The 72,089-nt window shown below is 35.2% G+C and overlaps 2 protein-coding genes and 1 pseudogene across 2 annotated transcripts; 2 read left to right on the top strand and 1 right to left on the bottom strand.

Moving 5' to 3' along the window:
- Positions 1–2,351: 2,351 nt before the first annotated feature.
- On the bottom strand, positions 2,352–3,287 carry LOC125124189 (olfactory receptor 2L13-like). Its single transcript, XM_047774339.1, has one exon. It carries the CDS (start codon positions 3,285–3,287, stop codon positions 2,352–2,354), a length of 936 nt encoding a protein of 311 aa, XP_047630295.1.
- Positions 3,288–27,146: 23,859 nt separating this feature from the next.
- LOC125124565 (olfactory receptor 2T12-like) lies at positions 27,147–28,151 on the top strand. The gene has a single exon (XM_047774634.1). The coding sequence runs from the start codon at positions 27,147–27,149 to the stop codon at positions 28,149–28,151; it is 1,005 nt and encodes a 334-aa protein (XP_047630590.1).
- Positions 28,152–33,816: 5,665 nt separating this feature from the next.
- Positions 33,817–64,525, top strand: LOC125124564 (tubulin polyglutamylase TTLL5-like; annotated as a pseudogene).
- Positions 64,526–72,089: the final 7,564 nt, after the last annotated feature.

The following is a 72,089-nucleotide window of genomic DNA, read 5'->3' as shown; positions in this document are numbered from 1 at the left end:
CTAAGAGATGTTATGCTTATAAAGGATCTGTGGTGGGAATCTGTGGCAGTAATTTATGGTGGGAACTTGTAGCAGGAACAATAAAGGAGGAGGGGAAGGTCAGGGGAAGGGGTGGCGGTCAAGTCTTGTGACAGAGAGCAGTTAATCTTTGTAGGTGGTTAATCTATGCAGACATTAGTTTTCCACAGGCCATTGTATCTTGCTGCCCAACTTGAGCATCCACATTCCAGGAGAGAGTATAAATCTTGAGCAGGTTCATACCCATGTTGGCAGCTGGTCTCCAAGGTGAATAGCCACATTTGGGATGGGGTGGAGAGTCTGGCACCATACTCCTGGGAACCTATCACTAAATTCCACATGCAAAGGGGAATAGAGGGCTTCAGGGACAGGCCATCAGTGTAAAGTAAGTTTGTGGTTGGGATATGGGAAATAAAAATGATGTCTACTGTATCAAGTAAACAAAGGAATCTGTAGCCATCAAGCTACTACAGCCACCCTACACAGTAAGTCCTGAGAGAACTCAGGATAGAGACAAATGGACTGACTGCTGCCAAACACTCAGGCACTGCAGTCACCCTCACCCCACTAATGATGCACCCTGAGAAAACTCAGGGTTCAAAAGTACAGAACACTGGCCCCAGATAGTGAGATGCATATTAAAGGAACGATTCCAGTGATCCCAGACATTTGCATCTTCCTATTCATAGAAAAGCTCTAAATTACTTAATATAAGATACCTAGTTTAATTTAGAGTGATATTTTGATGTTTTGTTGTTCCTGATCTTTGTTGCAAAAGTTCCTATATATCCTGGCTCCCTATCTTTGCCTCTTCAGAGCAATCTCCATTTTCTGAGATGGTCTGTCCTGGACTTAAGTCCTCAGTTATATTCACAGAATAAAACATAACTCTTAAATTTTGGGTTTTGCATTTTTTTTCCTTTTTAGTCTACAGCTTTAGACACAGGTAAAGGTAGACTTCATGAATATTTAGAAGCACTTGAGTATGAATTAATATTAGAAAGTTTTGTGAATCTAATAGTAAATCAAAGATTGTGGAATGACAATATCATATTTATGTTTTAGGAAAGTAACTTGGATAGCAATGTGTAGGATACATTTTATGACTGAAATAGACCTGAGTCATGAAAACACTTAAGGAAGAATTAAAAGAGACCAATGAAAAATATTGAGAACTTAAACTTAGGTAACAAATGGATTTGTGGGGGATGGACTCCTCTAAGTCTTTTTTTTCCCTGTGATAATTAAAACTCCTACCTAACCTCATTTATGAATAAGTTGAAGTAACTTAAAGTGTGTTAGTATAATAGCAGTAGTAAAACTTGTGTTAAATGCAATAATGTGACACAATAGCTTAGACTTTGACCTTGTGTAAGGTCATGTTTATATTTTAAATGTTGTAACAAAAATCTGAAGGCCCTACTTTCATTTTATATGTTGTATCAGTCATTTGTTTCCTGGCCTTTAAGTAAACATCTTTATTAAGTACAAATAACTTCTTTAAGGTGATTTAAATACATAATTTTCCTAATTTGAATGTAGAAAAAAACAATTCTCATAATTCTACACAGCTCACTTATGTCAATATTTTATTGAAATCAGAAAAAATTATAAGTCAAATAAGATTCCTTAAAATTGTTTTATAAAGGTTATTAAAATAGGATGGAGTTAGGTCATTGGTTACAATCAAGATGGAGTGAAACAGTAAGAAAACTTATAAAAATATTAGCATACTTGTTTTGCTTGTTACTTCATATCCCGCTATCCATATTTTATGCATCACAAATATATTTTATATGCTACATTTAAAACATTTAAAAGCATTTTATTGAATGCTCTAGGGCTGTGTTGTCCAGCACAGTAAACATTGGCCCCATGTGGATAATGAGCACTTAAAATATTTGTAGTCAGATTTGCAGTAGACTCTAAATATAAATACAAGGACCGTTGAAGACTTAAAATGAAAAAAAAGTAAAAAGATTGCTTTAATAATTTTGTATCAATGAAATGATGAAATGTAGAAATGATAATGCCTCCAGGAGTATTTTACTATGGTAGCAGCAATATATATGCAAATATATGTGTAATCTAATACACTGCATAATATGCATTACAATAATACATCATTGATAACAATATTGTTAACATCAATATCTATGATAACATTAGAATTAAATAAATGTATTAGATTAACTTCACTTTTTAAAGATGCCTAGTAGAAAAATTTAAATTATATATGTGGCTCACATTATATTTTTATAAGTTGGTACAGTTCTAGAGCATTCTAATCAACATGGAAAGAGGAAACAGAGGAGTAAGGATAGCCATTATTATTATTTTATAGAAGAGTATATCCCAAACACTCTCATCATGGCCCCTAGCACTTCCTTATTCCTCAGACTGTAGATAATGGGATTGAGCATGGGGGTGAGGATGGTATAGAAGACTGCTAGAATTTTATCTTCTGCTGGTGAGCGGAGATTACTGGGCCGAAGATAGGTGTAGACAAAAGGTGCATAGTAAAAAGTCACCACTGTTAAATGTGTTGAACAGGTAGTGAAGGCCTTTTTTCTTCCATCTTTTGAGCGCATATGGTAGACAGCAAAAAGAACCCAGCCATAGGATGCTGTGATGCCAAGGAAAGGAAGGAGGAGAAAGAGGCTTGTGCTCACAAAACCCATGTATTCATAGACCCAGGTGTCCATGCAGGCCAGAGGCAACATGGCTGGGATATCACAGAAGAAATGATTGATGGCCCTGGATTGGCAGTAAGGAATATGGAGAGCATAGACAGTGTGTGCCAAGGAGTTTATAGACCCTAAGATCCAAGATCCCATAATCATCTTCACACACATCCTTTTACTCATACGGATGCTGTAGTGAAGGGGGTGGCAGATGGCTACATAACGATCATAAGCCATGGAGGCTAGAAGTAAGCCTTCAGAACATGCCATGGTCAGGAAGAAGAAAGATTGCACACCACATCCCAGGTAGGAAATGCCTTTCTGGCCAGAAAGAAAATTGAACACCATCTTGGGGACTGTAGTGGAGAGGTACATCAGGTCCATGAGGGAGAGCTGACTGAGGAGGAAGTACATAGGTGTGTGAAGCCGGGGATCTGATCTTATGAGGTAAATCATGGCTGAGTTACCCACCGAAGCGAGAAAGAATATGAAGATGATAAAAAACAAGAGAAGGAGGCCAGTTTGATTTTGGGGAAACAGCCCCAACAAAATGAAATCATTTGAAGTTTGATTCCATTTCTCCATGAACACCAACTGCTTTGAATTTCTTGAGAGAAAAATGAAGATAAAAACAAAGCACAGAACATGAAATGAAACCAAACAGGAGCATAAAAAGTAACTCTGACTTGATTAATATTTGCTTAAGAATGAGCTGACTTTCCTTCAATACTGCAGCTTTTCTTGAATCAATTTCAGTATCTGAATTGAATGGTCCACTTCCAATTTCTTCTGGTAAGCATCTCATCAAGGGATCTTTAAGGTCTAGTATCATAGCCAGCAAAGATAAACAAGACAACTAAAGTATTCATCTCTGTATAACTCCTGGCCATGATCATTTACAAACAAGTCACAGAATCATTGTGTTTCTCAGTGTCTGTTAATTTAACACAACATATTCACAAAAGGGATTGGCATATGTTACTCAGAGAATTTCTGTATTCTTCAATTCTAAGTCCCTCTATTACTTAAACCTGTTTTACAGTATTTAATTTTTGAGCCTGTGTATCTGCTTCAGATTTCTCATTATTTCAATATTCCCAAGATTCCTAATTGGTAAATGTCTTGCTCTGTGCATGATGCCTTGTTCAGTACAGGATAATTACTACTCTTCTGCAAAAGATCCAGCTTAATTCCATATTTTGTACTTCCTCAAAGCATACTGAGATTAGAGACAATATTATTTTCTATAGTTTAGTTTCTACACAATAGATGGCAGCAGAGTCTGAGCAATTGAAAAATTTCCACTAGAAAGCAGGTATGAACAAGATGTTTTGTAGCTTACATGATTGTACTTACTCTCTTCAGATTTAATTAAGTAAAGCAGTAGAATTAATATCATATATTAATTACTTAGAAAAAAAATCAAGAAGAGGTAAAAATGACATTTTTCTTTCTGGATAATTTTTATAGTGTTTTATGTCTACACTTTTTTTAAATGTGTAACAATCTTTTTAAAATTTTAACTTTATTGGACTATGGTTCATTTACAATGTATCAGTTTCAGATGTGCTGCAAAGTGAATCATTCATACATATAACTATATCCATTCTTTTTTCCCATATAGGTTATTAAAAACTATTGGGTAGATTTACCTGTGCTACTACAATAGGTTCTCATTAATCATCTATGTTATACAGTAGTGTGTATATGTTATTCCTACCCTCCCAATTCTTCCCTCCTGCCAGTGGTCTCACCTAAAGTAACCATAAGATTGGTTTTGAAATCTTTGAGTTTGTTTCTGTTTATAAAATACATTCTAGAGATCATCATACTGAGTGAAGTAAGTCAAACAAAGACAAATATCATGATAGAACTTATAAGTGAAATCTAAGAAAAATGATACAAAATAACTCAACCTTTTACAGCTTCTCTTTTTCTCTTTGTGTCACATCAATTCTGGAAATTTGCTCTTTCCTTTGTTCACTATTCCCAAACATGTATAAACCGTGATTGTGGGACCTCTTATAATTTCAAAATATATTTTATTTCTTTAATTAATCAGCTTCAGTGTCAAATGCAAATGCTTACTTTAGTGTTCTTCTGTCTGAGGGAGACTCTTAATGCCATATTATGTCAAAGATTTAGGCAATATTGACCTGGACTACTAATATTTAAACATTTACAAATAATTACAAATAATTAATGGTTTGTTGCAATTATTCTCCCTTTTGTAAAGTAAAATCAAATGACTTCATATAACTTTGGTAAGGTGAATAATATTGTGGAAAAAAATTACCATAGAGAAATAGGAACACATTTTTAAGACTGTTTAGCTGACAAATGCTAACAAAAAAAAGTACAGAGGCAGAGGGGATATAAGATATTTTTGGATCTAAATGCTAGATAGTCTCCTAGACATCCTCTTTTTTTTTTAATCTTTTTCTTTTTTAATCTTTTTAGGGCTGTATCCAGCAGCATGTGGAAGTTCCCAGGCTAGAGGGTTGAATAGGATCTATAGCTGATGGCCTACACCACAGCCACAGAAATGCAGGATCCAAGCTGCATCTGTGACCTACATCATAGCTCACAGCAATGCTGGATCCTTAACCCACTGAGTGTGGTCACAGGGATCAAACCCACATCCTCTGGATACTAGTCTGATTCATTACCACTGAGCCACAATGGGAACATCACATCTGCTGTTTTTTATAACTTTCCAGAAATAAAAACTGATAACCTAACATAAAAAGATAAAACATATTCATCATTCTTAAAGTACATTCATTTCTTCAAGTAATATTCACTATGTATCTATTTTATGACAGTGCTGAGATTATTTGGTGATTAAAACACACAAGATTCTATAATCATATAAAGTTTAGTAAGTGTTACAGACAATAAACCAACAAACTCAGAGTTGCTATCTGATCTTATTTAATGGTTGGTACTTTGAAGAAAAATAAAGTAAAGGAATAAAGAGAAAGAAGAGTACTAAAAAAAAAAAAAACTATGGGGAGAAAAAAATTCAAGCAAATCTGGTTAAAGAATTCTCAACTCAGAGGCAGCAGTAAGTAAAACATAAAACACTGGCAATGAGATCAAGGTTTTTGAAGCATTGAACAAACATTAAGAAATGTGTGTAGGAAATACCACACCATAATAAGAATGTGCATTTTTTTCTGAGTGAGTGTGGCATGATTTTAGGTACATTTCTAGAAGTTACACAAGATTTTCTAGGCTGGTAAATAGTGTCAAGGATGATTGCATATAGAAGACTAGTTAGGAAGGAGATAAAGCAGTCCCAGAAAGTGACCACTGCAGTAGTTGTATCTAGTCACATTAGTTATTCACAGAGCTGAAATTTGGTACATATTTAATGGAAAAACCTGTTCTTAAATTCAGTAATACATGAACATCCCTTTCATATAGAGCATGGCTGTGATTGCAAGATTCATAGGAATTATTATTTTAACCTTCCGTGACCTTTACAGGGGCTGATATAGGAACATCACTGTTTTAAGTATTTTATCATTAGCTTATCTCTAGGTTCCCCTGCCTAATATTTGAGCTTGTTCTTTTATGCTGGGGATTCTTCTGATTTTAAATCAGGAAGTCCTAAGGCCTGGGAAAATCAAGACAGTTGGTCATCTATTTAGCATAGACCAAATGAACCATTTTTTTTTTACAGCCTTGTACAGTGATTATTGCATAGTATCTTTCAACCCTTTATCTGCCTGATGAAATGAATCAAAACTTTGCCTTAAAACTGAATTAATACAAAATCATAATTCAAAAAGATGCATGTACCCCAGTGTTCATGGCAGCACTATTTACAATAGCCAAGACATGGAACCAATCTATATATCCATCAACAGAGGATTTGATAAAGAAGATTTGGTACATATATATTATTACTATTACTCAGCCATAAAAAAGAATGACATAATATCATTTGCAGCAAGACAGATGGACCTAGAAATTATCATACTAAATGAAGTAAATAAGAGAATGACAATTATCATATATCATTTATATGGGCAATCTAATAAAAAAATACAAGATAACATTTATAAAACAGAAACAAACACATACATTTCAAAAGCAATCATGATTATCATAGGTGAAACTATTAGGGAGAGGAAGGAATTGGGAGGTTGGGAATAACATACATACTATTGTATAAAATAGATGATTAACAAGGATCTATTATATAGTGCAGGAAAATCTACTCAATAGTTTGTAACAATATAAGGGGAAAAAGAATACATATATTTATAAGTAAAAATTACTTAATTTGCTGTACATGTGAAACTAATACAATGTAAGTCAACTATACTTTAATCAAATTATAAAAAATAAATTAATATGATAGTTCATAGTGATAAAAAGTAACCCACTGTTAAAAAATCATTCATTATTTTATGTGGTGTGTAAATTAGAACAGTGCCTGCAGCGCTAATTTACATATTTTTCTGTTTAATCTGGGTTTAAATTCAGGGAAAAAAAGTATCAGTTGGTCCTCCTAAGAGGTATATTTCCAATAGCAAGTGCTAAACAGAGCCATCTCTGCTAAGGTATGACATGGGCTAGTCATTTTGCAGAAAGACACATTGGGATTTAGATTCTCTGCTGCATAAATTAGAGTTCAGAGTAACTTAATTTTTTTTTTAATGATAGTTACAACATTTTTGCTTTCTAAATTGAAAACAAATATCTTGTCAAGCAATGGAAACCAAAAGTTACTTTCAGGATCCTGTAAATCTGGACTTGAAGATTTTAGGACACAGAACATAGGAGCTAGAACTTGGAGTGCATTTTTTTTTTGTCTTTAATTTTTTAGGTCTACTGAACCTATGCAATATGGAGGTTCCCAGGCTAGGGGGTCAAAACAGAGCTGTAGCTGCTGGTGTATACCACAGCCACAGCAATGCAAGATCCGAGCCACATCTGCCTCCTACACCACAGCTCATGGCAATGCTTGATCCTTAACCCACTGAGCAAGGACAGGGATAGAACCCACATCCTCATGGATAACTAGTAAGGTTTGTTAATCACGGAGCCATGATGGGAACTCCTTAGAGTGTATTTTTATTGATAGCCAGCATATTTCTTCATTGGATATGGAATCTTATCTAATGCAACAGAATTACATGCAACAATACCCTCTGATTACAACACAATTTGGAGAATATTGTTCTTGTGACTACAATTGGGTCTACAATGATTGCCTCTTTGATCATCTTAGGAAGCATGCTGCTAATATTTATAGAGTTAAAAGGAAAAAAAATTCAACTTACAGGACCTACTTTATTCTACATAAATGTGTTGATATGGTCCTAAATTTATTTTGGAAAAGTTACAGGTCAAGTGCAATTTGAACAGTTTTATAGACAATCAGATCAAGATAAATAAACTAATTGAGCTGCAGCTAACTCAAAGCCAACAACTTCATAGGACAGCTCTGAAGATGGACTTAAATGAACTCTTTTTTCAGCACATGGTAAGTCCTGAATATATGTTAGTCTTTCTTGTGCATTCCATACCTTAACCATTGTAAAGTCCCAGGTAGAGAGAAATAAATTGTCTTTTTTTTTTTTTTTGCTTTTTAGGGCTACACTTGTAGCATATAGGAGTTCTCAGGCTAAGGGTTGAATCAAAGCTACAGATGCTGGCCTATGCCCCAGTCACAGCAACACCAGATCTGAGCTGCCTCTGTGACCAACACCAGAGTTCACAGCAATGCCAGATCCTTAGCCCACTGAGCAAGGCCAGGGATCCATCCCACTTCCTTATGGATACTAGTTGGGTTCATAACCCACTGAGACACAACAGGAACTCCATAAAGTGTCTTAATTAAAGTCACACACACCACTCTAGAGTCAGACATCATAGAATTCTATGAGGTCCATATTACTTCTTTTTACATTTTAGGTTTACTCTTCATTTTCCAACTTGTTATGGAACTGTCTATTTTCAGTATAGCGGAAATTATTTCCCTAAAGTAAGAAAACCACATCTCCAAAATTACTCCCTAGGTTAAAGCCATCCCAAATCAACTCATTTAAATAAAATTACCATGACTCACTTTGTCTGAAGTTACTGTGTATTTAGGGAGATAAAGTAGCTTTATAATGACACAATTTCCTATTAATAGTACATTTAATTATTTAAAATTTTTAAGCACCAAACTTTGCTGACATTGTGTTTCTTAAGCTAGGCTACAAGACCATGTATCTCTTCATCATATCAAAACTCTCTTTCTGACATGAGAATTTCTTCTTCATCTGCTAAAATTCATAAGAAGGGAATTTCCAAGGACACATTCTAACATTCATTCTTCACTGCTCCCAACTCTCATCATTTCCTTTAGCATAGAACCTATGGCCAGATTTTAGTTCCTTTTGTGCAAGTCTTATTGGAATTAGAAAACAACTTAACTTTGTCTAGTGCAATATTTTTCCATTCACATATGTATTGATTAATTAAAACATCCTTCATTCCTATTACCTTATTCCAGTGAAAGCAGACATTTCACACCTCATTCCTTTACATTCTACAGTTAGAAGACAGAATGATGGGTTGCTATATTTTATAGGAAGATTGTTACATCACCCAGTCTTAATATTCTTCTTTCTCCTGTAATTGATCCCTAGTGTTTAAGTCCACTGTGGCCAAAATATTGGGACATTATTTGACTTTGATTATTTGGAGATCATCAATTCAGTTCTGCACTTAGATATAATAAAGCATTCAATTCAAACAATGCTGTTGTATTCTGCTGATGCCCAAAGTTAGACCAAAGAGGGATGAGCTTGATTATTTCAGAATATAATTTAATAGCTATAAGATGTCATATTATGCTTTTTGAAATTTTGTAATTTAGAGAACTAAGGATTAAAAAGGTTCAGAAAGGGAGTTACCTTTATGTTTCAATGTTAACAAACCCGAGTAGTATCCCATGAGGACCTTGCTCATTGGGTTAAGGATCTGGCATTGCCATGAGCTGTGGTGTAGGTCATAGAGGTGGCCTCAGATCCCACATTGCTGTGACTGTGGTGAAGGCCAACAGCTATAGCTCATATTGGACCCCTAGCCTGGGAACCCCCATATGCCATGGGTGTGGCCCTAAAAAGACAAATGACAAAAAAACAAAATAGGTGCAGAAAGGACTTACAAGTGTTTGGCTAAATGGTACAACTACGAGTAGTATTAGGGAAGGTTTTCAGCCTATTATCTAATGAGTTTTCAGAAGAATTTATTGGTGATTTTGACTAAATTAAAGTTTGCTATGTCAAAATACTTTCTTCCATTTATAGAAGGTTAAGGCAATTAATCCATAAAAATATCAAATACAGCCAGCTGTCCTACTGAAGTGGCAAGCTGACTCTTAGAGATAGTGCAATAAAATAAGCATTTAAACTCAGGAAGACTCTAGCCTAGGGGCCTAACCATTGATTAGGAAGTTCACTGGAAAAAAAATTTACTTAAGATTCTAGCTTGTTGCCAAGTCTTTAAAGATGTTCTAAGGAATGTTCCAAGACTTATATGGAATAATACATGCCAAATAATTACACAGTACTTGTCACAGAGGAAAGACTCAATATATTTTTAGGATTTATTATCTCATTCAATCCACAGAATTGTAATCCAGAGAAGTGCTATGATAGGGTCACTTATCGCATGTATCCCAGTAAAAATGATTAGAATATTATTTAACAAAATGTTATTCAATAAACAAGTGTCATATATATGTGTGTGTGTGTATATATATACATATATATGTATATAGTAAATGTGATAAAATACAAAACCAGACAAATTAGTTTCACTGTTTTACACTTGGCATAGGGATAAGTTATTAATATATACAGTTATTTCACTTGTGGTTATTAGTCATTTATTGATGATGTCATGCCTCCCCCTCCTATGCTGTGCAGCCCTTATGAATTTACCTGGGAAAACTCCAATCTAGTTAAATCCTAATTTCAACCTTCCATTCAAGACCACAGGGTAAATTCAGAGAAATAAAACATGAGAAAACCTTAGATCTATGCTGACAGATCTCACTTCAAACCTATGAACTCAGATCTCAAGCTGGCCATCGTTTCTACAGACTTTCTCCAAACTAGTAATCCATAACTCCTCCTCTCCGTCATTCTCCAACACACTTCCATACTCCTTAGCTCATATGGGAAAGAAAGTAATGTATTAAAACATGATCAATCAGGAGTTCCTGTTGTGGTGCAGCAGAAACAAATCCAACTAGGGACCATGAGGTTGCATGTTCAATCCCTGGCCTTGCTCAATGGGTTAAGGATCTGGTGTTGCTGTGGCTGTGGCGCAGGCTGGCAGCTACAGCTTTGAGTAGACCCCTAGCCTGGGAAGGGAATCTCCATAGTGCCATGGGTGGGACACTAAAAAAGCAAAAAAAAAAAGATAAATTATAACTTAAATTCTTCTGCCACTAAATTTATCAGTTTCTTGCACTATGGTCTCACATAGTCCCTATCTTTTCCTGTGACAATGCACAAAATGATACTCCTCCTGTCCAAATCCACTCATCTTACTTCAACATGGGCTCATCCTCTCTCATCAACTTCTCTTTCTATTGCAGCCTTTGCTAGATAAACCTCATTGGCACATAAACATATATCCTTTAGAGAAGAGAAAAAAATACAATTGTAAAGCATTTGATCCTGCTCTTCAAAGTAATGTAAGTGGAGGCTGGACTTCAGCACTGTGGCTCAGTGGGTTAAGAACCCAACATAGTCTCTTGATGATATGGATTCAATCAGCTCTGATTCAACCCCATTAGCTTGGGAACTCCCATATACCTCAGGTGTGGCCATTAAAAGAAAACAAAACAAAACAAAAAAGAACTGGAGGCTCTTACCAGAGATTGAGCATATCTTTCTGTCTGTTGGGATGAAACTTGTTCATTCATTAAGGTGGAGTAGTGGTATTACGGATTAGGACTTGCAGATCTGTGGTCAGTAAGAGAATCCGGGATTTGAAATGAATTACTCTGTGCTAGTGTTTCCATGGAGCCAGGGTGTTTATGATAAGCTGAGAGATTTTTTGGTTTCTTAAGAGACAATCAAGTTTTAGTTTAACTGGGTTTAAGAGACCATTCTGAGATTTTGTGAGTACTGGCAATCTTGGTATTGCCAGGTATGATTTAAGAGTTTTTATTTATGGTTGTGGAAGTCTGTGAGGGCAGAGAGAAAAGACTAAATGAGGCAGGGCTCTATTTAGTGTAAAATCACTATTATGAAAAATGGCTAGATGTCTAATCAGAAGAAAGCAATTTTAAAAGTGGTGTATTTTGGGGATAGGCACAAATATAGTATTCACATGCTCTAAGCGATCACCTCAGGATAACATCACTTTATAAAAGAGAAGACCAAATACTCTTTCCAGTGTATGTAGCACCACCCTTCACAGAAGCTATAATATAAAGATGTTCTGTGCTCTAGTAAATCAGAGAGAGGCTTAATAAGAGGACAATAATGGGAGCCCATTTACCTTATACACCACTACTTGAACTGCGTTTTCATTAGGGACACTTCCTGGCCAGCTTGGAGGTGTATCGTACTTTGTCAATGCTTGATGTTCTGCATTAATTCTTGATTTAAAAAAAAATGGTGTTTCATTAATGCATGTTAACAGATGCTTCAGCAGTATGATTCGTTCATTATTGTTTTTTAGAGTTTTTTTGTTTTTTTTTTTTTTTTTTTTTTTGTCTTTTTGCCATTTCTTTGGGCCAATCCCATGCATATGGAGGTTCCCAGGCTAGGGGTCTAATTGGAGCTGTAGCTGCCAGCCTACACCAGAGCCACAGCAACGCAGGATCCAAGCCGCGTCTGCAACCTACACCACAGCTCACGGCAACGCCGGATCCTTAACCCACTGAGCAAGGACAGGATCAAACCTGCAACCTCATGGTTCCTAGTCAGATTCGTTAACCACTGCGCCACAAGGAACTCGTGTTTTTTAGGTTTTAGACGTCAACTTAGTTTTAATCTAAAAGTTTCAATGAAAAATTATGGCAAAACACTGTGTCAAAAACTTGTTTATAATGCCATAATAATGTAGTAGAGATAAGAATTCTCCCAAGAGTTTACTAAAGCTGACCAGTGAGACATACAAAGATGTAAATAAGACTTGTTCCTGAGCTTTACAATGGTTAATCGGGTTATTTTGTTTGTTTGTTTTGTTTCTCCCTTTTTGGCTGCCCCACAGTGTATGGAGTTCCTAGGCCAGGGATCAGATCCAAGCTGCAGTTGCCACATCCTTAACCCACTGTGCCAGGCTGGGGATTAAACCTGTGTCCCAGTGCTCCTGAGACACTGCAGATCCCATTGCACCACAGCAGAAATTCCAATGGTTAATTTAATATGTCAATTGGACTCTGCCAGTATTTGGTCCCTGATATTTGGTCAAACATTATTCTGGATGTGTCTCTGAGGGTGTTTTTGAATTATATTAACATTACAATTTGTAGACTAAGTATAGCCTATTGTCTTTCCTAACATGGGTGGGCCTTGTCCAGCTGGCTGAAGGTTGGAATAGAACTAATAAGCTGAATAAGAAAGAATTTCTTCTGCCTGACTACTTTTAAATTGAGACATCAGATTTTCATATCTTCAACTTAAGCTGAAAGAATGGCTCTATCTGGTTCTTGAAACTGCCAGCTTTCAAACTGGAAGTAAATAAATAACTCTCCTGAGACTCCAGCTTGCCACCTGCCGACCTGGTCTCTTTTCAGCCGTTATTGTTATGTGAGCCAGTTTTTTATAATAAATAAATATGCACATCCTATTCTACTGATGGAACATTCTGACTAATACAGGCTTACACATTATTCTTTGATTACCATGGACCTTTTGTGCCCTGATATTTTAATTGTGTACTAAAATCTTGAAGCAAAAGTAATGTGCACTTAGTGTCTATTGTTCAAATGTTTGAGTCTAAATTTTCATATAGGTTTATATTATTTCAAAATATATTTATATTATTAAGGAGATATTAATTTATACATAAACAAATTTATGCTCATTTAGAAAGTATATATAAATGTTTATTACCTTCAGGGTTACTATGAAATACTGACAATGACACTATATTTATTTCTAGCCTTGCAGCAGAATTCTCATATCTACCATAATAGCCAGTAATTTACTCCTGGTTTATTATAATTATAGTTTCATTTTTTGACATCAGCAAAGAAAGATAATATCACTGTGCAATTCTTACACCAGAGATAAAAACATTTCATGTGGTAGCTAATGTAATTTATTTTTATTTTATTTTTTATTTCAGGCAGATGGTACAAATAATACTTCTATTAAAGTTGCCCTTCCGATAAAGTGTCTATCAAAACTGTAGCCTGTTCCCATTCTGTCTTTTTGAGATGAAGTATTTTAACAGTTTTCAAAATGAGTCATTAAATTTTCCACCTTCCTTTGGATGATGCAAAATATAGATATAATACCCAAAGCCGCTGGAGGTGATATTCTCTCAACCATCATTTATAGTAAAGATTTGTTAAGAATCATTATTTGTGTTCTCACTCCTTAAAACCTATATTTGGACAAAAACTCCCACTGAATGCCAGCATGACAAAATGGTCACAGCATCAGAGAGGGTAAGTATGGATCCATGTTCTACCAGTTAACAAAGACAATAAGTACTTCAGAATAAATATTAAATTTGCTTATGCCTCTCTTTCTATAGCTGTAGAGTAAGAATCATAATCATAATAGGATTTATATGATTGTTATAATATATTAAATGTCTTAAAGCTTTTAAAGCACTTAAAAGTCACACAGGAAAATGTGGAATGTTAGCATAATTCCAAGGGGTTCTCTTTATTTGTAGAATTTTATTCTGTTATTTAATTTACTTTCAGCTCTGTTTAAATACAGCTTGGGGATATGCTCAGAGATATGTTTATCTATTCTTTTCATTTATTTTATTTTATTATTATTATTTTTTTTGTCTTTTTGCTATTTCTTGGGCCGCCCCTGCGGCATATGGAGGTTCCCAGGCTAGGGGTCTAATCGGAGCTGTAGCCACCAGCCTAAGCCAGAGCCACAGCAATGCGGGATCCGAGCCGCGTCTGCAACCTACACCACAGCTCACGGCAACGCCGGATCATTAACCCACTGAGCAAGGGCAGGGACCGAACCTGCAACCTCATGGTTCCTAGTCGGATTCGTTAACCACTGTGCCACACTGGGAACTCCCTCATTTATTTTTGGAAGCATTTTGTTATGTATTAAAACTTCCTTTTTAACTTCAGTGAGTAAAACATTTCAGGAAACATTTTTAAACAAATGATATTCATGAAATAAAACTTATGACCAAAATACTACATGAATCTATAGTACTTATGGACAAAATATTATCATCTATTTTTGTGGCTTTGGTTGACCCACCTAACCCTCAAATCATCAGTTCAATTTTTTTTATCTCAATGAAAAACTCTTTGTTCACTGCATATGTTTGTAGTATAATGCCCCAGATTATACATATTCAAATGTATTATCTGTAATTTCAAAACCACACACTGAAAAAAATTCCTCTCTTCACCCAGTTTCATTCAGATGCCTACAAAAACAAGCATGATTTCAATTTAATTCAAATTATAATTCTCATCTGTAGATTGACATAACTGATGTTAATACAGTTAATAATAACAGTTAATAACAATAGAGTTAATAATAAAAGTAATAACATTAGAAACTAGAGTGGCTTAAATCTATATTACAGAGCATATGTATGTCCACATATTTCACAAAAAAAAAAGATTTCACCTCTTCTCTAAAATATAAGGGAAATATTCAAAGAGTAATAAAAGCTGAGTTCTCAGATTTATGTATTCAAATATATCCCAAGAAGGTAGAGTAAAAATAAATGAGACCAAGATACGTTATAGTGAAGCTATGTTACATGAATACAAAGAGAAAACTCTTCAAACAGAACCTAAATACAGATGTGACCTACATTAAAAAGAGGAAAGAACCTACATCCACAATATGAAAGAAACATTTTTTTAGATACAATGAGTCTTTAAAGATTGAAAGTTTCAATAAACTCTCTTTAATAAGAGAAACAAAAAATAATACTTAACCTGATAACACTAATGGCCTGAACCTGCCCAGAACCCAGCTTGAACCCACATGCTGGGACTCGAACCCAGCCTAAAGCCAATTTGGGACTTGAACCCACATTTTTAAATTAGAATCACTCACCTGGTGTCTGGACTTACTGATCTTCAGGTTCTTTATGCCTCTACATACAAGGAATTCAGGGAGAGACAAAGTGATAGGCAAGAAATAGATTTATTAAGATAGGATACTGTGAGAGCTTCAAGAGGGCAGGCAAGGAGGCTCTGTCCCAAAGATAAGCTAGGCTACAGTTTTATCATCCAATGAGAGTGGGGGTGAGAAAAGACCACCTCTTCCTCTTTCTTGGAGTAGTAACTCTTCCTTGGTATCTGGTCATGGTGCTTATTCAAATCAGCAGAAGTGTGGTCCTCAGACTCCTTCCCTTGGTCCAAACCTGAATACAGGCCTCACCCCATCCCCGACCCAATGACATGAGGCATGTTTCACACCTCTACTAGTCAATCAAGCATGCCTTGTTCTGATGGCCCTCTTGAGCAGTTATTAACTTAGAGTGATCTCCCAAAGTCCCCTAGGTTTCCCTCTCTATCTAATATCCCTTACTGGGACTTCTACAACTACCTGTTCCTACTCCATCCACATCAATACTATCATCATTTTATTCATATTTATTTCAATTTTAACCTAACTCCAAAGCAAAAAAAAAAAATTGTATAAAAGTCTAAAAGTCAACATATATCATTATTGAAGCACATAAATTTTCTAAAAAGAAAGTATGTAAAATTTAAAGTAAATTTATGAAAAATGATTAGAAAAACAACTCAAAATTTTAAATGACTAATTGAAGAAAATCTTTAGAAAATTTATTTAAAAAATGATACAAATTAAATACGAACAAAGCAATATACACAAATTTGATTTCAGATGGATTAAAATTTTCAATAGCAAGATAATTTATAGCAAAATTTTGGCATATCTAATGGTCACCAAGTATATAATGAATTTTTAGAACCAAAAGCTCAAATTATAAGAGAAACAATAAATGCAAATATATTGTTTTCATGGATATCTCCTTGTCAAAAAGTAATGCGAAGAGGTAAAATGAAACCCATACTTACATAGTCTCACTAACAAATTCAAAGCTTGTTCTCTTTTCTCCACATTCTTCTTATCTTTTAATTTATTTTTTTATTTTTTTAATGATAGCCCTTTAAACAGTTGTGAAGTAATATTTCACTGTGTTTTTGTTTGCATTCTCCTGATGTTTAGTGAATGCTAAGCACCTTTCTATGATAAGCTCATTAGCCATTTGTATGTCTTCTTTGTAAAAATATCTATCTAGGTCCTTTACAATGTGTTTTGTTTTGTTTGTTTTGTCTTTTAGGGCTGCACCTGCACCTGCACCTGCACCATATGGATGTTCCCAGGCTAGGAGTCCAATTGGATCTTTAGCCGCCGGCCTATGCCAGAGCCACAGCCACACAGGATCTGAGCCACTTCTGGGACCTACATCACAGCTCATGGCAATCCAGAACCTTAACCCACTGTGCAGGGCCAGGGATGGAACTCGAATCCTCATGGATGCTAGTCAGGTTGGCTAACCGCTTAGCCACAACGGGAACTTTACAATGTTTTTTACAATGTTCTTTACAATGTTTTAATAGTTGTTTGTTTTTATGTTTTTTTAATTTTTAAAATATACTTGATTTACAATGTTGTGATAATTTCTGCTCTACATCAAAGTGATTCAGTTACATATGTGCACAACCTCATTCTCTTTAGATTCCTTTCCCATATAGATTATCACAGAATATCGGTTAGAGTCCTCTGTGCTATTGACCAGCTTCCCATTGGCCAATCTTTCAACATACCTCAGTGTGCATTGCAAATCTCAAACCCCAAGTCCATCCCTCCCCACCACCTGTCCCTTTGGTAGCCATGAGTTTTTCAAAGTCTGTGAGTTTGTTCCTGTTCTGTAAATAAGTTCATATATATATATATATATACATACACACACACACACACATCTATATATTTCAGATTCTACATATATGTGTTATCATACGATGTTTGTCTTTCACTGTCTGAATAACTTCACTTAGTATAGTTTCCAGGTCCATCCCTGTTTCTATAAGTGGCATATCTCATTCTTTCTATGGCTGAGTGATATTCCATTGTATATATGTACCATATCTTCTTTTAAATTTGCTGAGTTCCTTATATATTTCAAATATATTAATCCCTTACCGGATTGGTGGTTGGCAAACATTTTCTTTCAATCTGTAGACTGCCTATTTATTTTGTTGATTGTTTGTGTTTCTGTGCACAAACTTTTTAGTTTGATAAATTTCCACTTGCTCATTTTTCCTTTCATCACGGGAATTTTTGGCACCATATTCAAAAAACCATTGGAAGACCAATGTCAAGGACATTTCCCCTAATATTCTTTTAGAAGCTTACTGTTTCAGTCTTTACTCCATTTTTAGATTTTTTAGATATGATATAAAATAAAGTTTCAATTTTATTATTTTTCATATGGGTATCCAGTTTTCACAATACATGTACTGAAGAAATGATCTTTCCCCCTTGCGTGTTCTTGCTGTCCCTGTGGAAAATTAGTTGAGTGTTTATACTGGGTTTATTCCTGGACTCCATTTTTTCCATTAGTCTATGTGTCTGTTTTGAGGCAAATACCATCCTTCTTTTTCTTCTCTTTTTCTTTCTTTCTATCTTTTTTATTCTGTAGTTTTATAATGCAATTTGATAGCATCAAGTCTATTCTTCAGTCGTTTTGGTTATTCAAGATATTTTGTGGTTTCACATGAATTTTAGAATTGGTAAAACCATTATGGAAAATGGTACAGAACTTCCAAAATGACCTAAAAATATAAATAAAACATGACTCATCAATCCCTTTCTCTGGATATATATGCAAAGGAAATAAATCAGAGCCTCAAAGATATACCTGCCCCCCATGTTTATTACAGCATTATGCCAAATAGCCAAGATATCAAAACAATCTAAGTGTTCTTCAATGCATAAGTGGATAAAGAAGTTGTGATATATATACACAATGGGCTTTGGTAATCTCAAAAACTGATACTTGTTTCCATTTTGGATTCCTTTGGTGTGCAAAAGCTTGTCAGTTTTGGAGTTCCTGTCGTGTTCAGTGGCTAACGAATCTAAGAACCATGAGGTTGCAGGTTCAATCCCTGGCCTTACTCAGTGGGTTAAGGATCCGGCGTTGCTGTGAGCTGTGATGTAGGTTGCAGACATGGCTTGGATCCCATGTTGCTGTGGCTCTGGTGCAGGCCGGCAGCTACAGCTCTGATTCGACTCCTAGCCTGGGAACCTTCATATGCCATGGGAGTGGCCCTAGAAATGGCAAAATGACAGAAAAAAAAAAAAAAAAAGCTTGTCAGTTTGATTAGGTCCCATTGTTATATTTTTGCTTTTATTTCTGTTGCTTTGGAAGACTGACCTGAGAAAACATTTGTAAGGCTGATGTCAGAGAATGTTTTGCCTATGTTCACTTCCAGGTGTTTGATGGTGTCTTGTCTTCCATTTAAATCTTTAAGTAATTTTAAGTTTACTTTGGTGCATAGTGTGAGGGTGTGTTCTAGTTTCATTGATTTGTATGCAGCTTTTCAGGTTTCCCAGAAATACTTGTTGAAAAGACTGTCTTTTCCCCATTTTATGTTCTTGCCTCCTTTGTCAACAAAAAGAAAACTTACAGGATGGGAGAAAAGAGTTTCCAATGATGAAACTTGCAAGGGCTTAATCTCTAAAATATACAAACAATTTATACAATTCAACAGCAAAAAAGCCAACAACCCCATGGGAAAATGGGCAAAAGACCTGAATAGACATTTCTCCAAGGAAGATACGTAGATGGCAAACAAGCATATGAAAAAATGCTCAACATCACTGATTATTAGAGAAATAAAAATAAAAACTACCAAGAGATACCACCCCACACCAGTCAGAATGGCCATCATTAATAAGTCCACATATAACAAATGCTAGAGAGGGTGTGGAGAAAAGGGAACGCTCCTGCATTGTTGGTGGGAATGTATGAAGAACACTATGGAGGTACCTTAGAAAACCATACATAGAACCACCATATGACTCAGCATCCCACTCTTGGGCATACATCCAAACAAAACTTTCATTGAAAAAGTCACATGCACCCACATGTTCATTGCAGTACTATTCACAATAGGCAAAACAACCCGAATGTCCATAAACAGATGATTGTATTAAGATGATTCGGTATATATACACAGTGGGATATTACTCAGCCATAAAAGGAACAAAATAATGTCATTTGTAGCAACATGGATGGAACTAGATACTCTCATCCTGAGTGAAGTAAGTCAGAAAGAGAAAGACAAATACCATATGATATCACTTATATCTGGAATCTAATATAGGGCACAAATGAATCTTTCCTCAGAAAAGAAAAGCATGGAATTGGAGAATAGACTTGTGGTTGCCTGGGGGGGAAGAGTGAAATGGATGGGGTGCTTGGGGTTAATAGATGCAGACTATTGCCTTTGGAATGGATTAGCAATGAGATCCTGCTGTGTAGCACTGGGAGCTATGTCTGGTCACTTATGATGGAGCATAATAATGTGAGATATAAGAATGTATACATCTATGTGTAACTGGGTCACCATGCTGTACAGTGGAAAACTGACAGAACACTGTAAACCAGGTATAATGGAAAAAAATAAAAATCTTTATATGTTAAAAAAAAAATTGATACTTGTGACTAGAACTTGAAGTGGAGGCAGGCTACTGGGACAGTCCTTAAACCTGTGGGATCTGCCTTAGCTCCAGGTAGTGTCAGAATTGAAATGAATTGTAGGACACTTGGTTGGTGTTGGAGATATGGAGACGTGGTCTTGGAAAACATATCACACATTTGAAGTGAGAAGGAACAAAAATGTGTTTTTGTTTTCTGTTAGAGTAAAACTGGTTGCTTTCTTACTTCATTACTGGACAGAAATTATTTGCATCTGTATTAGACACAAATAAATAGGTTCACATGCATCTTCACAGATTTGGGCCCTAAATAGTAGGAAATAGTCAAACACAGATGCATTCACCTAGAGAGCTAAATAATTTTTGAGCAAGCTTCTTTTTGTTTGTTTGTTTGTTTTGTTTTGATTTTTAGGACCACACCTGTGGCATATGGAAGTTCTCAGGCTAGGGGTTGAATCAGACCTGCATCTCCTGGCAAATGCCACAGCCACAGCAATGTAGGACCCAGCCATGTCTGCTACCTATCACACAGCTCATGGCAATGCCAGATCCTTAAATCACTAAGTGAGGCCAGGGATCAAACCTGCCTCCTCATGGATAGTAGTAGTTGGATTTGTTTCTCCTGAGCCACAATGGAACTCCCTGAGCAAGCTTCTTAAACAATACCCCAGTATAACACTGAAAGGGTAAACACTTCTCCCTTTGCATTATTTTCTGTTATAGATAATTTTTCATAACATTTGGGTCAAAATCAATATAAACTCTGCTTTAGAGATATTTGTTTTCCATTGGCAACAATTGCAATGATAATAACAGTGAACATTAACACAGCATTTACAATAGGCCATTCACAGCTACTTTACAGTATTACATTTACAATTACATTTACAATAGGCCTTTTACAACTCCTTCCAGTAGTTTACAACTAATTCATTTAATCCTTCTAATAATGCTACAAATTAGGCAATGTTGGGCATATTTCATGGAAGAGAAACAGAGTTTATTCACAGTGGTAATCCAAGATCATGAAATGGGTAAGGAGTAGAAATAGGATTAAAAAGCAGACACAAAACTTGGAATTGGTGAGTTTGTGGGCTATCAAAACATTGACACCCAGTGCAGGATAAAGTCAACATTCACTTTTAGATGATTTACTTAAGGAAGTGTTTCTCAAAATGTAATTAACCAGCAGTCCAAGTGATCAGATAGTCCCTAAAGATTGAGAACCATAAATCTAAGGAGATTTAAAGATAAATTCTTCTACTCTGCTATCTCAGGATAGTAAAAGGTTATTAATATTCTTTGCATTCCTGCAGAATGCAAAATTTCATAGATCGATAGCCTTTTATTTTTTTTTCCTTTTTTGTCTTTTCTAGGGTCACACCCAGGGCATATGGATATTCCTAGGCTAGAGGTCTAATTGGAGCTGTAGCCACAGGCCTACACCAAAGCCACAGCAACATGGGATCCAAACCACATCTGTGACCTACACCATAGCTCACAGCAATGCTGGATTCTTAACCACTGAGCGAGGCCAGGGATTGAACCCAAAACCTCATGGTTTTTAGCTGGATTCATTAACCACTGAGCCATGACGGAAACTCCCTCAAATAGGTTTTTTTGAAGATTAAATAAAATGGATGTAAAGGTTGAGCATATTTTCCAGAATATACAAATGCTTAATAAATAAAATCTATTAGTTTTATCACCACACAGTTAAGAAAAATAAATAATCTGTCTATTATGAGCACTTAAATCACATTTGTTCAGTTCAAAAAGTGAAATTCCAGGTTTTCCTTCTGTAATTTCTTGTATTTGCTTTTACCCTTAACAGTGTCCCATAGCTTCACCTACCCATTCATGTTCTTTTGCTTTCAGAAAACCTAGGAGGTATATTAGTTTATTACATCAGTCACTCTTAAGAAAACACTCTGCTTTCCCATGCCAGAAAAGATTTGCCTTTGAAAGTATCATTGCTCCAGAGAAGTATTTTGTAGTGTAGGAAATTTTAAGTGGTCATGTAGGACTTCTAAATAAATATGGCATGTGGCATATGGCCAGAAGCAGAAAGCAGTATCCTCACCATTTATGTAAGCAAATGTTTGTATCAGAAAGATCCAGTACAAGTATACATACACACACACAACACACACATACACATTTCTAAATATACCACTTTATAAGTAAACACATTCATATATATGGATAGATGTGTGTATATATTTATATATGTATATATATATGATGGATTTTTGACTCTACTACTATAGAGGTGAGTCTAATTTGAAAATCATTTTCCATTTTTTTAGGAAGTCATTTCAAATGATTCATATGTGTTATGTGATTGGCATTTTACATGTGAGTTTTTAGTTTCAGAGTAACCTTTGTAAAATTTCATCCACAAAAAATAAAAAATAAATCTCCCTATTTCCCCATGTATTGTGAAAATATAATATGTGGGCTGTGTCCATTCAGAGCTAGTGAGCTAAAAATTCTTTTTGAATAAGTAGTCAGTTTATTCAAATTATTGAATTCATATTAGTGATATTTTATTGGGCTTGTTTCAAGGAATTAACCATGCTCTATCAATATCTTGTCAACATAAAGGCACTTTCTTTGTGCAGGGAAGGATGGCAGAACGAAGAGAAAATGAGGTTGTGGAAGGAAAATCCCAAGAGTTCATGACAATGATTTCTACTTGTGCTTACAAGTAAGTGGGGAAATGGGGGAGACTGTCATAGGTTTCTGCAACAGCATCAGAAAAGGCGTTTTTGAGATTAATAGACACAGAGATTCTGAAATTTTGTCCAAATAAAGGGCATAGAATAAGAACAAAATAATTGGAGATAAGGTATACTGTTACTTTCAAGATATTGAAGCAGTCTCCATTTCTTTCTCTGAAGAATATAGAATATACATTTAGAAAACTATACCTCACCTACTTCTGGAGGAGGACTACTTGTCCCACTTCTTGGAAAATATTATGTACAGTTTTTACAGTGTTTCATTCAATTTTAGTTACCCTATTTACTAGGCTAGAATTAATTTGGTCCACAATTGACCGAAAGAAGAAATACTTACAAGCATATATCCAGAGTCTCATAATTTTCTGGGTTAATGTAGCATTTTAATGAAGAGCTAAATATATCACTTAATAAGTAATTGCATTTATATATCCATAATTCCCCCAAATTCTTTACTTAAACATGCCTTTACAAGATATTTAGGGGGAAAGATCAAACTCCTTGTCTATACACATGAAAGAACCAGGTAATACATTTAAACTAGACTTTTTATTAAATTACCTTCATAAACTTTTGAGAAGCCTAATTTATTAAAACATTATACATGACATTTTTTTCACAGAAGATGAATATATTGCAGATTTACATATTTATTAACTATAACTTCATTTTAAAGAGTCATAGTTCCAAATTTACTCTTCCTTAAACTACACTCATGCTGTTCCCATTGTGGTGTAGCAGCAATGGATCTGACTAGTATTCATGAGGATGTGGGTTTGATCCAGGGCCTTGCAAGGTGGGTCAGGGATCCAGTTTTGCCATGAGCTGTAGTATAGATTGCAAATGTGGTTTGAATTCTGCATTACTGTGGCATATTCCGGCAGTTGTAGCTCTGATTTGATTCCTAGCCTGGGAACTTCCATATGCCATGTGTTTCCCCCTAAAAAGCAAAATTAATTAATTAATTAAATAAACACACTCATGTGTTCATGCATGTGTGTGTATGTGTATCTTTATCATTTATCTGTTTGCCTTTGAATATCACTTTCATGTGGCTAGAGCAGTGAAATGATCAAATTGGCACTTTCTAGATACTCTTTATATGAAAAAAAATGATAATAAATGATTGAGACTGACAAATTGTGGAAAATGGCTTGGAGAATGATATTAGAACTTTTTCATGCACAAAACATTTTTTAATTTTATGAGTAATCTATTAAGGAGATCTATAATTTTAAACATATAAGTAAACAAACAAAACAAAGCAAAACAGTACATCATTAAGTAACTGACTAATCACATATATAGAAAATGAGAGTTCCCATCATGGCACAGTGGTTAACGAATCTGACTAGGAAGCATGAGGTTGTGGGTTTGATCCGTGGCCTTTCTCAGTGGGTTAAGGATGTGGCGTTGCTGTGAGCTGTGGTGTAGGTTGCAGACGTGGCTCAGATCCTGCGTTGCTGTGGCTCTGGTGTAGGCCAGCGGCTACAGCTCTGATTAGACCCCTAGCATCGGAACCTCCATATGCCGCAGGTGTGGCCCTATAAAAGACTATATATATATATATATAGAGAGAGAGAGAGATATGACAGAATGATTCTTAAATCAGGACTTCTGTATTCCAAGTCTAGTGTTCTTTATTTACACAATCCACACATCCCCTTATCAGTAAGACAAGATAGAGGATGGTTTAAAGTTATAACAGTCAAGGAGCCTGAAGTCTGTGGATATAATAGGAGAAAGATATCTTAAATAGTATGCAAAACAAGGAGTGTCATATAGTAGACAGAAGGTAGTTGGAATAACAAGGCTTGGGAAATACCTTGTCTCGGTAAAGTAGAATGCCTATTTTTCTGATATCTTGTGCTTAAACAAGTCTCTGAAAGATGCTGGTGTTATTGTGTGTTTTTATGTTGGTTTAAATGAGAATACTATTTTGGTGGATGTAGTGATTTAATGAGCTATTAACACTAACATTTCACAGACTGCTTTAAAGACATGTGAGATAGCTCTGCAAGAGGTGGGCTCTGGCTGCTATTGAACTTTTATTAGACCATGAAAGTATTCACAAAATTAAACTCTTCAGACTGAAAATGGACATCAATCACCATATCTCTGCAACAGTCAATAACCAGGTAAATTCTAGACAACAGGCTCAGAAATCATAATGTTTCTAAAGCTTTGGATGAAGCCTTCTGGATAGTACACATAAGAAATAAAGAGGTCTGCAAAACTATGCACTTATAAAAGTGGTACATTTGTCATTTTCCTGCTAAAATCAAGGAAAATTGGTTCCTTGTAGCTGTGTGCTCTCTGCTATTTATAAGTTTATAGGTTTTGTTCTTAGTATGGAGTTTTAAAAGTGGCCAACACTAAAAAATATCACATATATGGGAGTTCCCGTTGTGGCTCAGTGGTTAATGAATCTCACTAGAAACCACGAGGTTGCAGGTTGGATCCCTGCTGTCGCTCAGTGGGTTAAGGATCCGGTGTTGCCGTGAGCTCTGGTGTAGTTTGCAACATAGCTCAGACCCTGTGTCGCTATGGCTCTGGTGTAGGCTGGCAGTTACAGTTCTGATTAGACCCCTAACCTGGGAACTTCCATATGCCACAGGTGTGACTCAAGGAAAGACAAAAAAAAACAAAAAAAAAACAAAAAAAAAACCTCATATATTTCAACCTGCAAACCCTTCCTTAGGAAGCTGTGCTCATTTCTGAGGGTTCATTTTCATTGTGTCTCCTATGAAGCACAGAATGATTCTGCTTTGTTGAATAGTAAAATCTATCTTCCAAAGACAAGCCACATATCTGAATTTAGGTATTTTTTAAATAAAGTGTTTTTTCTTTCCAACTCTACTTACATTTTGTGATAATAATTATGCCTCATGGTAATGAAGTTGTTTTAAAATTGCTTCTTTGCCTCAGATGTGGCCCAAAAAAGACAAAAAAAAATGCTTCTTTGTCCTTTTAGTCACTTTACTCCTTATTACACTTATTGCTATTCTCTCTACACATTTGTTGATTTCCAAGATCTTCTCATTCTTCCCTTTCATATTCATCTAGTAATTTAAATGCTCTGTGACAGTATATTCCATGGTGAAATGCTAGGTAAAACATGTATCCAAGCCTTAGTAAGCAGGGGAAATAAATTTGCATTTTGTTCCAAATTTTGTGTGAAGACATTAGAGGCTTCAGGTAGGAAGTAATGAACTAGAATATAAAATCACGTAAATAAAAATTTTGTAGTGAGAGAAAGAAAAACATTTGCATCAATTATTGGGACTATTATCTTTCTTCAGTGCAGAAATTTTGTTTTACTTATGCTCATCTGTTCCAGTCTATGGTCCTTGTAACCCACAGTAGAACATAATTTCTCATTACTAAAAACAATTAATTTGAATATGATAAAATTTCAAAAATTTGGAAAAAATATCTGTGACTCAAACAAATATAAACGACAAATTTCTAAATGGGGGTTTATTTTTTCAACCAGTTAATTTGGTCCTAGTACACAAATGAAAGCACAATAATAAAACAAATAATATAAAAAAATAGTCAAAGTAACTACTTATAATTAGTCTCTGACAGTTTTTTCCCTGCTTTTGATCCATTTGATCTATTATCTCAATCAATTAATATACTCTTGTGCGAAGTATATAGCTTGACCTCACTTAAAACATTAAAGAGTTATACTACAGAGAGGACCAATCTTAACTGGGAGGTAGGCTTTGAATCAGGTCCTTGGATCTCATACGTTGTACTTATCTATAAGTTATGAAGTCAAATTAATATTTTTTTTAATGATGAAAGTTCCTTCCTTTTCTACTTTTTCCATTTCCAGTGTCGCGTCAGTAGACATCACTGAGAAGAGAAACACAACCTCAGACTTTATTCTCCTAGGAATCTTTAACCACACAAGACCCCATCTCTTTCTTTTCATGATAGTGCTGACAATGGCCATTGCTTCCCTGACAGGCAATGCCCTCATGCTTCTCCTGATTCACCTGGACCCCCGGCTCCACAGGCCCATGTACTTCCTACTGAGCCAACTTTCCTTCATGGACATGATGCTGGTTTTCACTATTGTGCCCAAAATGGCTGCTGACTACTTGACATGCAACGAATCCATCTCACCTGCTGGCTGTGGGTTGCAGATCTTTGTCTCACTCACACTGGGTGGTGGAGAGAGTTTCCTCTTAGCAGCCATATCTTATGATCGTTATGTGGCTGTTTGCCATCCACTGCGATACCCTGTCCTCTTCAACTGGCAATTATGTTTACAAATGACATTGGGATCTTGGTTCCTGGGAGCAGTTGATGGGCTAATGCAGGCTGCTGCTACCTTGAGCTTTCCATTTTGCAGTTCTCATGTCATCGATCATGTCTTCTGTGAGGCCCCAAGGCTGGTGCGTTTGGCTTGCGCTGACACATCAGTCTTTGAAAATGTCATGTACATTTGTTGTGTGTTAATGCTTTTGGTCCCCTTTTCCCTCATCCTGATTTCCTATAGTGTAATCCTCTCCACGGTTCTCCAGATGCATTCTCTAGATGCCCGCAAGAAGGCTCTTGCCACCTGCTCCTCACATTTGGCTGTGGTGGGACTCTTTTATGGAGCAGCCATTTTTACATATATGCAACCCAAATCCTATAGGTCAGCTAACCACAATAAGATTGTGTCAGCATTCTACACTATCTTCACCCCTGTACTGAACCCCCTCATCTACAGTCTGAGGAACAGCGAGGTCAAGGAAGCCTTGAAAAAGTGGCTGGGAAAATGCTCAAACTTCAAATGCCACCAAACTTAGTCCTATTAGTTAAGGGTACCCAGTGCCAAATGAGTCTAAGTTCCTGTATTCATTAACATTTTATTTTATTTTATTTTTTAGCCTTGCCCATGTCATGTGGAAGTTCCCTAGTCAGGGATTGAACCCATGCTATAGCAGAAGCCTGAGCCACAGAAGTGACAACACTGGATCCTTAACTGCTAGGCCACCAGGGAACTTAACATTTTAAACATTTTATAATTATTGCTTCTTTAATAATGCATGAAAATTAATTTCATTTTATTTTGATATAATAGGAATTTGTTAAGAATTGAGTATATGAGACTGAAACATACTATTCATCTCCAATAAGAATCCCTGAGAGTGAAACAGAGGTCTCAATTACACCTCAATGCCAAAACAAATATTTTGGAGCAATGTAGGAAATTTCCATCTTCATGCAATTACCAATATCAAATATATGTTTATGATGGTACAGTGGATCCTGGACCCATGTCCAGAGAAATTATTCAGGAAACTCTACTGTCATTTGCTCAAGACTAACATTTTACTTGCTTTGTTTATTATTATCATCTTCACCCTGTATTAGGATGAAAAAAAGAATGTAATTGCTAATATTCTCTCAATTATGCCATCAAAATTGTTTTCCTCTCTTAAAATGCATGAAATTGGTAAAAGTAAGCACAGTCATGGAAATTTCATTGTTTGTGCCAGATTCATTTACCATCAGAAAAGTAGATTTTAGAACACAGCAATTATAAAATCATATATTAAAGTCATAAATTCTGCTAAGGATAAACTACTTCAACCAGACATATGTTGAGTTAGATCTATAGGAAGTAACTTAGTCAAATAGCAAACAACCACAGAATGAACATTATCTCCAAGCAAATGTAAAACATTAATAAAAATTCACTAGATAACTGTGAAAATAACAATTCATTTACAAGAAATAATATTACAGACCAGTAATCTGAACATCAAGTTAAATATGAAAACAAAAATCAGATTACTTCTTTTTTGTGCATGGTGTGATTGTGTGCTCTAGTTTCATTGATCTACATGCTGCTGTCCAGTCCACTCTTGGGCATATATCTAGACAAAACTTTCCTTGAAAAGATACATGCACCCCTATGTTCATTGTGGTGCTATTCGCAACATACAAGACAAGGAAACAACCTAAATGTCCATTAACAGATTATTGGATTAAGAAGAGGTGGTATATATACACAATGGAATACTACTCAGCCATAAAAAAGAACAAAAGAATGCCATTTGCAGCAACATGGATGGAACTAGAGACTCTCACACTAAGTGAAGTAATTCAGAAAGAGAAAGACAAATACCATATGATATCACTTACATATGGAATCTAATATAGGGCACAAATGAATCTTTCCACAGGAAAGAAATGCATGGACTTAGAGAAGAGACTTGTGGTTGCCAAGGGGGAGGGGCAAAGAGTGGGATGGACGGGGCGTCTGGGGTTGATAGATGCAAACTATTGCATTTGAAGTGGATTGGCAATGAGATCCTGCTGTATAGCACAGGGAACTATGTTCCTTGTGATGGAACATAATGGAGGATAATATGAGAAAAAGAATGTATATATAAATGTGAGACTGGATCACTTTTCTGTACAGTAGAAAAGTAACAGGACACTATAAACCAACTAATGGAAAAAATAAAAATAAAAACCATAAGATTAGAGAGGGCCCGTCATGGTGCACCAGAAACGAAACTGACTAGGAACCATGAGGTTGTGGGTTCCATCCCTGGCCTTGCTCAGTGAGTTAAGGATCCAGCATTGCTGTGAGCTGTGGTGTAGGTTGCAGATGCAGCTAGGATCCTGCATTACTGTGGCTGTGGTATAGGCCAGAAGGCTACAGCTCTGATTAGACCCCTAGCCTGGGAACCTCCATATGTTGCAGGTATGGCCCTAAAAAGACAAAAAGTCCCCCAAAATAAAATAAAATAAAATAGTAAAGTATCTGGACTTAAAAAACATAAGATTACTTCGAAATAGTGTTCAAAATTATATTGTTTACCTCTTTATTGTTTTGATTGCTTTCAGGAGTTCCTACTCTTAGTTTCTTAATAAAGGTTTAATAAAATTTTTTCAAAAGTTATTACGATATATATTTTAATAGATTTCTAGAAATAAAGGACTATCATGTAGAGGCAATATATATACATAAAGGCATGAGTAGTAAGAAAAATTTACATGGGGAGTTGAATATATCATCGTTATAATTTACTTACAATTGATATAATTTTTAATTGATTCTCTTAATACAACTCTCAAGAGTAGAGCTTGATGAATTTTACATATGAATATGCCTGTGCAACTACACAAATATCAAGATTTAGGGTATTTCTAGTACCCTTGAAGTCTCCTTTTTGCTTCCTCCCAAACAATACCTACAGAAATTCAATCACTATTCTAAAATATTATTGTTAATTATGTCAAACTTTGTTTACTCAATATTATGAAGATTCACTTATAATGTTGTATTCGTTTTCTTAGACATTCCTCTTCAATATTTTGTTGCATTTCATGTATTAATATACTGAACTTATTAATTCTGCTCTTGTATGTGAATTGTTTCCTGTTTGGGGCTATTATAAATTCAACTGTTGTAAAGATTTCTGTACTTGCCATTTAATAAATTCAACTTTTATTTCTGTTTAGTGCATAAACCATAGTGTAATTACTACTTCACAAATCACAAGAAAGTTGAATTGTAGTAGATAATGTTGAGATTTCCCCAAGGTTTCTATGCCAATTTTTACTCTATTGATGATGCTCAGTTGAGAATTGAGAACACTAGTAGTTCTACTTCTTTAACAGCAGTTGTATTGTCAGTCCTCCTAATTTTAGCCATAGCAATGAGTTGTTTTCCATTATGGATTATTTTTTTAAGTGAAAGGAAGTTTATTTAGAGAGATACACATTCCATAGGCTGAATCCCTTCTGTCTCAGAAGGCAAGAGTGACCCATTATAGTTTCAATTTCTCTTTTTCAGAAGTTCAGTGATCTGTATCACATTTTATATGCTTATCAGATATTGGATATCATGTAAACTTAAATGCTCACTATTATTTTTTAGGTTGGGGAAGGAGAGCTATCTCTCTTTTCTCATCAATTGGTTAGGAATTTTTTACATAATTTAGTTACCAATCCTTTGTCCAATATACGTACTGCAAACATCTTCCTGTGTGCAGGTTGTGCTTTCTTTTCCACTGGTGAACAGAAAATCTTAACTTTTATGAAGGTGATTTTTTTCAATTATTTATTTTATGGTTTTATTTTTGCTGTAGTTCAATAAATAATTGCCCACACAGACTCATTTAGATATCCTGCCATGTTGGCTCTATGATTTTTTTACCAAGTTACATTTTTCATGTATTTTTGTAAAAATTACTACAAATTTAATGAAAATAACTTATTGAAAAAACTTTTAGAGGCAGTTTTGTTGTTAATCAGGTATCTGTATGTGGCAATTAATCGACTGGCTATTTTTCCTTTTGTCTATTTTTTCTATTCTTGCACAAATACTACATTGTGTTAATTTTGTAACCTTATAACAATATTTAATATTAAGCAGTATAATTATAAATATAGATATTTAAGATTTTCTTCATCTATTCATCATGAAAATAAATTAAAATTTTTGCAGGTGTACACTATTATGAATAGTAGTACAATGAACACAAGTGTGCAAATATCTTCTTGAGATTCTGATTTCTTTGTATACATACTCAATAAGTTGGATTTCTGGATCATATGGTGGTTCCATTTTTAATTCTTTGAAGAACCGTCATATAGTTTTCCATAGTAAATATATAAATTTACCTTACCACCAACAGTACACAAGATTCCCTTTTTCCATACCCAGTTTTATACCACTGTATATTTTCAATCTTTTAAACTTATTAAAATTTGTTTAGAAGTTCCAATTGTGGCTCAGTGGCTTAAGAACTTGGCATAATGTTCATGAGGATACAGGTTTCACCCCTGGCCTTTCTTGGTGGTTGAAGGATCTGGTGTTGCCACAAGATTCAGATCACAGAAGCAGCTTGATATAGTGTTTCCATGGCTGTGGGGTAGGCCTTCAGTTTGAGTTCTCATTCCACCTCTAGCCTGGGAACATTCATATGCTACAGGTGTGGCCATAAAGAAAAAAAAAAAAGAAAAGAAATAAGGAAAGAAAGATAGAAAGAAAGAAGAAAGGAAGGAAGGAAGGAAGGAAGGAAGGAAGGAAGAAAGAAAGAAAGAAAGAAAGAAAGAAAGAAAGAAAGAAAGAAAGAAAGAAAGAAAGAAAGAAAGAAAGAAAGAAAGAAAGAAAGAAATTCTTACTTATAGTACAGTCCAAAATTTTTGAGTAAGAAACAAGATTTATTATCACTTTGTAAATATGAAAATTAATGAGAGGGTTCAACAAACCTCCTCCTTCTTCTTCTTTTTTTTTTTACAATATGAATAATTATCCAGCTTCAGATAATTTGCTATTTAACATCCATTCCAATTTCTTTTGTTTTCAAGCACATTGGAATAAAGACTATTTGTCAATTCCAAATCCATACTCCACATCTAATTATCTAATAAAATATCTGTTTGTGGAATAGAAATTCACTAAGGATGAAAATGAAAATCTATATTTTATTCTTTCTTTCAGAGAGAAAACAATCATCAGATAAGTCTCTTGGGCAGTTTTGAAAGGGCCTCATATAACGGGTATTTATCTGTATGTCTCTCTTTTTTATTCTTGTGTGAAATAAATGGATGACGGCTGTGACTGCAACCACATGTTGAGCCATAAGAGAAAAAACAATAGGACTGCAGACATCATTCATGCCTGTCACTAATCTTTTGGTAGCAACAGACAAATTTTAGAATTGTGTTACTACAACAAGATGTAGCCATTAGCTGACTTACACATTACTTTTGCACTGGAGCATATGGTTACTGAATTTTAAAGAAAACATTATAAAATATATTTATTGATATATCTTGCTTGTATTTATTGCATTGATGCTAAGCCTATTTCAAAACTAAGAGACAAACCACTGAATAATCAGGTCTACTTCTTGGGATAGCACATATCAAATGTAAATTTGACATGAAATGAGTTTTTTTTAATCCTTTAAAAATTTGTCTCGTTGATTAACATGTAGTCTATCCTGGATAATATTTTATGTGATGTTTTCTCAGATTTGTTGATATATAATTGGCATATAGCATTGTGTAATTTTTGCTTTTACTCTGACATTTAATTCAATTTTTTAAATTTCTATCACTTTCCTCTAAACTTCCCAAAATACTGGCATACTTAATAACACTGGTAAATGATGATGAGTAATAATTGCAAACAACAAGCTTTCTAGTATTATCATAGATGATTATATCAACCATTTGATTCTGGAGTTTGTTCAAGTAAACATATCTTTCAGAGCGTAGATACTACAGCCAAATATTAATTGATAAATGGGATGCAATGGCTATTTTATATTAAATCTGATTATAAAATGACATGCAAATTCACCATATTTGATTTGAATACATATAAATAAATCAGTTTTAAAAATTACTTTTGTTGTAAAATTGAAAGACATCTCACAAATAATAGCAAACTATATGTATCAACTGCTACTCATTTTCAATCATGGTGAAGGGTATACCCAGATGTCAAAGGTGTATGCGTGGAGGTAATTTCACTAAGATCTGCTGCTAATGACTTTAAATAGTAGTCACCTAAACTTGTTTAGCTCCCAGTTAAGAGAATTCTACAGCAAACATCTCTGTGACACAGTGGTAGGTACAAAGCATCAATTTCCCAACCTCTGTTTCCCTCTTTGTTCTATTATCTCCACCATTTAGCTTTCATTATCTTACAGTTGTTTCATGGTCACAAAGTGTCTGCTGCAATTTCTTCCATTATTTCTACATTCCAGACAAGTGCAAGCTAGAAAGTAGACATACAGAATTGTTCTACTTTTTAATCTTCTCCCTTCTAAAAAACCTATTCTCGAAGCTATCATTCTCCCATGCCAGCACATTTTGCATGCTATTTGCTCAGAACTTGCTCAAACATGTTTATTAAATCTTCAATGCAGGGTGCATAATTTTTATATACAATCCAGACACTTGATAATTAGGGGGACTCAAAGACACCCTTAAATCAATTTTACCAAAATTACACTTGATATGTCACTGTGAACCGGTGACTGGCACTTGGCATCTGCCTCTACATAGACTTAATCATGAGCCACTGCAGCTGCCTATCCCAAACACCCACTGAAATTGTTCAGGGTGGATCTTGGGTGTGAGGCACTCTCTACTCTGGGAAAATTGGCAAAATTGGTCTACAGATAGATATTTTCAAAAGAATTATTTATGAGCCCAAATTTCACATCTCCTCACATCACTAAAATCCTTCATGGTGACTTATACCTGCCCTTTGGGAATCAAACCTTCATGAAACTAGCAGTATCCTTCTATAAACTGTGGGTTTGGTTGCATATACCTTCTCCCTCACCCAAATCACATATATACTGACCTTCTCTCCTACCTATTTGTAGAAGTTTTTCAGAGCTATCTGAAAGGCCCTCATTTTGCCCCAAATAAAATAATTCTTAAATTATAAGTTGTGCATATTTTTGGGTTGACATCCTGATAGCCTAAATATTTTTAAGTTGTATAATCAGTTTTGAGTCTTTGCCTTAGCAGACATTTCATTGAGATTTTGCACTCTTGATGAGTGTCTTCTTTGGAATAGTTTATTTTTCCTTTGGTCCACTCAACTCCCTTTCTCTGTCTTTATCCTATATCATTGAATTATTTTTTAATCTCCTTAATAAATTTTCTTTGTTTTCTTTTTTTTAATTGTTATTTCCCCAATACAATTTTTTTTTCCACTGTACAGCATGGTGACCCTGTTACACATACACATATATGTTCTTTTTTCTCACATTATCATGCTCCATCAAAATTGACTAGACACGGTTCCCTGTGCTACACAGCAGGATCTCATTGCTAATCTATTCCAAAGGCAATAGTTTTCATCTATTAACACCAAGCCCCTAATCAACCCCACTCCCTCCCCCTCCCTCCTGTCAACCACAAGTCTATTCTCCAAGTCCATGATTTTCTTTTCTGTGGAAAGTTTCATTTGTGCCACATATTAGATTCAATAGTTTTGAATGACACAACTGAGAAGGGCTTACTCTCTAAAATATACAAACAATTTATGTAATGCAACAGCAATAAAACCCAACAACCCAATTGAAAAATTGGCAAAAGACCTGGATAGACATTTCTCCAAGGAAGATACACAGATGGCCAAGAAGCACATGAAAAAATGCTCAACATTACTGATTATTGGAGAAATGAAAATCAAACCTATCATGAGGTACCACCTTACACCAGTCAGAATGGCAATCATTAGTAAGTCCACAAATAACAACTGCTGGAGAGGGTGTGGAGGAAAGGGAACATTCCTGCACTTTTGGTGGGAATGTAAACTGATACAACCACTATGGAGAACAGTAGGGAGGTACCTTAGAAATCTATACATAGAACTACCATATGACCCAGCAATCCCACTCTTGGGCATATAGCTGAACAAAAGTTTCCTTAAAAAGACACATGCACCCACATGTGCATTGTAGCACTATTGACAGTAGCCAAGACAAGGAAACAACCTAAATGTCCATCGACAGATGGCTGGATTAAGAAGATGTGGTATATATACACAATGGAATACTACTCAGCCATAAAAAAAGAACAAAAGAATGCCATTTGCAGCAACATGGATGGAACTAGAGACCCTCATTCTGAGTGAAGTAAGTCAGAATGAGAAAGTCAAATACTATATGACATCACTTATATCTCGAATAAATTTTATTTGTATAGTTATTCACAACATCCCATGTCCGTTCTCAACTCCCCCTGGACATGTTTGCTTACTTCTTAGAAACCACAGCTTAGCAACCAATGTGATTCCACCATATTACTGAATGCCTGCTCGTACCTGTTATAGTTCTGTAAAATAACCTATGTAGCTTCTCTGGAATACCTTTGTGTATTGCCTTAATAAACCCCCATCATTTTCTATTCCTCTTGGAGCAGAACATTTAAGTTTGTAACTCAAAATTGTCCATGTTGCAATTCTTAAAACTCCCAATAAACTCTTTTTCTTATTTGCAGGTTTCTGCATTTATTTTGGTTGACAGAATGATATTTTAAAATCATGTGTAAAATAAAACCGTCAACAGAGGGAAACTATTTTGAGGTCCATCAAATAAAAGCATGAAGATGTATCTAAATGTAGTATTTAAAGATAAATACTATAATTGGACATTAAACAAACATGCATAACATTGACCTAGAATAAACTATATGATTTTATTGTTGAATTGCACTTCTAAAAAGTACCAATATTTTATATACACAGTACTATTTATATGAAATATACCAGTAACATGGACCTACTGCATAGTATAGGGAAATATACTCAAAAACATATAATACCTATATGGAAAAATATTTTGAAAAGGAATGCATATATGTATAACTGATTGACTTTGCTATACACTTGAAACTAACACAATTTTCTGTCAACTATATTCCAATATTTTTTAAATACTAATTTTACCTATTACATTAATATGTAGATTACTTGATTATAAAGTATTAACCCTGAATACACTCAATTATTTAGCTTTTGCATCAGGCTTTGCATTAGGCATTGGTTTTGTGTGTTCCTTCTTTTATCAGTAAGTTCCAAGACCTACTTGAAATTTTCCTTTCCCCCCCTCCAATTATGCAGCAATACAGTATGAAGAAGGTAACAGTCATTTGAATAAGAAAGAGAGCTCTAAAATATAGCACTAAGGAGCCATTGTCAAAGATTAATAGCAGTCAGCCAGCACATTTCAAAAACTTTTAGGTATAATCTTAAAAAAACAATATACTCAACAAAATTATGGCGTTTTGAGTAAAAAAGGATTACTTGCAGGTCAAGGAACACACATTGTTTTTAAATCAGTCCTAATAAAAGGAAAATAAATAACTTTATTTGTATGATGTGGAGCAAGATGTGATTCACATACGAAGAACTATATCAATCAAAAATGTATATTTCAAGAGGTTGAACCCATAGGACAGAAAACTAGAAACAATTTCTTAAACATATGTGGTAAACAGTTTTTATTATTTCTTCAGTAAGAAATAGGAATTGTTAAATGATTATGTTTTATTTAATTTGTGAAATGTTATACTCTTTATTTAAATTTTGTCTGAATCATCCCATATGTAATATTTATAAACTTTACTTTTTTTTTCTATTTTGATACCATATATTTTAATACATTGAAATATTAAACTGGGTGGCATATAACTTTCTCCTCAATATTCTGTAGACCAAATTGGGACAATTAAAAAAATTAACTTTCTTTTAATCAATTCATATTGAGGCAGGAAAGATAGGGCTGGGCCCAAGGACAGCTTCCTTATCTATAGGCAGTACATAAAAAGGTAAAGCCACCTCCTTGTTTTATACTTAATGAGATTATGAAGCATGCAGGAACAGTTTCAGGAACATGAGTTAGAATTTGATTAAATTTTTTGACAACTGAATAGTATGAACAGGAAATTGGCACTTCGTTCTGCCTTTGCCTCCTCAGAGCAATTCTCTCAGGGTTACTTGAGATGTTGCCTCTCCAGCTTAAGTCCTCATTTTGGCCCAAATAAAATTTAACACTCAACCTTTAGATCGTGCATTTTTTAAAAGTCAACGATGGGGAAATCTGACCATAGAATCCACAGAGCATGTCAGAGCATACATAGGAGAAATGCCCAAGCTACAAAGGATTACTGTAGGACCTTTCATGTGTGGTATTTGACTAGTAATGGAAAATTTAAAGGAAAACAGCTTTTAGAGCATATGTTCTGTGGCTTCTGGAGCTGAGTGTTCAAGAGTAGAAGCTGATATTAACAGGTGAAATCATAGCTCCACCTTAACCTTCCCATCAGTGAATTATTCAACCTTAATCTAAGAAATCATCACCCCAGGCAAGGAACTAAAATGAAAGAAAAAATGGGCCAGAAAACTCCTTAGTGTGCTTCTAGCAAAGATGCCTTCACTCTTCTGAGTGTATACTTTCACTTTTGCCCTTTAATAAACTCTTCCTTTGCTCTTCTCTATTGTGTTCCATTCTCCTCACCATTTGGTATTGTTAATATTTAAAATTTTAATTATTCTAGAAGTGTATAATTCTATATCCTTTTTAAATTTGAATTTCCCTAAAAAATGACATAGTCGATTATCTTCTAGGCACTAATTCATCATTCATATATAGTTTTTCATCAATATATTCAAGTATTTTGCTATTTTTTGCTTGTATTTACATAATTGACCTGTAAAATATTTTTATGTATTTTGAACCAAAGTGTCTTACCAAGAATACGTTTTGAAAATATTTTCTCCTACTCTGTGCCTAGCCTGCTTTCAAAATGGTGTATCTTGCTGAGCAAATGTTTTAATTTTGATAAAGCCCAATTTATCATTTAAAAATTTTATGATCAGGAGTTCCCATTATGGCTCAGAGGTTAACAAATCTGAGTAGCATCCATGAGGAGGCAGGTTCAATCCCTGGCCTTGCTCAGTGGGTTAACAATCTGGCATTGCTGTGAGCTGTGGTGTAGGTTGCAGACACAGCTAAGAACCTGCATTGCTGTGGCTGTGGTGTAGGCCAATGGCTGCAGCTATGATTTCACCCCTATCCTGGGAACCTCCATATGCCATGGGTGCTGCCCTAAAAACTAAAAAAAATTAACTAATTAATTAAAATTTTTATGATCAGTAGCTCTTTGTGTGTGTGTTCTCATAGAAATTATCATTTAAGATCACAAAAAAACTTCTCATTCATTTACCTCTAATGTTTATATTAGTCCAGAGATCAACTGAGTGAGAATTATGTTACATTATGCTTTGAACGACAAGGATGTTATGCATGTAAACATAATTTTTCTTTATCATCTTTAATTTTGTAATTTTAAGTATAAATATTTTGCATAGCATTTCTTAAACAGTAGTTCATCCCATAATCCACAGTTTTGCTTTCCATAATTTCAGTTACCCATAGTCACCTGTGATCCAAAAATATTAAATAGGAATTTCTAGAAATAAACAACTTATGAATTCTAAAGTGTTTTCTTTTTGAGTAGTATGATAAAACCTCCCCACCTGGGGTCCAAAACATCCCTTTGTCAAGTAAATCCTGTTGATTAGTCACTTAGTAATCATCTTGGTCATTAGGTTAACTGTTGCAGTTTTGTGTCATCCTTCACCACAGTCAGAATTTAGGCTATGCCTGGAGATCAGCTTAAGAAAAACACAGAGATGGCAAGACTAGCTGCAGAAATGTGAGAAACAGAACTTTCAGAAAAATTATAGATACTATTTGCTAAACCAGCACAGGGAGCTTCAAGGCCCTCTCCTGATGAGAAAACCACTAGCAACAAAGTCACAAGAGCATTTATCTAGGACATAATGTAACTTCCTGCAGAAGAGCAAAGAGATTGCATTAGTCCCTTTTTTTTTCATTTTAGCAAAGCAGTGTCTATTCTTTCCTAGCACATCCCTTTAGGCATTCCAAGAGGGAGTCATGATTTTTTATGACCAAGCATTCAGGCTCAATGTCTATGGCCCTGCTTTCTTCCACCCATAGTTTTGCAGTGCTTGTGTTCAAGTAACCCTTATTTTAGTTACTGGAAACCCCATAGTGAAAGGACAGTGATTGTTGCAACTTGGATGTGCCAAAGAGAGGTTGCAGAATTCTCCCTTTAAGTGAAAAGGTGAATGTTCTTGACTTGATAAGGAAATTTTAAAAAGCATATTCTGAGGAGTGAATCTTCTATCTGTGAAATTATGAAGAAGACAAGAAGGAAAGAAAAGAGTGCTAGTTTTGCTATGGCACTTCAAACTATAAAATTGTATCTGTGTTATCTTTGTTAAGGTAAAAAATGCATTAAATTTGTGTATTAAGATATTTTAAAAAAAGAGTAGGAAAGTTTTTACAAAAGATGCTTTGAGAGAGCTAGTGAGAGATACCATATTCACATAATTTTTACTAAAATTTATTGTTATAACTGCTCTATTTTATTATTAGTGTTAATATATTATTGTGTCTAATTAATAAATCATAAATATGTATGTATAGGAAAAAATACTATATGTAAAGTTTGGTATGATCAGTGATTTCAGGCATCCACTGGAGGCCTTGGAATGTGTCCCTGGATAAAAATTTTATGTTTGAAAAATACTTTGTGTTATCAAAAATTTTATATAAAATATTTAATTGTATATAGAAATATTTATTTTGTTATTGATCTGTATTATCTCACTTTGTTATATTCATGTATTCTAGCATTTTTTAAATTAAGTTATATGCTTGACAAAAAGAGGTAAAGAAATTTCAATATGAAAATTAAAGAAAAATTTAACAAAAATGAACTTGTAACTAATCAAAACATGTAGTAATACAAAAATCAAGGTTCAGATGATTTTAGTGATGTACCTAAACATTTAGGGGAAAATATCTTTACTAATATTGCAAAAAATAGAAAAGGAGAAAGCATGTCCCAATGTAGGTTATTAGACTAACTTAAACTTGATATTCTGACATAAGTAATTATAGTAAGAAAGCAGTAAGAAAGATGCTGCTACCAGTATCCATTATTAACACACATGTGTTTTTATCCCCACTGTGTGATTGCATGTCAGTGTGAGTGAAGATCACTTGAGGAGTAATAGTGAGGTGCTTCTCTTCCCCAAGGTGTCAAAGAAGGCTAAGTGGAAATCCTGACTTTACCCTCACCATGCAGTAAGCTGTGTGGTTTCAGAAGTGATCTAGTAAAATAAAATTTAAATAAGATTCAAAGTGCCAAGTAATAATAACCCAAATATGCAAGATACTTTTGAAAATAACCCGTTATAAAAAGAAACAGGAAAATAACAACCTGAAAAGTAAAAATAAACAGATGTTGTCAATGAGATGACACAGATGTTGAATTTATTTGATGCATATTTCAAAAGAGCTATCATAAGATTGATTCAACGAACAATTACAAACAGTTGAAATAAAAATAAAACATCAAGAAATAAATAAAATTTTTCAGTAAAGAAGTAGAACATAGAAAAGAAAATCAAATGGAAATTTTAGAAGTAAAATACATAAAACCAATATTAAATACATTATGGACTCATTAGCAGAATAAATAAGGTAAGGAATCACTGAATCTGAAAATGGAAAAATAGTGATTACCAATTTGAAAAAGAGAAAAAGATACACTTAAAACAAAAGTACACACTCAAGGATCTATAGGACTACAAAGACATAATATTCAAGTTATCAGTTTCCCTTGAAAAAAAGAGTAGAAGTGGGGAAACTGAAAAAAGTAAAAAAGTAGTCAAAGACAAAATGATTAAACTTTAGCAAGAGAAAAAAGGAGGGAGAGAGAACTTAAAGATTTAATAAGCTAAAATGTTACCAAACAGGAAAATCCCAGAGAAATCCACACTAAAGCATATAATTATGAAACTTCTGAAAACTAAAAAAGAAAAAAATTTGAAAGAAAGCAAAAAGAATACTATATATATATAAAAGTTTGTTTGGAAGCACAAAAGACCCAGAATAGCCAAAGACATCCTGATAAAGGAAAATGGAGCTGGAGGAATCAGGCTCCTGGACTTCAGACTATATACTACAAAGCATCAATCATCAAAACCGCATGGTACTGGGACAAAGACAGAAATACAGATCAGTGGAACAGGATAGAAAGCCCAGAATTCAACCCACACACCTACAGCCAACTCATCTATGACAAAGGAGGCAAGGATATACAATGGAGAAAGGACACCTTGTTCAGTAAGTGGTGCTGGGAAAACTGGTCACCCACATGGGAAAGATTGAAATTAGAACACTCCCTAACACCATACACAAAAATAAGCTCAAAATGGAGTAAAGACCTAGATATAACATCAGACACTATAAATCTCTTAGAGGAAAACATAGAACAAACACTCTCTGACATAAACGACAGAAACATCTTCTCAGATCCACCTCTTAGAGTATTGAAAATAAAAAGAAAAATAAACAAATGGGACCTAATCAAACTTAAAATCTTCTTCACATTAAATGAAACACTAAACAACACAAAAAGACAACCCAAAGAATGGGAGACAATCTTTGCAAGTGAATCAACCAATAAGGAATTAATCTCCAAAATTTATAAACACTTTCTGCACCTCCATACCAAAAAAAAACAAATAAACAATCCCATCTAAAAATGGGAAGAAGATCTAAACAGACAGTTCTCCAGAGAAGACATACAGATGGCCAAAAAACACATGAAAAGATGTTCAACATCACTCATTATTAGAGAAATGCAAATCAAAACCACTATGAGGTACCACATTACACCAGCCAGAATGGCCATCATCCAAAAGTCTACAAACAATAAGTGCTGGAGAGGGTGTGGAGAAAAAGAAACCCTAGTACACTGTGGGTAGGATTGTAAATTGGTGCAACCACTGTGGAAAGCAGTATGGAGATTCCTTAGAAAAGTCAAAATAGAACTATCATTTGATCTAGCAATCCCACTCCTGGGCATCTATCCAGAGAAAACCATGACTCGCAAATACACATGTACTCTGATGTTCATTGCAGCACTCTTTGCAATAGCCAAGACATGGAAACAACCTAAATGACCATCGACAGAGGAGTGGATCAAGAAGATGGGGTACATATACACAATGGAATATTACTCAGCCATTAAATGGAATGAAACAGTGGCATTTTTAGCAACATGGATGGACCTAGAAATTGTCATACTAAGTGAAGTCAGCCATACAATGAGACACCAATATCAAATACTTTCACTGACATGTGGAATCTGAAAAAAGGCCAGACTGAACTACTTTGTGGAAGAAAGACATGCTGACTCACAGACATTGAAAAACTTATGGTTTCCAAAGGAGACAGCTAGGGGGGTGGGGGGATGTACTTGGGCTGTGGGATGGAAATCCTGCAAAATCAGATTGTTATGATCATTATACAACTACAGATGTGATAAATTCATTTGAGTAATAAAAAATTTCAAAACAAAACAAAAACATCAAACAAAAAAAATCAAATAACAGTGGGTTTCTCATCAGAAAGTATAAAATCCATAAGCAATTGGCACAAGATTCTCCAAATGTAGGAGGAAAAGAATTATAAATCCAGAATTTTATACACAGAAAACACATTCTTAAGAAATAAAGGTGAGGGAGTTTCCCATTGTGGCACAGTATAAATGAATCTAACTAGTATCCATGAGGATGCAAGTTTGATCTCTGGCTTTGCTCAATGGGTTGGGGATCCCACATTGCTGTTGCTGTGGCTGTGGTCAGCAGTTGCAGGTCCTATTCAACCACTAGCCTGGGAAATTCCATATGCAGTGCATGTGGCCCTAAAATGAAAAGTCAAAGAAGAATAAAAAGAAACAAAGGGGAAATGAGGACAATTTTGAATTAAGGAAAAACTAAAAACTAAGCATATGTCATAAGCTAACCTATCTAAACAGATAATTAAAAGACATTCTTAAGACAGTAAGAAAATGATATTTTGATAAGATTATCATACTGAGTGAAGTAACAAAGTCAAACATAAATATCACTTATATGTGGAATCTGAAAAGAGGATATAAATTAACTTATTTGAAGAACAAAAACAGATGCATAGACTTTGAAAACAGATTTGTAATTACCAAAGGGGAGCAATGGACTAGGCATTTGTGATTGGATTACGCAGACTGTGGTGTATGGAATGACTGGCCAATGGGGAACTGTTGTATATCATTGAGAACTCTACCCAATATTCTGTGATAATCTAAATGGGAAAAGAATATGAAAGAGGGAGTTCTCACCGTGGTACAGCAGAAATGAATCTGATTAGGAACCATGATGTTGTGGGTTCAATCCCTTGCCTCGCTCAGTGTGTTAAGGATCCAGTGTTGCCAGGAGCTGTGGTGTAGGTCACAGACTCCTCTTGGATCTGGCATTGCTGTGTCTGTAGCATAGGCCAGCATCCAGAGCTTCAATTAGACCCCTAACCTGAGAACCTCCATATGCCTCAGGTGTAGCCCTAAAAAGGCAAAAGAAAAGAAAAAAAGAATATGAAAGAGAATGGATGTGTGTATATGTATAACTGAATCACTTTGCTATACAGCAGAAATTATCACAACATTCTGAATCAACTATACCCGAATAAAACATTAAAAATAAAAGGAAAATCAAAGTCAAATAAATTTAAGAAATCCACAGGTTGAGAGATGACTTTCACATTTATTTCACACACACATACACATACACATACACATGAATTCCATTATAAAAAATATTATTTTCAACAAATGATGACAGACAACAGGATACCTCATGAGAAGTTTGACTTCAACCTATGAATATATACAAAATGTTTTTTGAGAGGGACAAATTTCCAGAAAGACACACATTACCATAATCGACATTTGAAGATAAAGGCAATATAAACAGTTATATAACATATAAAGTGATTGGATTAGTAACAAATTCTATCCACAAAGAAAAACCCAAACTCAGATGATTTCACTAGAGAATTCAACAACATATGTGAAGGAGAATTAAGAACATTTTTTTTCAACAAACTCTTTTGAAAACGTGAAAAGGAATGTATACTTCTTACCATAATGTATGATGCCAGTATTTACTCACCTCAAAGTCTTACAGAGACAAGAAAAGAAAAATACAGGTCTTTTGTATGATAGCCCTTGTGAATGCTGACACATGAAATCCTTAGCAAAATACTAGAAATCCCAGTTTAAAAGGAATCTACACTATGACCAAATGAACTTTATTCCAGGAGTATCAGGTTGGATTAACATCTTATAATCAACTAATGCAGTACACTGTATTTATAGAAAAATTTTAAAAAATAATGATTTCAATAGATGTATAGAAAGCATTTGAAGAAAATCAAAAAATTTGAAATAGAAAGGAAATTCTTAACCTAGTAAAGAACATCTATGAGAAATATACATCCAATGTCTATATTAATGGTGAAATTCTGCTTTCTAAGAGCTTGAATTAGACAAAGATGTACGTTCTCAGCACTTTTATTTCCAACACTGTACTAAAAATTCTTGTCAGGATAAAGAGTCAAAATAATAAATACAAAACATCCAAATTGGAAAGGAAGTATTAATCAATCACAGATGACATGATTTTGCATATGTAAATATGACATATATTAAAACAATATTGGAACCAATAAATGAGTTAATTAGAGTTCCCATTGTGGTGCAGTGGAAACAAATCTGACTAGTATCCATAAGGATGCAGGTTTGCTCTCTGGCTTTGCTCAGTAGGTCAGGGATCTGGTTTGGTCACAGATCTATGACCTGGTGTAGGTCACAGACATGGCTTGGATCCTGCATTGCTGTGGCTATGGCATAGGCCAGCAATGGTAGCTCCAATTCAATCCCCAGCCTGGGACCTTCCATATGCCATGGGTGTGGCCCTAAAAAGCAATAAATAAATAAATAAATAAATATGAGTTTATTAAGGTCTCAGAGTATAATGATAAATATGAAAAAACTGATTATAAATCTATACAACTAAAATTTAAAAATTATAAATAAATATAAAATAATTTTATTTGCTATAGAACAAAAAATTATAAATTATATGCAAATAACCATGATTTTAAAGAAGGACAAAACTTATATTTTGAAATGTATGCAACAATTTTGAAAGAAATTAATGATCAAAAACACTCAGGATATATCCTACGCTCATGATCAAAGAAGGGCAAACACTCAGGATATATCCTATGCTCATGATCAAAGAAAGACAAAACTTATATTTTGAAAAGTATGCAATGGTCTTGAAAGAAATTAATGATCAAAACACTCAGGATATATCCTATGTTCATGTCTCTGGAAGATATATTGTTACAAACATTACTTCAAAATTTGACCTACAGATTCAACCAAAACCTAGCAGCATCTTTAGCTGGCTCCTTTGATGAAACTGATAAGCTGATTATAAATGTATATAGAATTGTATGAGACCAAGAATATCCAAGAAAATCTTGTAAAAGAACATATTTTGAAGAGATTTTTCCAATTTCAATACTTACTGTGAAGCCACAATAATCAAGAGAGTGTGGTACTGGTATAAGTAAAGACATCCAAATCAATGGAATAGAATTGAGAGTCCAGAAATAAACAAATGTCTATAGTAAATTGATTTTAGGCGAGTTTACCAGACAATTAAATAGGAGTAAGAATAATCTCATCAATAAAATGTATCAGGGCTATAAAATAATCACGTAAAAAAAAGAAATTAGATTCTTACTTCACAGCATGTATAAAAATCATCTAAGGCCATATGAAATATCTAAATGTAAGTGTTGTAACACTCTTCAAATAAAGCATAATTGTACATCTTCATAATGCTAGCTTTTCAATGATTTCTTTGATATGACATTGAAAGCAGGAACACCAAAAAATAAATATCAGACTTCATCAAAAATAAAGACTTCTGTGAATCAAAAGACACTAGAAATAATGAAAATAAAGGTACACAAATCATATATCAGATAGAATATTTTCATCAGGCATCCATAAAAATCCATAAATAATGAAAGTTTAAAAATATTCAAAGAAGGGATATCAGAAAAATGTTGGAAAGGAACCCCCTGCTCATATCTCCCATAGCAACAATACATTTTTAGCTTTCTACAGACAAAAGTGTCTTTTTAAGAGTTCTACGATCCAAGTAGAAAGTTGCAAAAAAATACAAAACAGAAAACAAAAAATAACCCAGCAGAACCCATGTTCAAGGTGGGCCATTTTGAAAACTGAGGTTGATTTCCAGGCAGCAAGCTCACAAGCTACTGGTCTACAGACCTGCAAATGCTAGGCCATTTGGGGACTCAGCTACATTCCTCTCTGGCCATGGTCCTGCCACTAGCACTATTTATCAAGGGACTTCAGAGGAATTATGCCCACCTGTGACTTCAAAAATCCCTTTGATCTCAGTCCTTGCTGTGGACCCCATAGAAGCTGATAGTATAATTCAGACTCCTCATATCTATGGTCTTCAAAAATCCTACCTCCCAGAAACCAAACTGGGGATACAACTGTCCATGACCTGGAGATAGGGCACTGAATTCTGCCAAACAATGGATGCTAAAACATCCCTGTAACCCAGTCATGGTCCAGGGACATTTCTGATAGCAGGCATGCCTATCTATGGCCTGAGAGGCATGTGTGTAGAAATTAATTTATGTTGTGGGTTGTCTTGGACCCTGAAGCAGCCTTAGGAGCCATTGTGTCCCCTGACACTGAAGAATATTGTGATTGAACTGGAAAAAAGTTATCCAAGACTTTCAACAGCAGAATCAATCAAACAGAAAAAAAAAATACAAGAACTCATAGATCATTTGAAATTAGAAAAACAGAGAGTTTCCATTATGGTTCAGCAGAAACAAATCTGACTTGTATCCATGAGGATGCAGGTTTGATCCCTGGCCTCACTTAGTGGGTAGGGTATCCAGCATTGCTGTGAGCTGTGGTGTAGGTTGCATATGTGGTTTGGATCCTGTATTGCTTGGCTGTGGTGTAGGCCGGCGACTGTAGCTCTGATTCAACCCCTAGCCTGGGAACTTCAATATGCTGTGGGTGCTGCCCTAAAAATCCAGAAAAAAAGAAAGAAATTAGAAGAACAAAACAAAAAATAAAAAATAAATAAAAAATGAACAATCACATGAGATTTATGTGACACCAACAAAGGAATAAATATTCACATAATGGGGGTCCCAGAAGGAAGAGAGTGAGAAAGGCATACATTTTTTAAAAAAATGACTAAAAACTACAAGTCATGGAAGGGATGTTGACATCTAGATGAAACTGAAAATACCCCAAGTAAGATCTATTCATAAAAGATAACCTCCAGACACAATACAATCAAATGGTTAGGATCCAAACACATTGAGAACAATTTGAAAGAATAAAGGGACAATATAGAAGGTAAACGTTATTAGTTTATCAGTGGGATTCTCAGCAAAAATCTTGCAGAGCAGAAGAGCAAGAGATGATAGTTTCATTTAGGGAACTAAAAAAAAGAAAGAAAGAAAAAAGAAAACTGACACCTTGAATATTATAGCTCTCAAAATTATCTTCCAATATTGAAGGGAACATGAACAAATTCCCAAACAAATGCTAAGAGATGTTATCACTATTAGTTTGCCTCAGGAGAAATGCTAAAGAGCTTTTTTTTTTTTTTTAGTTGAAATGAAAGAACAATAAGTAATAGCATAAAGACCTATGAGTATAAAAGTCACTAACAAAAGTAAATATATAGTTATATTCAGAATAATCTTTTTTGTAATTTTAAAAATTTTATTATTGCTGATTTAAAATGTTCTGACAATTTCTGCTCTACAGCAAAGTGACCCAGCTGTGTATAAGTATATATGTATATATGTATACACACATTCTTTTTCTTACATTATCCTCTGTCATGTTCCGTCACATGTGGGAGAGAGAATGATCTAATATAAGAATACTTCAGACCACCATGATAAAGTTAATATCACGATGAAATAATTTGCACAGTTTTTGTTTCTTAGTATACACTAAAGTTACTTTTACAGTAATCTGTAGTCTACTAAGTGCAATAGTGTTATGCCAAAAAAAAACAAAACAAAATAATTTATTGCTAAATCATGCTAACCAACATCTGACAATACAGGGTTTCCACAAATGTACAATTTTTTTTAAAAGGGCAATATCTGAAAAAACACAATAAAGCAAAGTGTAATACAAACATGTAAGCTTGTATTGTAATGGTGATGTGCAAATCAGTTTTAACTCTGGTAAAAAGATTAAAAGAGGAAAATGCCAGAGTAGTAGGACATGAGGCTCACCTCCTCCCACAAATACACTGAGAATGCATCTACATGTGGAAATATTTTCAGAGAAAACTTGCTAAACATGGACAAAAAACTTGATAGAGCAAGAAAAACTTTGCAAAACCATTTAGGACAAGGGAAAGAAGAAAGAAAAAAAATAGAGAAAAGAAGTAACAGAGGACCTGCACCTCTAGGAGGCAGCTGAAAAGAGGAAAAGCTCCTGCACCCCAGGGAGTTCCCCCACAAGCGAGGAGGTCATCCATGACAAAGGAGGGACTTCAGAGTATTGGAAGAGAACACAGCAATTGGTGTGAGGCAGTTACAATGGAAAAAAATCCCCAGTAAATGGTTATTACTACAGCAACTGATAACCATATATGGTGCCAGAAAGTATCAGGAACTAACACCTGGCCTTAGAAATTAAACTCAAAGAAAGAGCTGGGCTGGTTATATGGGAAAAAACTGGGGTTGGCCACACAGAAACAGCCAGGAGAGACTAGATATAGGGAAACCACAATTGAGGGTGTAAGTTGAGGCAACACAGTCAGGCTGAGAGGCTGGGCACCATTGCTTGGGAGTGCTGGAGGGATGGGACATGATCTAACACTACAGCCTTCTTCCCTGAAGATCTTCCAGGATGCAGGACAGTCTGCTTTAGTCCTCAGAGATACTCGGCAGCAATGGCTGCCTAGCAGCAGCTGGGAAGCAGCCCCACCCTTAAGACTACAGAGGGAATAAGAAAGGCTCCAAGGCTCCTCCAGTGGCTCCCACCCTAGCCCCCTCTTTTACAGGCCAAAAGAGCAGCAAGAGAGCCACCTACACACATTCCCTGTAGAAAACACAAACTACCTGACTGGGAAACATGCAAGTTCCATGGCTCTGGCCAGTGCTTCTGCAAAGAAAGAATAGAGAGAGATTGTCAGAGTGGCCAAACAAGTGGAGTGACTGCAGAATGGTGTCTGCCCCTACAGCTACAGAGAGCAAACCCAAGAGCCTCCCCAGTAAAGCGAGGGGCTGCAGGAAAAGCTACTGACATTGCCAGCTACAGGAAATAGTCCTGAGTGCTAACTGGTAGCAAGAGGTGCTGCAAGAGCCACTGCTGCCCCAGCATGCTACAAAAGCAATTCTGTGAACTGTGAATCACTGTCACCCTCCTCACAGACTCTCCATCACTAGCAGCTACAAAGCCCCATGGAGAGGTGGTGTGATACTGCTGTTCCCATCAAGTACTCTGGGTATACATGAACCTCTACCATCCACAGGAACTTTAGGACTGGGTGCCTGCTACTACATCTACCTACATGGTATCAATGGGGACAATAAACAGAAAAGTAGGCGTTATGAGATGAAAAAGAAGTAGCTTTCAGACAACGGAACAAGACAAAAACACATAAAAACAACTAAATCATGAGAAGATAGGCAATCTACCTGAAAAAAAAAATCAGAGTGATGATAGTAAAGATGATCCAATGTATTGGAAAAAAAACTAAGTGGAGACACAGACTGTGAAGTTAAAAGTAATGTTTACTAAAGAGCTAGAGGATTAAAAGTCAAGTAAACTAAGATAAATATCACAATATATGAATTAAAAAATATACCAGAAGGAATCAATAGTAGAATAATGGAGACAGAAAAACAAATAAGTATGTTGGAAGAAAGAGTGGTGGAAATCACTGCCACAGAAATGAAAGATTGTAAAGTACTAAGGAGAGTCTAAGAGACCTCTGGCACAACATTAAACTTACCAACATTCTCATCAGAGGAGTTCCAGAAGGGGAAGAGAGAGAGAAGTCCAGAGAAAAGATTTGAAGAGATTATACCCCCAAACTTCCCTAATATGGGAAAGGAAACTCTCACTCAAGTTGAGGAAGAACAGAGAATGCCATACAGGATAAACCTAAGGAGAAACACAGCAAGACACGTGCTAATTAAACTGACCAAAATTAACTACAAAGAAAAAATAATAAAAGACACAAAGGAAAATCAACGTATAATACACAACAGAATCTCCATAAGGATAAAACCTGAATTTTCAGCAGAGACTCTACAAGTCAGAAGGGAGTGGCAAGATATATTGGAGGTGAAGAAGAGGAGGAACATGGAACCAAATACTCTCATTCAGATCTGATGTAAACATCAAAAGCTTTTCAGACAAGCAAAAGCTATGAGAATTCAGCACTTTAAAACCAGCTTACAACAACTACTAAAGGAACTTCTGTAAGCAGAAAAGGAAAAGCCACAATTAGAAACAAGAATATTACACATGGGAAAAAAAAAAAAAACTCGCCTGTAGAGGCAAAGATAATATAAAAGTAGGAAATCACCCACTGACAAATATGATATCAAAACAAGCAAGCATGAGAAGAGGAGAGGACAAATGCAGAACACTGAAAATGCATTTGTAATCATGACACAAGCAACCAGTAATAATTCTGCACAAATATAGATTGTATATCAAAATATAATGGGAACCACAAATCAAAATGTAATGGGAACCACAAATCAAAAATTATAACACATAAAAAGTAAAAACAATCCAAATATAACATGGTCAGTAAATCGAAAGAGAGAAAACAAGAGAATAAGGGAAGAAAAAAAGACCTGAAATAAACAATTAAGAAAATGGCAATAAGTACATACTTATTCATATTTACATTTAATGTGAATTGATTAAATGCTCAGACTAAAAGACACAGACTGGCTGAATGGATACAAAAGCAAGACCCATTTATGCTGATAACAAGCGACCCATTTCAGATATGACACATACAGACTTAAAATGAGAGGGTGGAAGAAGATATTACATGAAAATGGAAGTCAAAGGAAAGCAGGACTAGCAATACTCATATCAGACAAAATAGATTTTAAAATAAAGTCACAAGAGACAAAGAAGGACAATACATGATCAAAGGATCCGTATAAGAAGATATAACAATAGTAAATACATATGCAGCCAACCCAGGAACATTTCAATATATATGGTGACCATTAACTGCCATAAAATGAGAAATTGACAGCAACAAAATAATAGTGGGGGACTTCAACGCCCCACTTACAGCAATCAACAGATCATTCAGACAGAAAAATCAATGAGGAAACACAGACCTTAAATGACACACTAGACAAGATAAATTTAAGTGATATTTATAGAACATTAAATCCCAAATCAGCAGAATACATATATTGTCAAGAGTGCATGGAATATTCTCCAGGATATATCACATCTTGGGTCATGTATGTGATCTTGTATATAGTAATGTGTATATATTACTATATTTTATATATAGTAATGTGTATATGTTAATCCCAAACTCCTAATTTATCCCCCCACATTTCCCCTTTATAACCATAAATTTATTTTCAAATCTGTAAGTCTGTTTCTGTTTGTAAATAGGTTCATTTGTATTCTGTTTTTAATGTTCCACATATTAGTGATCTCATATATTTGCATTTGACTTACTCCACCTAGTATGATAATCTCTCAATCCATCTATGTTGCTGTAAATGGAATTTTTTCATTCTTTTGAGGGGCGGTTATATTCCATTGTGTAGATGTTGCTGTAAATGGTATTTTTGCATTCTTTTGAGGAGGGGTTATATTCCATTCTGTAGATGTACCACATTTTTTTATCCATACATCCGTCAATGGACATTTAGTTTACATTTCTTTACATCAATGTCTTATCAATTGTAAATAGCACTGTGATGAACACTGAGGTGCAATATTCCTTCTCAGAATTGCTTTGGCTATTAGGTTTCCTTCATGTTTCCCTACAAATAATTTTTTTTTGTTCTTGTTCTATAAAAAAGTCACTGGTAATTTGATTAGATTGCATCAAATCAATAGATTGCCTTGGGTAGAATGGTTGTTTTGACAATATTGATTTTTCCAATCCAATAACATGGCATATCTTTCTATCTGTGTCATCCTCAATTTCTTTCATCTGTGTCTTAGAGGTTTCAGAGGATAGGTCTCTTATCTCTTTAAGTAGGCTTATTCTTATTCATTTTATTCTTTTTAATGTCATGATAAATTGGATGGATTTCTTAATTTCTCTTTCTGATCTTTCATTGTTAACATATTGAAATTCAAGAGATTTGTTTATATTAACATTTATCCTGAAACTTTATTAAATTTATTGATGAGTTCTAGTAGTGTAATGGTAGCATCCTTAGGATTTCTATGTATACTATCACAAAATCTGCAAACAGTGATGATTTTTGCTTCTTGGTTTCCAAATTAAATTATTTTTTATTTTTCTTCTGTGATTACTATAACTAGGACTTCTATCCTATGTTGAATAAAAGTGGTGAGAGTGTACATCCTTTTCTTATTCCTGCTCTTAGAGGAAATACTTTTAGTTGTTTGCTTTTGAGAATGTTAGCTGTGGGTTTATCTTATATGTTCTTTTTTATTTTATTTTTTAAATTTTTTATTTATGATTGAGTTAAAATGTTCTGTCAATTTCTGTTGTACAGCAAAGTGACCCAGTCATACACACACATACACACATACATTCTTTTTCTCACATTATCCTGCATCATGCTCCTTCACAATTTATTAGATATATAGTTCTCTGTGCTGTAGAGCAGGATCTAATTGCCCTTCCACTCCAAATGCAAGAGTTTTCATCTACTAACCCCAAATTCCCAATTCATCACATCTCTCCCCTTCCCCTCCTGGACAAGAGAAGTCTTTTCTGAGGGGGAGAGGAAGGAAACATATCCATGATTTTTTCTGTTTTGTAGATAAATCATTTGTGCCATATTTTAGATTCCACATAGATTTTTGTCTTATATATGCTGAGGAGTGGGATTGCTGGGTCATATGGTAGTTCTAAATTTAGTTTTCTGAGGTACCTCCTTACCATGTCCCATAGAGGTTGTACCAATTTACATTCCCACCACCAATGTAGGAGGCTTCCCTTTTCTCCACAGCCTCTCCAGTATTTCTTATTTTTTGACTTGTTAATGATGGCCAGTCTAATTGGTGTCAGGTGGTACCTCATAGTAGTTTTGATTTGCATTTCTCTAATAATTAGTGTTGTTGAGCATTTTTTCATGTGCCTTCTGACCATATGTATGTCTTCTTTGGTGAAATGTCTATTTAGGCCTTCTGCCCATTTTTCAGTTGGCTTGCTTGTTTTTTTGTTGTTGAGTTGTATGAGTTGTTTGTATATTTTGGAGATTAAACCTTTGAGTTGAGTCATTTGATAAAATTTTCTCACATTATGTGGGTTGTCTTTTGTTTTCAAAACAGTTTCCTTTACTGTGCAGAAGTTTTTATGTTTAATTAGGTCCCATTAGTTTAGTTGTGTCTTTATTGTCATTATTGTAGGAGGTGGATCAAAAAAGATGTTGCTGGAGTTCCCGTCATGGCGCAGTGGTTAACGAATCCGACTAGGAACCATGAAGTTGCGGGTTCGGTCCCTGCCCTTGCTCAGTGGGTTAACGATCTGGCATTGCCTTGAGCTGTGGTGTAGGTTGCAGACACGGCTCAGATCCCACATTGCTGTGGCTCTGGCTTAGGCCGCTGGCTACAGCTCCGATTTGACCCCTAGCCTGGGAACCTCAATATGTCGCGGGAGCGGCCCAAGAAATAGCAAAAAGACAAAAAAAAAAAAAAGATGTTGCTGGTATTTGTGTCAAAAAGAATTTTCCTCTATGAGGTTTAAAGTGTCTGACCTAAAATTTAGGTCTTTAATTCATTTTGAATTTATTTTTTGTATGGTGTTAGAAAATGTTCTCATTTCATTCTCTTACATGAAATTGTTCACTTTTCTCAGCACCATTTATTGAAGAGACTGTCTTTCCTCTACTGTATGTTCGTGTTTTCTTTGTCATAGATTAATTGACCATAGGTGTTTGGGTTTCTTTCTGGGCTTTCTCTCCTTTTACATTGATCTATATTTATATTTCTGTTTTTGTGCCAGTACAATATTTTATTGACGACTGTAGCTTTGTAGTAGTCTGAAGTCAGGGATCCTGATTTCTCCAGTTCTGTGTTTTTTTTTTTTCCAATATTACTTCAGCTATTCAAGGTCTTTTGTGTCTCCACACAAATGTTAAAATATTTTGTGCTAGTTCTATAAAGAATGTCATTGGTAATTTGATAGTGATTGCATTAATTCTGTAGAGTGCCTTAGAAAATATTGTCGTTTTGACTATAGTGATTCTTCCAATCCAAGAGCATGGTATATTTTTCCATCTTTGTCTTCTTTGATTTCTTTCATCAGTGTCTTATAATTTTCAAAATACACGTCATTTGTCTCTTTAGGTAATTTTATTCATTAGTATTTCATATTTTTATATTTTTATTTTTTCATTATAGCTGGTTTACAGTGTTCTGTCAATGTTCTAATGTACAGCATGTTGACCAAGTTACACATACATGTATAGATTCGCCACAAGTGATTAGACATAGTTTCCAGTGCTATGCAGCAGGATTTCATTGCTCATCCATTTCAAAGGCAACAGTCTACATCTATTAACCCCAGGCTCCCAGTCCATCCCATTCCCTCCCCCTCCCTCTTGACAACCACAAGTCTGTTCTCTGAGTCCATGATTTTCTATTCTATGGAAAGGGTCATTTGCGTACTATATTAGATTCCAGATATGTGATATCATCTGGTATTTGTCTTTCTCTTTCTGATTTACTTCACTCAATATGAGTCTCAAATTCCATCCATGTTGCTGCAAATGGTGTTATTTTGTTCTTTATGGCTGAGTAGTATTCCATTGTGTATATATATATATATAAAACACTTCTTCCTAATCCAATCATCTGTTATTGGACATTTAGTTTGTTTTCTTGTCTTGGATATTGTGAATAGAGCTTCAATGAACATGCATATGCATGCCTTTTTCAAGGAAAGCTTTGTCTGGATATATGCCCAAGAGTAGGATTGCTGGGTCATATGGTAGTTCTATATATAGTTTTCTAGGTACCTCCATAATGTTTTCCCTAGTGGTTGTACTAGCTTTCATTCCCATCAACAGTGCAGGAGGGTTCCCTTTTCTCCATACCCCTTCCAGCATTTGTTATTTGTGGACTTATTAATGATGTCCATTCTGACTGGTGTGAGGCAATGGCATGAAACTAGAAATAAACCACAGGAAAAGAAATGAGAAAAAATGCACTGCATGGAGACTTAACAACATGCTCCTAAAAAAACCAATGGGTCAATGAGGAAAACAAGAATGAAATTTAAAAATACCTCGAGACAAATAATGATGAAGACACAACCACACTGAATTTATGGGATCCTCCAAAGGAAGTGTTCAGAAGGAAATTCATAGCAATACAGGCATTCTCCCAAAGAGAAGAAAAATCTCAAATTGACAACCTAACCCAACACCTAAATTAATTAGAAAAAGAAGAACAAACAAAACCTGAAGTCAGCAGAAGGAAGGAAATCATAAAGATCAAAGAGGAAACCAATAAAATAGAGATTCAAAAAACAATAGAAAAAGTCAATAAAACTAAGAGCTTGTTCTTTGAAAAGGTAAACAAAATTGATAAACCTCTGTCTAGACTCACCAAGAAGAGGAGAGAGAAAACCCAAATAAGCAAAATGACATGAAAAAGGAGAAATCAAAATGTATATTATATAAATACAAAAAAATCATGAAATAATACTATGAACAATTGTATACCAACAAATTCGACAACCTGGAAGAAATGGACAACTTTCTAGAGACTTACAGCCTGCCAAAACTGAATCAAGATCAACTGAACACACTGATCACTAGAAATGAAATTGAATATGTCATAAAAACACTCCCTACAAATAAAAGTCCAGGACCAGATGGCTTCACAGGCACATTCTACCAAACATACAAAGAGGAATTTATACCCATCCTCCTTAAACTTTTTCAAAAGGTTGAAGAAGAAGGAACACTCCCAAAGACATTCTATGATGCCACCATCAGCCTAATACCAAAACCAGACAAAGATACCACTAAAAAAAAAAAAAAAACTATAGGCCAATATTTTGATGAATATAGATGCAAAAATTCTCAACAAAATTCTAGCTACCTGAATCCAGCAACATATAAAAAAGATCATATGCCAGGACCATGTGGGAGTCATCCTAGGTTCACAAGGATGGTTCAACATACACAAATCAACCAATGTCATATACCACATTAACAAAAATCAAAAACCACATGATCATCTCAATAGATGCAGAAAAAGCATTTGACAAAATCCAACATTCATGATGAAAACACTTACTAAAGGGTGTACAGAGGGAACATAATTTAACATAATAAAAGCCTTTTATGACAAAACCACAGCAAATACAGTACTCAATGGAGAAAAGCTGAAAGCCTTCCCACTAAAATCTGGAGCATGACAGGGATGCCCATTCTCAACACTGCTATTCAACACAGTTTTGGAAGCCTTAGGCCCAGCAATCAGACAAACAAAAGAAATAAAAGGTATCCAAATAGGAAGAGAAGAAGTAAAACACTGACTATATACAAATGACATGATACTATATATAGAAAACCCTAAAGACTCAACCCAAAAACTACCTGAACTGATCAACAAATTCAGCAAAGAGCAGGATATAATATTTACATTCAGAAATCAATCTCATTTCTGTATATTAACAGTGAAATATTAGAAAAGGAATACAGAAATACAATACCTTTTAATATTGCATCCTAAAAAAATCAAATAACTGGGAATAAACCTGACCAAGGAGGTGAAAGATTATATACTGAGTACTATAAAAAATTAATCAAGGAAATCATAGAAGATACAAAGAAATGGAAAGATATTCCATGCTCATGAGCTGGAAAAATTAATATTTTAAAAATGGCCATACTACCCAAAGCAATCTACAGATTCAACACAATCCCTATCAAATTACCTATGACATTTTTCACAGAACTAGAACAAACAATCCAAAAATTTACATGGAACCGCAAAAGACCCAGAATTGCCAAAGCAATTCTGAAGAACAAAAACCAAGCAGGAGGCATAACTCTCCCAGACTTCAGGCAATAGTACAAAGCCACAGTTATCAAGAAGCATGATACTGGTACCAAAACAGACATACAGACCAATGGAACAGAATAGAGAACCCAGAAATAAACCCAGACACCTACAGTTAATTAAGCTTTGACAAAGGAGGCAAGAACATAAAATGGGGAAAAGACAGTCTTTTCAGCAAGTATTTCTGGGAAACCTGGACAGCTGTATGCAAATCAATGAAACTAGAACCCACCCTCACACCATGCACAAAAATAAACTCAAAATGGTTTAAAGACTTAAATGTATGACAAGACACCATCAAACTCCTGGAAGGGAACATAGGCAACATATTCTCTGACATCAACCTTACAAATGTTTTCTTAGGTCAGTCTCACAAAGCTGCAGAAATAAAAGCAAAAATAAACCAATGGAACCTAATCAAACTGACAAGATTTTGCACAGCAAAGAAAGCAAAGACAAAACCAAAAGACAACTTACAGAATGGGAGAAATTAGTTTCAAATGATACAACTGACAAGGGCTTAATCTCTAGAATATACAAGCAACTTATATAACTCAACAGCAAAAAAGCCAATAACCTGCCGGGGTCCAGCCCCAACAGCCAGGAGACTACGAACAGGAGGAGGGGCTACAAACAGGCACGGAAAGAATTGGAGCCAACTCCCTCAGCAAGTGCTGCAGATGACCCATTTATTGAAAGGAGAGCATCAGCTTTTATACATTTTACTCTTATGCATGATTATACAAACAACAATATATGTTAATTTATTATTCCAAACTATTCTTTTAGTTTTAGATTTTAAATGAAGATTATGCACAAACTGTACTTTTATTCTTAAAAAATAAGTAAATAGCAAGCAGAATAATAGGTATCTAATTTTTACTTTAACAATGATTTGGCATAAGGTGATAGATATTCTTGCCTAAGCTACCTATTGTGCTCCTCTAGCAGGCATGAATAGCCATTGATGGAGAGTGGGGTATTCACACGTGGCTTGCTTTCGAGGTCAAACTGACCTCAAACCATAGTAGGTTGTGCGACCATAAACTGTCTTAAATAAACCTTATCTATTATAAAAAGCTTTATTAATTATAAAATTTATATATATCAAAAAAATCTTGCCAATTATAATAATAATTTCCACCTGCTGGGTCCCAACAGGTAGCGTATATTATAGGAAAAAATATGTCTTGTCTTATAATATCCACAATTGTTGGGCCATGGGCAACACCCAAACCACCCCCTAATCTGTCTCCATGGGGACGGACCAGAGTCCAACAAAGATCTCCAGGCCTACATGGCAGTTCTGCATAATATTTACTATTACTCCTCTGAAGGGAAACTTCCCATTCTTAGGAAAGTTCTTTATGCATGGTTCAATTGTTTTCAACCTATTTAACAAGGGCTTAGGTTCATAAGTAAATAATGTCCCATACTTGGGTGGAAGCTCAGGAATTTGAGAAAGTTCCCATATTATGAGCCAAGAATGACTCACAACACACATAAGCATCAGACAGAAAAGAAGCACAAGAATAGAAGAGGAAATCATATTTCAGAAATTTTTACTAAACAGGATCAACTGGGGGATTCTTTGAAATTGCTTTGCAGCTTCAGTTTCTTCAGCCTCTGCTGTAGCTTTGCTTACAGTTAGGCCTCACACAGGATTATTCGTCTTAGCCACTTTGTGGCTCCCAGCAATAAACCAACTGAAAAATGGGCAAAAGACCAGAATAGACATTTCTCCAAGGAAGATATACAGATGGCCAACAAGCAGATGAAAAAATGCTCAACATTGCAGATTATTAGAGAAATGCAAATCAAAGTATTTCATTTTTTATGCAATGATAAATGGGATTGTTTCCCTAATTTCTTTCTGATCTTTCATTGTTAGTTTATAGAAATGAAATCAATTTGTGTATTAATTTTGTATCCTGTGACTTTACCAAATTCACTGATGAACTCTAATAGTTTTTTTGTAGCATCATTAGGATATTCTAGGTATAGAATCATGCCATCTGCAAATAATGATAGTTTTACTTTTTAAATTTGGATTCCTTTTATTTCTTTTTCTTACCTGATTGCCATGGCTAGGACTTCCAAGGCTATGTTGAATAACATTTGGTGAAAGAGGACATCCTTGTCCTGTTCCTGATCTTAGTGGAAATGCTTTCACTTATTCAGCATTTAGAATGATATTAGCTGTGTGTTTGTCACGAATGGCTTTTATTATATTGAGGTAGTTTCCCTCTATGCCCACTGTCTTGAGAGTTTTTCTCAGGAATGGGTTTTGAATTTTGTCAAAGATTTTTCTGAATCTATTGAGAGGATCTTATATTTTTTATTTCTCAGTTTGTTGATGTGGTATTTCACATTGATAGATTTGTGGATATGGAAGAACACTTGCACTCCTGGGATAAATCTTACTTGATCATGGTGTATGATCTTTTTAATGTATATTTGTATGAAGTTTACTAATATTTTGTTGAGCATTTTTGTATCAATGTTCATTAGCAATATTGGATTATAATTTTCTTTTTTTGCGGTATCTTTTTCAGGTTTTGGTGTCAGGGCAGTGGTGGCTTCATAGAATGAGCTTGAGAGTGCTCCATCCTTTGCAGTTTTCTGGAAAAATTTTCAGTAGAAGAAGTTTTAACTCTTTGAATGTTTGGTAGGACTCAGCTATGAATGCATCAGGTCCTGGACTTTAGTTTTTTGGAAATTTTTAAATTACATTTTCAAATTCAGTACTTTTGATTGGTCTATTCACATTTTCTTTTTCTTCTTTCTCTCTCTCTCTCTCTTTTTTTTTTTTTAAGGGCCAGACCCAAGGTATACGGATGTTCCCAGGTTAGGGGTCAAATCGGAGCTGCAGCCACTGGCCTATGCCACAGTCACAGCAATGCCTGATCCAAGGTGCATCTGTGACCTACACAATAGCTCATGGCAATGCCAGATCTTAACCCACAGAGCAAGGTCAGGGATCGAATTTGCATCCTCATGGATGCTAGTTGTATTTGTTTCTGCTTATTTTCTATTTCTTCCTGATTCAGCCTCAGTAGCTTGAACATTTTGCAAGAATCTATTTTTTTCTAGGTTGTCCATTTTATTGGCATACAGTTGCTCATAGTAGTCTCTCTTAATCCTTTGTATTTCTGCATTGCCAGTTGCAACTTCTCCTTTTTCATTTCTAATTTTATTGATTTGACCCTTACACTTTTTTTCTTGATGAGTCTGGCTAATGGTTTATCAATTTTGTTGATCTTTTCAAAGAACCAACTTTTGGTTTCATCCATCTCCTGAATTGTTTTCTTTGTCTCTATCTTATTAATTTCAGCTCTAGTCTTTATTTTTTCTTTCCTTGTACTAATTTGGGGCTTTGTCTGTTCTTCCTTCTCTAGATGTTTAAGATGTAAGGTTAGGGTGTTTATTTGCATATTTTCTTCTTTCCTGAGATAAGATTGCATTGCTATAAACTTCCCTTTCAGAACTGATTTTGTTGTGTGTCGTAGGATTTTAATTGTTTTATCTTCATTGTCATTTTTCTCTATGTTTCTTTTCATTTCTTCTTTGATTTCTTCATGTCCAGTGATTGGCTAGTAGCATATTGTTTAGCTTCCAAGAATTTGTGTTTTTTGCTATTTTTTCTTTTAGTTTATTTCTAGTCTCATAGGATTGTGATCAGAAAAAAATGCTTGAAATAATTTCACTATTTTTTTAATTTATCAAGGCTTGATCTGTGGCCCAAGATATGATCTATCCTGGAGAATGCTCCTTGTGCACTTGCTGCTTTGGGGTGAAAAGTTCTGCATATATCAGTTAAGTCTATTTGGTCTATTGTATCACTTAAGGCCTGTGTTTCCTTGCTGATTTACTGTCTGGATGATCTGTCCATTGCTGTAAGTAGCTTATTAAACACTATTTTTGTGTTACTGTTAGTTTCCCCTTTTATGGCTCTTTGCAGTTGTCTTATATATTGTGCAGCCCCTATGTTGGGTGCATATATATTTAAAATGGTTATTTCTTCTTGTATTGATCCTTTAATCATTATGTAATGTCCTTTTCTCTTATGACCTTCTTTATTTTAAAATCTATTTTGTCTGATATGAGTATTGTTACCACTGCTTTTCTATAATTTCCATTTGTGTGTAACATTTGCTTCCATCCCCTCACTTTAAGTCTGTATATGTCCTTAGTTCTGAAGTGGGTCTCCTATAGACAGCATATATATGGGTCTTACTTTTGAATCCATTCAGCTAGTCTTTTTCTTTTAGTTGGAACATTTAACCTGTTTGCATTCAATGTAATTATGGATAAGTATGTGTTTATTGTCATTTACTTAATTTTGGGGGGAGATTTCTATTTTGGATCATTTTTTTTGTTTTTTTGTTTTTTTGCCCTTCCTCTTTTTGTTGTCTTTTTCTGAGATTTGCTGACCATGTTTAGTGTTATGTTTGGCTTGGTTTTTCTTGTATGCTAGTTAAGACACCATATATGTAAATGGGTGATTTCCTACCTTCAAATTATCTTTGCCTTTACCAGTGAGCCTCTTCATTTTTAACATTTGTGTTTCTAATTGTCGCTTTTCCTTTTCTGCTTGGAGAAGTTCCTTTAGTAGTTGATGTAGAGCTGGTTTGGAAGTGCTGAATTCTCTTAGCTTTTGCTTGTCTATGAAGCTTTCAATCTCTCCATCAAATCTGAATAAGAGCTTTGCTGGGTAGAGTAGTCTTGTTTCTAGTTTCCTCCTCTTCATCACCTCAAATATATTTTGCCACTCCCTTCTGGCTTGTAGAGTTACTGCAAAAAGATCAGCCATTATCCTGGCCCACCAGCTGGGTGACTTTATCATTGGGTACAACAAGGCAACAGAACAAATGGCTGAAAAGAAATTGAAGAAGAGACTTGAGGAAGAAGAGGAAGATGGGGTGAATACGGAAAACTTTCAGGAGTTCATCTGACAAGCAAGTGCAGCTGAACTGGAGGAGGCATTGACTTTTTATACCCAAAAAAAAACAAGTCTGCACATGTCTTCCTGGGGACTCATTCAAAAAGTTCTAAAAACAGCAACAGTTTTTCTGATAGCGGGGCAAAGTGTGATCACCCTGAAACAATGGAAGAAGTGAAAACAAAGCAGCCCAAGCAGCAACAGGCAACAGAAATTCACTCTGATAAATTATCTTGATTTACTACTTCAGCAGAAAAAGAAGCTAAATTAGTCTGTACCAATTCTTCCTCTGCTTCTTTCTCTGGTCCTGCTGCTGCTCTTCTGCAGAAAATTCCCAACACCCATGTGTCATCTATAATTGCCACCTCTGACTTCTCACCAGGGTCAGGCCACCATTCTTTTCTATCTCAGATTCCTCCAGCTCTTCCCAGCATGCCTCAGCAGCCAGCAGCTTTACTGAGCACAATCCCTGACAGTGCTTCTCCCAGCATACATCCTGGGACACAGAACTTATCAAGCCCCGCTGGCCCGCCACGCTGTCAATCAGGCAGTTACACCATTGGCCCCTTTTCCTCTTTCCAAAGTGTGGCACACATCTATAGCCAGAAACTGTCTCTTCAGCAAAGGCAGGTTCATTCCATCCAAACAAGCAGCATTCAGGAGTAGCCAAAACACAAAAGGAGGGAGAAGATGGTTCTTCATACAGCAGATGGTACAACCCAAGTATGGATACTGCTGATCTTCAGTGGCTAGCCGAGAAGCAGGCAGCAAGGCAGTATTCACTGTCCACTCACATCAGCCTCCTCACCCAGCAGGTAACAAACCTGAATTTGGCAAGTGGTATCATAAACAGAAGCAGTGCTCCAACTTCCCCCTCACTGCGGCCTGTCATCAGTCCTGGTGACCCAATGTGGCCAGTACAGTCAGACACCCACCTCCTGAGAGCCACACCACCCCTCCTGGAAGCAGGAGCCTCCAAACAGGTGGCTTTGCCTGGGAGGGAGAGGTGGAGAACAGTGCATATAGCAAGGCTACAGGGGTGGTTCCCCAGCACAAGTACCACCCCACAGCAGGCAGCTACCAACTCCATTTTGCCCTGCAACAGCTTGAACAGCAAAAACTGCAGTCCTGGCAGCTCCTGGACCAGAGTCGAGCCTGGCAACAGCCAATCTTTGACAGCTAGACACTACCTAACTCCAGTTTATGGACAGTAAATAATGGTGAAGCTCGCAGAATTTCAAGTGCCATAGACAGTGGCCAGAAGCCAACCACTCCCGGCCACAAAAAGTGGTGCCATGTACAAGTTCTTCCTCCTCCCTGGTCCCCAAACCACCATCCAGTCACAAACAAGTCTTCAGAAAGGCAACATCCCAGAGGACTTCCAAAGGATCCTCCATGGAAGGGCAGCTGAGTGGACTCCAGAGCAGCCTTATATGTGATTTATAGCTTCTCCCTTGTGGATCTTGATATTTTTCTTTTAACAATTTTTGTCAGTTTGATTAGTATATGTCTAGCTGTATTTCTTCTCGGGTTTATTTTGTATGGAATTCTCTGTACTTCTTCCACTTTAGTGAGATTTTCTTTTCCCATATTTGGGAAATTTTTGTTATAATCTCTTCAAATATTTTCTCTCTCTTCCCCTTCTGGAATCTCTGTAATGCAAATGTTGGTATGTTTAATGTTGTCACAGAAGTCTCTTAGACTTTCTTCAGGTTTTTTTTTTTTTCATTCTCTTCTCTTTATTTTCTGTAGCAGTGATTTCCACCTCTCTGTCTTCCACCTCACTTTTTCACTCTTTTGCCTCCATTAGCCTGCTATTGGTTCCTTCTAGATCATTTTTTCATTTCAGCCATTTCAATATTCATTTTGTTCTTCGAACACTCTAGCTCTTTGTTAAACATCTCTTTTAAGTCCTCAATCTGTGTCTCCATTCTTTTTCCAAGATCTTGGATCATCTTTACTATCATCACTCTGAATTCTTCTTTTCAGGTAAACTGCCTGTCTCCTAATCATTTAGTGTTTTGTTTGCATGGTTTTCTCTTGTTCCTTTGTCTGAAAGCTGCTTCTTTGATGTTTAATAGTGTCTACCTTTTTGTTCATTGTCCCCTTGATATTTGGTGTATAGATGTTGAAGCAGGTGCCCAGTCCTGGAGTTCATATGGGTGGTAGTTGTTCATGTGTACCTCTTTGCTGGGTAGGGACTGTTTTCCGTAGCTATGGGACCACTGTTCAGCTGGAACTCTCCTTGCTTGGCCACTCTCTCAAGCCTCAGGTGTGGGGGTCTTTGTCCAGGCTCACAGGCTCCCTCTGTAGCTGAGGAATATGTGTTTTTGGTGGTCTCCCCTCCTGCCTGGTGCTTATAGAAGTGCTCTCTATAGCCGTGCAGATTGGATTGTAGGTTAATGGGCCTCCCCTGGCTACCTTGGTGTAGAAAGTGTGCCAATGACATGAGCCTTCACAGGGCCACCAGTAGGAGTCCTCTATCATTTGCTTTTTGCCAGTTGAGCAGGCTGCAGCTCTGTCAGAGAGTGGGCACCAGCAGCCCTCTTGTGGAAATGGATACTACCAGTTATTCCATTTCTTTTCTGGCACTGCTTTGCTGGTGTGAGCTTATGCAGATTCTCTTGGCAGAACAAAGGCACCTGTGTTTTCCCTGATCAACAGGGAGGGATACTACCAGCAATCCTCTCACAGGAGCCTCTGCAGATTCTCTGGGCAGAGCTAAGATCGCTCTGCTTGTCTGTGTTTCCATTGCTCAAGCAGGTCACTATACTATTTTGAAGTGGGCACTGCCATCAGCAGTTTTTTTTTTTCTGGCACTGCTTTGCTGATGTGAGCTTCTGTAAATTCTATGGGTAAAGTCAAGGCACCAGTGTTTTCCCTGATTGTTGGGGAACAGGGTCTGGTATCTCTTTCATGGGAATGGGCACAGCCTCTCTGAGCAGAGCTGAGACTCCTGAAGCAGATCATTGCTTTTGCAGGAAGTGGGTGCTGATGCCAGCAGATTTACTGGGATTGTCCTGCTGATCAAAGGCCCTGCAGATTCTCTGCATGGAGCCAAAGTACCTGAGTTTTCCCTGATTTCTCAGGGGATGAGCATCACCACCACTGGCAGCTCCTCTGGCACAGGTTGGGCTCCACTAGTGTGGTTCCCCAGCCAGCAGGAACTGGGAACATGTGTTATTCCTCCAGGTGGTTACTCCACCTACTCCAAGAAGTCTATAGCCCTAAGTGTGGGGATGCTCCCCTGCCATTGCCAGGCAGCCACTATGGCCAAGTTGTTCCCAAGCTGAGGAAAGCAGTGCTCTGCAGATTGAGAAAGAGGGCATAGGGAACAAGGCTTTAGTGGTGGATCCCACCCCTTCCTTCCAGGACCCCCAAACAATGGCATCTAGCCTCTAAGCCCATCTGGGTTGTCTCCACTTAGATGCTCTCCATTGTGGTTGCCCTGTAATCTAGTCTCTCCCGACTGTTTCCACACAGCCAACCCATTTTTTCCCCAATGAAGCTGGCCCCAGCTCCCTCTTTGTGTCTGATCTCTATGGCCAAAATTTTACTTCCCAACACCTGCTGACACCTGCCTATGGTTGCCTGTTGCCTGTAGAGCTGATTGTTATTGGAGAACCATCTCTTTCTTAACTATTTCAGACCGTTTCTCTAGAGTTCCTCTTCTGTTTTTAGCTTGTCTCATTGGTGGAGTGGCATCCTTCCTGGGGTGCAAGAATTATTCCTCTTTCCAGCTCCCTCCAGAGAGATTAGGTCCCATCTCCCTTCCTTTTGCTTATTTTTCTCTTATTCTTGTTTATTCTTCTTTTTATGTCCTTTTTGGTTTTGTTATGTTTTTCTTGTTTTGTCATAATCTTAAGGTCTCTGTCGGTATTATGCAAATTTTCTGTGTGAATATTTCCACATGTTGTTTTTTAATGTATTTGTGGGAGTAGATGAACCTTACATCTTGTTACTCTGCCACCTTAGACATCCTCCATATATGTTCTTTATTGTGTTAAAGTATGTTGACTCTATGTCCTATTTCTGAAGAATTTTTACATCAAGTGGTTGTTCAATTTTGTCAAATGTTTTTCCTTCATCTATTGTGATCATTATATGGTTTTTATTCTTCAATGTGTTAACATGGTGCATCTCACTGATGGATTTTCAGATATTGAAAAATTATTTTGTGAGTTCCTGTTGTGGCTCAGTGGTTAACAAATCCAGCTAGGAACCATGAGGTTGTGGTTTCGATCCCTGGCTTCACTCTGTGGGTTAAGGATTTGGCGTTGCCATGAGCTGTGGTATAGGTCGCAGATGTGGCTTGGATATGGCATTGCTGTGGCTCTGGCATAGGCAGCAGCAACAGATCCAGTGAGACCCCTAGCCTGGGAACCTCCATATGCCATGGGTGTGGCACTGGAAAAAGGAAGACAGAAAAAAAAATCATTTCATCCCTGGGGTGAGTTCTAATTGTCTAATTGATCATGGTATGATGTTTTTAAAATATTGTTTGTTGGGAGTTCCTGTCATGGCTCAATGGTTAACGAATCTGAGTAGGAACCAAGAGGTTGTGGGTTCGATACCTTGCCTTGCTCAGTGGGTTAAGGATCTGGCGTTGCCATTAGCTGTGGTGTAGGTCATAGACACAGCTTGGAGACTGCATTGCTGTGGCTCTGGCATAGGCTGGTGGCTACAGCTCCAGTTATACCCCTAGCCTGGGAACCTGCATCTGCCACAGGTGCAGCCCTAGAAAAGACAAAAAGACCAAAAAAAAATTATTGTTTGTTGGATTCAGATTGCTAGTATCTTGTTGAGCATTTTGCATGTATGTTAGTCTGTGATATCAGATTGTGATTTACTTTTTTATGGTATCTTTGTCTAGTTTTTGTATCAGGGTGATGATAGCCTCATAGAATGTGTTGGAAAGTGTTACTTTCACTAATTTTTTGAAATAGTTTCAGGAAGATTGGTATTAACTATTTTGAAATATTTGATAGAATTTTCCTGGGAAGCCATGGACTTCCTGGACTACTGTTGTTGGGCATTTTTAAATCAGAGTTTAATTTTCAGTTCTTCTTATGTTTATGTTCATATTTTCTACTTTTTCCTGATTTGACATTAGAAGATTTTACCTTTCTTAAAATTTGTCCATTCTTCAATAATGTCCATTTTCTTAGCATTTTCTTTGTTTGTAGCAGTCTTTATGATTCTTTATACTTCTATGTTGTTAGTACTAACTTATTTTTTATTTCTATTTTTGTTGATTACAGCCTTCTACTTTTGTTTAATTAATGAATCTGGCTCAAGTTTTATCAATTTTGTTTATCTTTTCAAAGGACCAAATTTTAGTTTCATTGATCTTTTCAATTGTTTCCTTTGTGTCTATTTCATTTATTTCTGTTCTGATTTTTAAGATTACTTTCCTTCTACTACAATTACTTTCCTTCTAGTATATATCCTTCTGTTACTGTTCCTTCTCATACTTTCCTTCTACTACATTTTATTTGTTCTTCTTTCGCTAGTCGCTTTAGGTGTTATTTTTTATTTGATTTTTTTCTTGCTTCTTGAGGTAAGTTTGTATTGTTATAAACTTCTCTCATAGAACTGCTTTTGCTGCTCCCATAAGTTTTCAGTTGTCATGTTTTTATTTTTATTTGTCTTTAGGTATTTGATCATTTCCTCTGATTTCCTCAGTGATCCATTTTTAGTTTAGTAACAATTTCTAGCATACACATGTTTGTTGTTTTTATTTATTTACTTACTTATTTTTAGTTGGTTTCTAATCTTTTATCATTGTGGTCAAAGTTGCTTAATACAGTATCAATTTAATTCAATTTAAAGAGGTTCATTTTGTGTTCCAGCATGTTCTATTCCCAGAGGATATTGTATGTGCCATTCAAAAGAATGTATACCTGCTGTTTTGGGATGGAATGTTCCATAAATATCAACTAAATTCATTTGATCTAATGTGTAATAAAGACTGTGTTTCTCTTTTAATTCTGAATTTGTATGATCAGTACAATGATATAAGTAGGGTATTAATATTCCCTACAATTATTGTGTTACTTTTGATTTTGCCATTCATGGCTGTTAGAATTTGCATGTATACTGAGATGATCCTATGTTATGTGCATATATATTTACCATTCTCTATATATCTTATTCTTGGACTGACCCCTTGATCATTATATGATATCCTTTATTTCTTGTAACAGTCTTTAATTTAAAATATATTTTGTCAGATATGAGTATTGCTATTCCAGCTTTATTTTGATTTCCATTAGCATAGAATACTTTTTCCATCCCCTTACTCTCAGTCTATGTCCCTATGTCTGAAGTAGGTCTCTTGTGTTTTGCATATATATAGGTAGTATTTTTCCATTCAGCCAGCCTATATAATTTGGTTGGGACATTGAATCCACTTACTTTTAAGTAATTATCAATATGTACATTCTTATTGCCATTTCAAAAAATGTTTTGTCTTTGTTATTGTGAGAATTTTTTTCTTCCCTCCTTTTTTTTCCTCTCCTTGTGATTTGATGCCTATGTTTAGTGTTCTCTTTAGATTATTTTTTTCTTTTGTATGTGTATCTATTGTAGATTTTTGATTTGCAGTTAATATGTGTTTTTTTTTAACTTTTTCTTATGAGGCTTTGATATAGCAGTCTATATATATATATGTACATATATATAAAATATTGTTTTAAGTCACTGTCTCTTTATTTCAAATGCAATTACAATATCCTTCATTTTTACTCTTCTCATGATATCCTATTTTGTGTGAGTAATTTTCTACCCTTACTGTATGTGTGCCTTTACCAGTGAGATTTTATAGAAGTAATTTTCTTGTTTCTAGTTGGGGCCTTTTCCATCTAGAGAATTTCCTTTAGCATTTGTTGTAAAGCTTGTTTGGTGTTGCTGAATTCTCTTAGTTTTTGCTTGTCTCTAAATATGTTTATTTCTCTGTCAAATCTGAATAGGAGCCTTTTTGGATAATTTCTTTTATTTTTTTCTTCATCATTTTAAATAGTGTGTAAATCCCTTCAGTCTTAACAGAGATAAGTTAGAATGCTGAAAATAAGGTTTAGTTTATACATCCTGGTTTGGTAGAGGGAATTGAAAACTGGGTTGACACCTCCTATACATTAAAATCATGCCACTCAGGGAAGGGTGTGGGGCAAGAGTGAACAAAAATGACATAGAATTTAATATGTTATTAAATGCAGCTTTTTCTAGATGGGATAATTTCAGGGTTTTTTTGTACATGTTGCTTAGTTTCCATATCACCATGTTTCTAAAATTGTTTTTAGATGTCTCCATGGAGGATCAAGATCCTGGTACTTCTTAGTCTGCATTTGCTAATCTCACTCCAGGCCACTCACTTTTTAAAAATTGAAGACTTAATTAAAACTATACTACTCTAGTATATATAAGGTCTATAAGATTTGAAATCTGTTATTAATAAAAAAGAAAGATTTGACTTCATTGATTGGACATGTGGTACAGTCATAAGGTAAAAGTTCAATTTTATTATCCCTTTCAGTGGGATATTCTCATTTTTTTCTGACCTCTTAGAATATTTGTGGTTTGGTCCACTTAAAATTTCATAAAAGAGTATGTGCAAAAAATTTCCTTTGGAATGGCTGCGCCAGCTACATTTTAAAACAACTCCACCTTATATTATTCATAATAGTAATACGCTTTTCACAATGACTAATGATCTTGAACATATTTTCATTTACTCCTTGGCCATCTGAACATATACCTTATTTTTCTTATTTTTAAGATTTATTTATTTTTGTTGTTAAATTGTAGGTATTTTTAAAACAATGTGAATAAGAATCCGTTGTCAGATATATACTGTGAATATCTTCTCCTCAGTGTGCTTATAATATTTTTATTAATTTCATAGGGTCTTTTTTGAATTTTAAATTTTAATTATTTTTTTTTTAATTTTAAGACTAGTTTTTTGTGGTATCCTCTAAGAAATCTTTGCCTATCCTTATTTGGAGATGTATTTTTAGAAATATTTTGGTTTTAGCTTTTAGATTTAGTTATGTTATCCATCTTGAAATAATTTTTACATGTGGTTAGGTTCAAATTTTTTTTTCACTATGATCATCTTTCTTTTTCATTGAATTGATTTGAAGCCTCAGAATTCCTTTTAATATATCATATTTCCAGATAATCTGAGTGAAGCAGATAGGGCAGAAAAATGTATGCATCAAAATTCAATACCACTTTATTATAATTTTTTAAAATCTTAGTAAAAAAAGTAAGAATATAAGTAAACTTTATTAAGTTAATAAAAACGTATATATATACATATATACAAATATGTACTATAAACATTATACAAAATTTGGGTTTTTTAAATAACCTCAAATTAATCTGAAATGTACTTTAATATCAGAATCAAAGCAATTATTTAATTTAACCTAGTCATAAGATAGCAAACAATGCAATAAAATTAAAAAATAAATATGGTATAAAATATTTGGAAAGTTTAAAAAATCCTCTCATTATTTGAAGATCATATAATTATCTCTATAGAGAATGTAATAAAATCTATACAAAATCTTTTAAAACCTAGCAATCTTTTAAATTGCAAAATAAATATTATCACTACATACTAGAAAACATTTGTCAGTTTATGAACAGATAGCTCAGGGAAGAGTAATCTTAAAAAATATATGATTTGAAGATACTTCATGTTAAAAATAACAGGAGAAATGTATATTATATCAAGCTCTTAGAGACCTAGAGGTATACATAAGAATATTCATGCAATATACTGTTTCTTTTTTGTGGGAATGACCCAAATTTATGCTACATGTAGTAGAGATTTATAAAATGGAATATAATTCCATAATTTAAATTTATGATGCAATCTATATCACTCTGAATAGACTTGAAACATTAATTTATTGTGTAGGAGTAACAATCTTCATAATTGTATGCACAATGTATCATAAATTTAAAATATTAAAGTTAACAAGGAATAATAAATAGTGTGAAT

This window comes from Phacochoerus africanus, chromosome 4 (genome assembly GCF_016906955.1).
Source record: "Phacochoerus africanus isolate WHEZ1 chromosome 4, ROS_Pafr_v1, whole genome shotgun sequence".
NCBI classification, from domain to species: Eukaryota; Metazoa; Chordata; class Mammalia; order Artiodactyla; family Suidae; genus Phacochoerus; species Phacochoerus africanus.
The sequence above is the reverse complement of the archived record's forward strand: the minus strand, read 5'-3'. Positions and strand labels throughout refer to the sequence as shown.

Coding starts and splice junctions, on each gene's coding strand:
- LOC125124189 (XM_047774339.1), bottom strand. CDS start 3,287: ATGGAGAAATGGAATCAAACTTCAAATGATTTCATTTTGTTGGGGCTG.
- LOC125124565 (XM_047774634.1), top strand. CDS start 27,147: ATGATGAAAGTTCCTTCCTTTTCTACTTTTTCCATTTCCAGTGTCGCG.